This window comes from Pelophylax lessonae (genome assembly GCF_965119305.1).
Source record: "Pelophylax lessonae genome assembly, chromosome: 10".
Classification (NCBI taxonomy): Eukaryota; Metazoa; Chordata; class Amphibia; order Anura; family Ranidae; genus Pelophylax; species Pelophylax lessonae.
In genome coordinates, this window is record NC_138777.1 from 164,385,836 (window position 1) to 164,457,924 (window position 72,089).

The 72,089-nt window shown below is 42.1% G+C and overlaps 1 protein-coding gene across 6 annotated transcripts; it reads right to left on the reverse strand.

Annotated features, from left to right (window-relative positions):
- Positions 1-9,212: 9,212 nt before the first annotated feature.
- Positions 9,213-60,301, reverse strand: CHKA (choline kinase alpha). 6 transcript variants are annotated; one of them, XM_082269644.1, is made up of 13 exons: positions 59,879-60,301; positions 39,488-39,596; positions 31,164-31,217; positions 27,043-27,069; positions 26,658-26,771; positions 22,894-23,027; positions 22,060-22,164; positions 18,372-18,430; positions 17,067-17,154; positions 15,961-16,069; positions 14,899-15,005; positions 13,664-13,745; positions 9,213-9,718 (listed from the first exon to the last, which is right to left on the reverse strand). In XM_082269644.1, exons 1-13 carry the CDS (start codon positions 60,136-60,138, stop codon positions 9,659-9,661), a joined length of 1,308 nt encoding a protein of 435 aa, XP_082125770.1. In that variant the 5' UTR covers positions 60,139-60,301; the 3' UTR covers positions 9,213-9,658. The 6 variants fall into 6 exon arrangements, with proteins under 6 accessions (XP_082125770.1, XP_082125773.1, XP_082125771.1 ...); XM_082269647.1 differs by lacking the exon at positions 59,879-60,301 and adding an exon at positions 33,861-33,920 and having other exon boundaries at positions 39,488-39,533; XM_082269645.1 differs by lacking the exon at positions 27,043-27,069.
- Between the last annotated feature and the right edge of the window lie 11,788 nt (positions 60,302-72,089).

The window sequence follows — 72,089 nt, forward strand, 5'->3', positions numbered from 1 at the left end:
GCGTGGTCTTTCGTATCTGATTTTTCGCAAACGTGATGCATACACACAAACGAAAATTGGTCGTCTGGGGACAGACGATAAAAATTTTGGTGTTTGTTGAAAATGACGGCATCGGCTGCTGAAAGTTGTGTACACGCTAGCCGAAAATCATACGATTTTACCTCGGATGGGAATTTTCAGCAGATTTTCTACTAGTGTGTACCCCACTTTACTTTAGTAGACAGAACAGAACAGCAGGTAAGTGGAGGGGAAAAAAGTACAATCCTGCTGGCAGAGCTGCCTTTAAAATGAGCCTTTAAAGATTTTTGCTAAGTCTGTATTAAAAATTATCACCCTTTACTAAATTATAATAGCTATAGTCATTTTATCATAGGTTTTTTTTTTTTTTACGAAAATAAAACTTTGCACGCAAAACTAATGATGCACCTATAGAAACCGCCACTGTTAAATGTCATTGCAGTCTGTTTTAACGATCCAACATGTTAAAAATGTCTATCACCAATCTTTTAATTCACTGTATTTTGCAAGATTACATTAAAGAGGTTGTAAACCCCTTTTGTTTACATTTACCTATAGGTAAGCCTACATTAAGGCTTACCTATAGGTGCTATAAATATCTCCTAAACTTGCACTGTTTAGGAGATATTTACATTGCATACAGCCGATGACGTCATCGGCGCATGCGCTCTGAATGAACGGCCACCTGTGGCGTTCCTTCAGATCCCAGTGCCGTGAGCGGCAGCTCCCGCGCACATGCATGTGCGCGGGAGTGATGTAATCGCGTCCCCGGCCAATCAGATGGCCGGAGGACGAGATTCAGGAAGCAGGACGGCCGGACATGTCGGCCGTCCTGTCGGCACAGTCACAGATCAAGGGCAAAGAAAACCGCTCCGGTGATAAAGTAATCCCAAAAGCATCCAAAAACAGGTGCAGGCAAGGATCCGCAATCCAGACAATAGATATGTGTAGGGAGAGAAAGCCGCACTTCAAGTTGAAGATGAATAAAAATCTGTTTATTTGTATCAAAAAAATGATAAAAACATCTCAAAGTACATCCATAATAGCCAGAGACACAGGGGGGGGGTGCACAGCTGTCGACTAAGCGGACGTTTTCCGTGAAACGCATCAACCGCTGTGCACCCCCCCTGTGTCTCTGGCTATTATGGATGTACTTTGAGAAGTTTTTATCATTTTTTTGATACAAATAAACAGATTTTTATTCATCTTCATCTTCAACTTGAAGTGGGCTTTCTCTCCCTACACATATCTATCGGCCGTCCTGTCGACTCTGAGGGGGCTTCGTTTTTAGGTAAGTACTTCATAATGAGCTAGTATGCGATGCATACTAGCTCATTATGGCTTTGTCTTTACAGGTTTTTTTTTTCACATTTTTTAAACGGGTTTACTTCCTCTTTAAGTCAATGGATCAAAACACATTCAGCGTGCTGTTGCCCTTTCATTGTCCAGTAAGTTGGTGGGAGTCGGTTTATTACCAAATGATATTGCTTAATTGCAATATAGAAATAGTTTGTCAGGTGAGTCAATCATAAGGGTGGCTGAACAGATTTATATATATTTTGACAATGAGACAATTCAGGTTTTTTTTTCCCCAACTGTGATAGGCATTTGCATAAATTCTATTCAACATCTGTGTTCAGAATATTTTGATTGCTATCAATGTTACTCTTCTAAAACAGGATCTGAACATTTAAATAGATGCTCAAATCAGATATATATTGAAAACACGAAAAAAAACACAAGACAGGTATTTACCATCCATATTTTAATATAAAAATACAGCTTTGCATTTACATAAAAAAAAAGTGCAAGGTAATTTTGATATGCATAACAGATGCAGGGAATACATAAGAAATACAAAAAAAAAACATTTGTATATAATGTAAAGTTTTCTAAAACCTGCCTAAAAATCAAAAAAACACTGGTGTTAAAAGAATAGTTAGCAAATAGTGTCATGGCATTTCACAGTATAATTTCTAATGTCACATTATACTTTCTATAGATAAAATAACCCCAGTTAGAAGGAAGGCAGCAGGCTTTGAGTAAGCTATCAACAGCATGAATACAGGAAAGTCAAATTGCTGCAAATGGTCTTTATCTGTGACACTATTTTAGGTCTGTGGATACCCATTGCTGAGCAAGCATGATACCCAACATGGTAGTGCCCTATCAGCAAAAAATTGCATATATAGCTTCCTACAGCAATATCACACCCTGATTTTGTGCAGATTCACTTTAATAGCAACCTCTTCTGTGAGGGAAGGTTAAAGTGTTACTAAACCCAGGACACTGCATTCACTATATCTGGTCTCCCACAGTACATGGAAATGCAATTATTTTAGTAAATATAACCTGCTAAATACCTTTTCTAATCACAGTGTATAGCAGGCTTGTCTGACTGTCCTATGAGGCTGCATAGCCTCATTCTACTCTGACTGTCCTATGAGGCTTAAAGAGACAAGAACTCACTGCTCAAGGTGGTGTAATTGCCTGATGACTCACACCAGTGCATGCCCCGGCTCGCCTCCGTGGAAACTTGATAAAGGAAAAGGAATTGGCAGCACTCTAGGTTGAGTCAAAATCCAGATTTATTGACTGGACATCCAAATATGACAATCGTGACAAGGTAGACGCGTTTCACACACACTGACTGTGTGCTTAATCATTACCCTGTCCCATACCATGTCCTATGAGGCTGCAGGACCCCTGACCCCTTGTCTGGACAGTGCTGATCGGCTCTGTGCTAATCACATGCACTCTCCCAAGAAAAAAAAATACACACCCAACTAAGCCCCCAAGGCTCTGTCTTTTCAGGGGATGGATTGGGGACAGCGGAAAAAGGGGAGGATCAGAGATAATAGGATCTAACAGCCTTTTTACACAATGCAGAGGGATAACCCCTTAGGTTCCACAGTGAGTATAACAAGCATACTTTAATGCATATTCAGACTGATTTTACTGTTGTGGGTTTAGTAACACTTTAAGGAATACTACCACTTCTAACTCAGAGCTTTTAGCACTAGTCCACTGCTGCACCTCCATACAAAACAAGGATTATCTTTCTATAGTTACAAGCAAAACCATATTAACAAAGTCCCCCAATATGAGCTTTATAAAAGGAATGTTAAAGTGTAACCCCACACCATTGTAAAATATAGGCATGATTAATTGGTTGATCTAGGGAAATTGTCTTAAAAAGCCGCAAAAAAAGCAGATCTGTCAATCATACTACTCAAAATGCAGCAATTCAACCATTGCATAAAGGAAACCTTTCCTGAAAGAAACATAAGAGCTGCCATTTCAGATTTCTGTGTTAAAACAACTTTACTGGTTGTGAAGCTGACTCTTGCTTTAGTACATCTATTCACTAATCCAGAACAGGTACCTATGAGTTCACATAATTTATCCTTATCCACATACTAGTTCCAGGTCAGCAACACAGAAGGCGCTAAAAGCCAGTCCACTTTATTAGATGACTTTGTCAAGATAAAAAAAAAGCTTGGCAGCCTTCAGGTTTCTACCAGGAAAGGTTTAAGTTTTCATAGCTAACCCTGCAGTCTTAGGAACTGCCGAATAGCCTAATGGTGGCCATACACCTGCTGAAAAATTGTTAGAAAATCTGTCATTTGGTCCGATCGTCTGTTTTTCGTCCAGTTAATGGGCACATAAAGAAAATCGTTTTCAACTTTTCAGAGCCGAAAAAAAATCGAAGGAACAGTTTTGAAAATCTCCTGGCCGAATGATAAACGAACGATAAATTGAAAGGTTAATGTGTTTTTCGCCCGACCTGTTTGCACTAGGTATATGTGACAAACTGAATTCATTTATGTCCATTGAAGGATTTATCGTTCAAAATTCGGTCCTTACATGATGGCACGATCGTCTGCTCTCACAGCCGATTTTTCGATTTTCGAAAATGAGTTTGCCCGATATTTCGGCTAGTGTACGGCCAGCATTAGGATATACTTCTAAGTAGGCGACGGATGTAGCAGTGGCCAAGCCTACTACATGACTGTGCAGACAGAAATTGAAATTTAAGCAAAGCCTATACACTCTGACTAGTGAATGCACAAATCATTCTATGCAGAGAGGCAATGTCTGCAATATATTCTTTTACAATCACTGTTAATGGTAAATTGGAGTCACACTGTAACACTATTCCTGAATTGTGTTTAATATCCCTATTGAGGATATTACACACATTTTCCATCTAGTTCACTTAGTTAATATTAATACACAGTATTAGTGTAATTAGATCATGAAAACCCACTACAAGATTCATTATCAAATGATTATCAAGCAAAGAATCATGAGCTTACAAATATTGTTTCCATTATTTTATATACACATACAAGAAAAGAAGGCAAATCGATACTTTGCCTGGCCATGTAATACTGATATACTGCACATCAACCTAACTTGTGTCAGGTCCAGCATAGCACAAGCCATGGCAGAGATCTTTTTGCATATCACAGTTTTTCCTTAAGTAATCTTCATCTCCCATTTGGCAGTGAAGTAAACCATTTAACACTGGTTTTTCCTTCTAGTGCTTATGAAATAACAGGAGAAATATTTAGGTATGCCTCGAAAGCATTTATGACGGCATATATTACAAATAGTTGCTACAGATGCACAGTGAATTTATGAAAAGAAAATGTTGCTTACAAGAAAAATGAAAACTCATGTAAAATGAATTACAATGACAGGGCTAAATAAATAAAGATTGCCTGCCTGAAAAGGAACTACACTTGATCTGAGCACCACAAACCAAAAATGCTATTTGATTCATTTTCAATACTCAAAGCAAACTCACCCTTCCATCTATATCTCAATGCTTTCTTATGCTGAGAAATCACTTTGAAAAACACCCCCTAGCATTTCTGGCTGTGGCCATCTTTATTAAGGACAGATGATTCATGTAGCATTTACTTCCTGGAATCCGTCTGCCTTTAGCTCAGGCATACAAGCAGGAGAGGGTGTGCTTGGCTGAGAAAGCCCCTCTTCCCCTACTGAAGACTCCTGGGATGTATGACATCATTTGCCCAGGAATGGAAACAAGGAAGTAACTGCCGAAATGTAAAAATAAAAAGCAAATATGATATATTTTCCTATCCATTTACCAATGCCAGTAGCATAAGGATTAAAAAAGTCAATGTAAATTAAGTGAGTGAAATTACGCTTTAACAACAACTACAAGTGACATTTTTATTTACAACACAAGATTAGCCTCTTGTTGGCAATGGCATCATTTGCAAGTCATGCAAACATGGCCAGTAGAGAATATGTCAGTCACACCAAGGGCTGGTTTACACCGGCAGTTGTTGGGACAGTAACAGGCAATCAAGCTTTTTCTCTCAAATAATATTTTGTAGGAGGGTTCTAATAGTCTTTTCTGCTCAGGTATTGACACATAAAAGCAATAATCTGTCAGAAAAATCACCTAGAATACAGCAAGAAGCCTTCAATAGTCACAGAGTGTTTAGCAATGAAATGGCTGGCAGATCCTGGATCTCTAAAGGCCCGTACACACGTACCGATCGTCGGCAGACAAGCGTCGGCCGACGACCGATCTGCCGATTGTACGCTTGTTAGTATGATGCCTCCGACAGCCGTCAGCGCACATTCTGCCGACAAGAATCTGTCATGCAAGCATTAAAATTTTTGTATGCCGACACCAGAGCGGCCGATTGTTCGCCAGTCAGTACAGAATTCGGCCGACAGACCGCAGATTTGCAAGACTGGGCATGCTCAGAAAAGAAAAAACACAGGGAAAGTTAACCATTACATGACATCACTTCTGCAGTCGGCTGTAGTCGGCGGACAAAATTCTTGTGCTGTCTTTGCACTTTTCAACAGACACCTACAGCCCGGGGACAAAAGACGGCCGATCGTTCGCCGACGATTGGTACGCTTTAGAGTCGGTTCACACTGAGGCGACACGACTCCTTACTACTTCGGGGGCGACTTGTGCATTACCATGCACCACGACTTCAGAGCGACTTGCAGGGACTTCACATAATGGAAGTCTATGCAAGTCGCTCCGAGGTCGCCCCGAAGTAGTACAGGACCCTTTTTCTAAGTCGGAGCGACTTGTGTCACTCCTATTAGAACAGGTCCTGTAGCGGTCAATGGACCGCGAGGGAGCGTGACCTGTCAGGCTGACAAGTTGCGCTAGTGTGGACCGGCTCTTAATGTACTTGATCTGCCAGCGTTTGTCAGACAAATTTGATACAGCAATATACTGTATGTTGCTTTCAATACTTTAAATACACACCTGATAGCTGTCCCATTTTCCTTGTACACATACAGCTTGCACTCTGGGTTGAATACATACCAAATATACATATATTCTGCAAGCATCTGGAAACCTTAGTGTTTTTAGAAAGCAAAATGGATGGATAATGGCTAATGGTGTCATAATGCATAACTTTTATGCTGCTAAAGAAATGAAACCAAATAAAACATTATTGGGCATGAGCTACGGACTACCATCCTAAAAAAAGCTTTAAGCCAACACTAGGATGAACACAAACTAGCCTAGTGTATCTAAATTAAATATTTTATGTAGCCTTAGGATGTAACGCCATACACGCCCTGACACAAGACCAGGACCCCATTAACTCAGCAGTGTCAGGGTAGAATTCCCTTTCACATGCTTACATTTTTGCTTAACTGGCTGTTAAATTAAGCAATAGGCTAACCAAGTCCTGATGTTCAACTTTCAAGGCTGGGAATACAAGAACTGAAATAAGTAAGTAACAATTAGCTGAATCGAATCGGAAAAGGATAGCAAAGCTATAAACAAAATGTGAATCCAGGTCAGTGCAATATTTACAAGAATTGTTTCTACACTACAGAATGTCAATTGCGTATTATACATTAAAAAAATGACTGCGACGGTGTTGCATTTGCATTTATATTGCACTTTTTTTCTTGCAATGAAATGTATAACAACGTTGCTGGTTGCTTTAGGCAATGGCACCATTCCTTTGTGCCTCAAAGTAGTGTTCAGCCTATGTACCTTTGGTTGAATATGAAAACTCATCCACAGAGTTCTCCCCAAACACTGCAAACACGTATGTCAATTTGGGCATTACATTATTGAAATTGCATTTGAAGTGAAATGCATTTGAAGCCTTGCTCAACTTGATCTATTGTAATAAACAAGAAACTGTATGTGTTAACTAGTTATTCTGCTTACAGGAATGTGAGTAAAAATGCTCTAAGCCCGAATTCACACTGCAGCGGCACGACTCTGTACTACTTCGGGGGCGACTTGTGAAGTCCCGTGCACCGCGACTTTGGCGCGACTTGCACGGACTTCATATAATGAATGTCTATGCAAGTCGCTCCGAGGTCGCCCCGAAGTACTACAGGACCCTTTTTCTAAGTCGGATCGACTTGTGTCGCTTCTATTAGGACGGGTCCTGTAGCGGTCAATGGACCGCGACTTGTCAGGCTGACAAGTCGCCTGACAAGTCGCGGCAGTGTGAATGGAGCCTAAGTGTAAAAGCCCAAATTAGTAAACCATTTTTAAACTTTGAAATTCATATTACACCTTTAAAAAACATTATACAATATTTACAATTACAATAATAAACCACTTCACATACCAACTTGGTTTTAGATCAGGGTTGCAAATTATTTTGAACTGGTTTACAATTATGAGAACACTTAACCCCTCTATTTGATAATGTCATATCAAAAATGAGTTAACACTGGGAATTTTCATGTGATCACATTAGGCAGAATCTCACACTTAGCACACTCTATTGAAAAAATTCAGTGATTGCATTAGTTTGGCCCTAACTCCATAAAGATTGCACAATGCATGCTAAAGTATTTGCTATGTAAATAGTTCACCTGAAATACTTTTTTCCAACAAAATTGGAGTTTCTATGATAGAAATACTCCAGTGTATAAACAAATACACTGAAAAATACTATACCTACACAGTGTGGAGAAGTGATTACCTCCAATCAGATAAACACACGTTCCTTATTTATCATGCCTAACGTTGTGTGCATTAAGAGAAGCATGTGCAAAATGCAGCATAAAAGCCACAAAACTTAAATTACTAGAGAGGTATCAGGACAATTAAATATGAATGGCTAGAGAATTTTTCCCTTATCCTAAGTAATATTAATTGGACAACATAAATAGCTCTGATTGGATAAGGGCACAACTGCCCTTCCCACAAATTCAAATACATTTTTCTTTTTAACCGCTCCTGGACCGGAAGGTTTTCCCCCTTAATGACCAGGCCATTTTTTGCGATATGGCACTGCGTTAGTTCAACTGACAATTGCGTGATCGTGCGACGCTGTACCCAAATAAAATTGATGTCCTTTTTTTTCCCAAAATTAGAGCTTTCTTTTGGTGGTATTTGATCACCTCTGCAATTTTTATTTTTTGTGCTATAAACAAAAAAAGAGCGACAATCCTGGAAAAAAGAAAAACAATATTTTTTACTTTCTGCTATATAACGTTCCTAATAAAAAAAAAATGTAAAAATCTAATTTTTTCAACATTTTAGGCCAATTTCTATTCCACTACATATTTTTGGTAAAAAAAAAAAAAAATCCAAATAAGCGTATATTGATTGGTTTGCGCAAAAGTTATCGTGTCTATATACTAGGGGAAAGATTTATGTCATTTTTATTTATTTTATTTTTTTTCCTCGTAATGGTGGCGATCAGTGATTTTTAGCGGGACTACGACATTGCAGCGGACAGATCGGACACCTGACATTTTTGACACTTTTGGGGGGACCAGTGACATTACTACAGTAATCAGTGCTAAAAATATGCACTGTTACTGTACTAATGACACTGGCAGGGAAGGGGCTAACACCATGGGCGATCAAATGGTCGTGGAGAGAATGGGCTTGCTGCATGAACAGAGGAACACAGGATCCCTGAGTTCATAACTGACAGAACAGCGGTCTGCCATGTGTACAATGGCAGACCGCCAGTCTGTCTTCACGGGGAGTGATTGCAGGTGCCTGGCGGCAATCGCAGCAGCCAGACTTGCTGATTAGCTCCCCCTGTAGCCAAACGGCGTGTGCGTGTGCCTCCGGCGGCACGCGTGCATGCCCTTTACTAGCGGTCCCGCAAAACTACGTACAATTACGTCGTTTCACTGGACAGAACCGACTTGCCACAGTATATGTACTGCTGGCGGTCGGCAAGTGGTTAATGTGGAGTCTGCATACTGTAGTTATAGTATTCACCAAATATGACAGTTTTCAATATAGATAGGTTGCATTCTCATATGTGCTCCAGAATCAAAATGGTGATCTCCCCAGAGTGGAGGTATCTATACAATTTTGACACAAAAGAAAATGACATTACTCCATCATTGCAGAAACTAAACTCTGTAAACTTTCACAGTTATATTACATTCAATCTTAAAAGAAATGTCCTAAAGAACATTAAAAAAAAGTGTTTGAAAGAGCTTTGCTGAGCAGAGCAACCAGAACCGTTTTCATTTTCTGACCTGCATAGGAGGAATGAAAGAGAGTCTAACTGGTTGCTATATATAATGCACAGTTTGGACACCCATAACGTCCCCTCATATCTAAGATATTAACAGCAGTAACAAGAGAGAACATCCAGACAGTTGTCCATGCAGAATGGAATTACAGTCCGAGCTTCTTCTTCTGCAGGAAGTAGGCATCAAATCTTGCTGTAGCATAGTCCTTAAAAAAAAAAATCATGTAAAATGGTTACTCAAACAATACATGTGTAAGATGACCACTTCAGCGTTCTCTATATCGCATCTTGGTATGTGTTACATTTAAAGATATTACCTCCATTCCTGGTACTACTCTGTACTATTATATGTAAATCAAAATAAAATAGAACACTCATCTTCCTCACCATGCCCACTCTGCAAAGTAATAAATTACAAGTGCTGTAGCACAACACAAGAGGTAGTTACCGTATATACTCGAGTATAAGCCGACCCGAGTATAAGCCGAGACCCCTACTTTTACCACAAAAAGATGGGAAAAATCATTGACTCGAGTATAAGCCTAGGGTGAGAATGCAGGGCGGCGGGCATGGTACAGGAAAATTCAGGGTGACTGGCATGGTGCAGGAGAATGCAGGGTACTGGCATGGTATAGGAGAATGCAGGGTGACTGGCATGGTGCAGGAGAATGCAGGGTACTGGCATGGTGCAGGAGAATGCAGGGTGACTGGCATGGTGCAGGAGAATGCAGGGTACTGGCATGGTGCAGGAGAATGCAGGGTGACTGGCATGGTGCAGGAGAATGCAGGGTACTGGCATGGTGCAGGAGAATGCAGGGTGACTGGCATGGTGCAGGAGAATGCAGGGTACTGGCATGGTGCAGGAGAATGCAGGGTACTGGCATGGTGCAGGAGATTGCAGGGTACTGGCATGGTGCAGGAGATTGCAGGGTACTGGCATGGTCCAGGAGATTGCAGGGTACTGGCATGGTGCAGGAGATTGCAGGGTACTGGCATGGTCCAGGAGATTGCAGGGTACTGGCATGGTGCAGGAGAATGCAGGGCACTGGCATGGTACAAGAGGATCTGGGGTTGTGGGCATACTACAGGAGATGCAGTGCTGTGGGCATGGTACATGTGGACCATGCCCGCAGCACTGCATCCCTCGTAGTGTGCCCGCAGCCCATGGCAGGTAGTGAAGCTGTTTCACTTACCTGTTTCAGAGGCGCCTTCATTTTAAAAATGGCGCCGCCCGGCGCCGACACGTCATTGCGCACGCGCCGCCACCGCTCGTATACTTTCGGCTATTCCCGGCCTCTCCCGAGCGGCGCCGGGAATAGCCGAAATTACACGAGCGGCGGCGGCGCGTGCGCGGTGACATGTATGCGACGGGCGGCGCCATTTTTAAACCTTAAACCCGTCGGAGCGGACAGAAATTTTTTTTTTTTTCCTTGACTCGAGTATAAGCCGAGGGGGACGTTTTCAGCACAAAAAAATGTGCTGAAAAACTCGGCTTATACTCGAGTATATACGGTATACACCTGTTAGCAAAGACACCAAACTTAGCTGAAAAATTCTGCTTACCAGCAGAAATGCTAAGGGAACATGCTGTGTGTTAGGGGCTGTCAAAGCTGACCTCTGAAATACTCATTGCCTGGATGTTGTGGTGTTCCAATAGTTTTGATACTTTGAGTCGCCAAGAATATATGGCGATTTCCTTCTGAGTCGCCAAGAATATATGGCCATTTCCTTCTAAAAAGTATTGAAGTTGTTCGACAGGATTCACCATTATGTCTGAAAGCTTTGCTGTACTCACTATTTTTCTTTCTCACTGTGGTAAAACTGGAGACTAATGCATACACAATAAACCAATCATTCCATTTTGGATCTCTTTTTGGTCAAAAACAAATGCTTACAGTAGCCCATGACAGATACATCTAACTACACTCCTGAAAATGGCTGATTGGTATAACACAGAAGCGAGGGTGCCTATACTAGTGATCGACTGATATCATTTTTTTAACGACGATACGGATATTTTGGTCATCGTATATCGGTATCGGCCGATATTGCCCGATATTTTCAGACATTAAAATTTTTTTTTTTTAATGTCCACAGGTACTGTGGTGGAGGGATCTGGGGGTCTAAACGACCCCAAACCCCTTCTCTGCACTTAAAAGCATTAAAAACGCCAAGTTTGGCTGTTTTAAATGCTGTAAGTTTTTTGAATTTGGCGCCGCCAGTACCCGGAAGTGATGTCATGTCATGAAATCACTTCCGGGTACACGGCACCGAATTTAAAAAAATGGAGACCCGATCAGACAGTGGCGGTGCAGGTAGGATGCCCGGGTCTCCTGGTGGGACAGGAGACCCGAGGCGAGCCGCGGAAGGTGGCAGGAGACGTCCCCTCCCGCTCCTTGTAATGACAGCCGAACGGCTTCTCAGCAGCATCGGTTGTCATTACAAGTCAGCCAACCATCGGCTATGGACACCGGTACCGGGGTGATACCTCTAGCTGCAGGCATCACCCCGGTACATGCACATTCCCTAAATATCGGTAAATCCAAAGGCCGATTCCGATATATCGGGGAAAGTGCATATTGCCCACCGATATAATATATAGGTGTTGCCGATAATCGGTCGATCTCTAGTCTATACCATTAACCACTTTACTACCAGTCACGTAACCTCTACGTGATCAGACTTTGCGGGGTTATACCGGGATGATGCCTCTAGCTAGAGGCATCATCCCGGTACCGTTGTTTGAAGCCGACGGTCGGCTTTCCGTCGGTAACGATCGATGCGGCTCGGGAGCCGCTCGATCGTTACCCGGGGGGGCGGGAGGGGACGTCCCCCCCCTCCCGCCGCCTTCCGCGGCTTTGCTCGGGGCTACCGTCCCACCGGGAGCCCCGAGCACCCAGCCGGCACGTCCGCCGGCTGGATGGAGTCCCGATGAATGCCGGAAACGGCATCGATCGGGTCTCCGATGACGTAACCCGGAGGCGGCGTCCATGACGTCACGTCCGGGTTACTGTGCTGCAAAAGGCGGCAGATTTGAAAAACGGCTGTATGCAAAAATGCCGTTTTCGGCGTTTTGCATACAGGGAAGTGTAGTGGAGGGGTCTAGGGTCTTTTAGACCCTCGATCCCTCCATAAAGAGTACCTGTCACGACATATTGCTGTCACCAGGGATGTTTACATTGCTTGTGACAGCAATAAAAGTGATCAGATTTTTTTTTTTTTAAAAACCTGTAATAAAGTTTAAAAAAAAAGAAAAAATAAATAGGAAAAAAAAAAAAATTTAGCCGTCCCCGTCACCGTTAGCTCGCGCACAAAAAAAAACGTATACGCAAGTCGAGCCGCAAATGAAATCGCTGTTCAAACCACACATGTGAGGTATCGCCGCGATCGCCAGAGCGTGGGCAATAATTAAAAAAAAAGAGCTACACTCTAACTCTAAACTGGTAACCGTTAAATAAATTTAAAGCGTCGCAGATTGAGATCTCTATTGACCGTAGTTTGTCGCCATCCCACGGGGGGGCGCAATTTTAAACCGTAACATGTTTGGTATCTATTTACTCGGCGTGACATCATCTTTCACAATATACAAAAAAAATGGGCTAACTTTACTGTTTAGTATTTTTTAAATGCAGTGAAATGTGATTTTTCAAATTTTTTCCAAAAAAATGGCGTTTTAAAGACCGCTGCGCAAATACCGCGTGACAAAAAATTTTGCAATGACCGACATTTTATTCTCCAGAGTCTTTGCTAAAAAAATATATATAATGTTTGGGGGTTCTAAGTAGTTTTCTAGGAAAAAATACTGGTTTTAACTTGTGAACAAAAAGTGTCCGAAATAGGGCTGGGGCTAAAGTGGTTAAGAGACCCTGTCACCAACTTACAAAACTAATTTCCATAAACTACGTATATATTCACTTGCAAGTTGCCTTTGAACTTGGAGTGTCTGTCTGGGCTGGCCAAGCATCTTCACCCCTCTTCTCCTGCCATAACATTTTTCTAATTGTACCTTCTAGAAAGGAGGAAAAAAAGAATACTATACAGTGTCATTGAGTGACAGCTCCAAGTCTACTGGGCCTGCTGACATCCCATCCAGGATAGTGCATGCTTCGGCAGTGTGCAAACAAAATAAATTGTCTAAAAGTATTACTCACCATATAACCAAATTCAATTGAAGAGATTTTTGCCTGTACAATAGACCAGAGGCCCCAGAAGAAATGTGATGCCAGGGCAAACCTAAGTTAGAAGCAGAAGCAAAACATTGAATATAAGTTAGCAGATTAAAGAAAATCACTTTCTACTATCACTTGCTGTGGTGTTAAAGATGCCCATGAAAAATTTCACTATAGAACATGAGGAAAATTAAATGATGATTCTATTCTTTATCTGCAAAAGTCTTTATGCTTAATCAATGTGTCTTACATTTCTCATTGCTCTTCAGCCAGAATTCTTGAAATATCATGCACTAGCTCATGTAGTGAGGACACTGCAATACAACAGCAGCAATTCAGCTACTTCTGCTGAAGTGTGCAATAGAGGCCAAACTGTTTTTAGAGGTTTGCCTGGAGTTTAGCTTTAAAGACTTATGTTACTATACTATTACAAAGTTATTTAAGGGTTTAAAATATGTCCATCAAGTTAACTTCTCAAACTCCAGAAGTTTAAGCCCAGAGGAAGACAAAAAAAAAACCCCCAGCTAACTATGACCATTTTGTTTCATGGGAAAAATACTTTGACCCAGAAGGTCTTGTGTACTTATAGGTTTGACTATATGCACAATAAATATTCACAAGAATATACACTTTATTGCACTTATCTCACATATACAATAAACAACGGTCTATAAAAAAGGGAAATAATTATCTTGAAATGGAATGATTTAAAGTTCAGATTTATGTTGGACGCAGAAGAGCATCTAGCTCCTATTTCCTATAGGTCTGTTTGGCCCATGCCATGGTAGAGTGAAAAAAAACTCCTAAGTAAAGAGGTATGGGGTATCTCAGTACACGCGTGAACTATTGCACTTTTGAAAAAAAAAAAGTTATCTTTTAAATTGACCATAAATGTATCGGAACTTGGCAAGTTCAGCAGGAATTTTGACCTGACAATGGCATTCGAGAGGAGCCGACCTAGTGATCAGCTCCTGTTGGAAAATGTGTGCTGCGGTGCTGATCAGTGTATTCTGGTAGTGATTTTGAGTCCCACTGTCAGAACACAATGACAAAGCGTGGGAGATTGCTTCAACCACCTTGAATGAGAATGGGAGAATCCATTTGCTTTCTTTTGATCAGCTGGCTGGCTAATGAAATAAAAACTAAAGAATAATCTATAGCCAGCTTTAAAGCAGAGAGGGAAAAAAACATGAACTATAAAGTCTAACTTCACTAACCTGTTAACTTCAATTAACATTTCATTCTCAATTTTGCTTCTTTCTTCGTTGCTCAGGTTCTCAACCCCTGGTTGAAACTCTGCCATGTAGCTGGAAATGAAGTGAAGCTGAAAGACAGAAGAACACCAAATGGCTGTCAGACACTCGACTCTGGTAATATTCAGACACACAAGAGCCCTCAGCTGCTAATATGAAGTATTTCAAGAAAACTATTGGACTTGCAGCTGCCATCATGCCATGTTACACAGGCTGCAGACTGACTGGGATTTTTATGCAACAGCTGTAGACCCACCTGGCCCAAGACCAATATCAACAGAATATTTCACTTGATATGACCAAAATTTGAATATCTGTCCTTCTTCTAAGTAATTAAATATCACACCGTTGAGGTGGCAAGATGGCTGTTAAGAACAAAATGGCTTTGCTAATAAGAAGAATGAATCTCTTGTTTTCTATCTCTTTATGTTTTATGCAAACTTGCAAAAAGAAATAAATACATCTGATGACTGCTGAAACATTTGATCTACAATTGAGGAACCTGCTGAAAAAAAGCCCAGATGACAGTCTGGCAGGACAAACCGCAAGACATTTATATCTTTGATGGGAAATCCCCTCCAAAAAGTTGCAAACACAGGACTATTAACTTTTAACTCTGAGCTTGCTGAATTTCTACTAACCTTTGATTGGTCAAACAATATCTTTGATACAACCTATTTTATATACGTCATATTGCATATTTAATCTCAAATGCAGAATAATAAAATTCAGATCACTCTGATTCAAACTTACTGATTCTTGTTGCTCTCTATGTAGCTACATATCTGATTTGGTATCACTGACTAATAGGTGCCAGGTATCTGTACCTGAGAGGAAAAGATTCCACAACACAGTGGTCTAAGCTCATAAAAGAGACAACTGTATAGCTTATAGTTTACTTTCCCAAATGATAAGGAGATTATTGTTTGAAAAAACTGCTGAAAGAGATACTAAAACTTAATGATATAAAAACTAATCTCAGCTAAGTCTTATTTAGAGAACTCAAGTATTAAATTAAGCCAATACCTGTTGTTTCTTTGTGGGATAATTTGAGAAACTGGCTTTGAAGAATGGAAAATTCTCATAGGTGTAATCATACATCCATTCACAGAAGTGATTACCGATATCAAAACCCCTGGAGGAAGAGAATCATGTTAAGCAACAACTCTTAGTATAAATACAGTTTTAGGATTGAGTTCATGTCCTCCGATATCAACTGAGATGACAGATCAACAGCTGCAGGTTTATGTGTTTGCTGATCCAGCATGTTAACAGTTTATAATCCTTTCAAGATGACAAACGTGCCTATCTGTAATCTGATCTGCATATACCAGGCTACATGCTACACAACAGATGATCATAAAACTAAGTGGCTTACAGCAGAGCCTACCTTTAACCTCATCATCATTAGAAACTGATGTGAATGGTTCTTTGTGTGCGAAGAGTTCCCTTTGTGTGTTAAGAGTTTCCTTCACTGGAACTAAGGGGCCAAGCCCAACACCTAAAAATCAACTCCACACCATAATCCCCCTGCACCAAATGATTTTGACCAGTGCACAGAGCAAGGTCCATAAAGACATGAATAAGCGAGTTTAGGGTGGAGGAACTTGACTGGCCTGCACAGAGTCCTGACCTCAACTCGATAGAACACCTTTGGGATGAATTAGAGCGGAGACTGCGAGCCAGGCCTTCTAGTCCACATCAGTGCCTAACCTCACAAAAGTTCTTCTGGAACAATGGTCAAACATTCCCATAGACACATTTCTTAACCTTGTGGACAGCCTTCCCAGAAGAGTTGGAGCTGTTGTAACTGCAAATGGCGGGCCAACTCAATACTGAATCTTGCAGACCAAGACTGGGATGCCATTAAAGTTCATGTGCGTGTAAAGGCAGGCATCCTAATACTTTTGGTGATATAGTGTATGAGTCCGCTAAGATTAGTCTCTCCTGCTATGAAATGCTGTCATTGTCTTCTTATTATACAATAAGCAATGAATTTAAAATAATGTTGGCCAAAAAAGTCCTTAAAAATTTTAGGGTTAATAAGAGTAGGACTGTCGGCTATAACTAAACTGTGTAAAAATCCAACCGATCTAGAAGCTACCCAATGCCGACAGTATATGATATCTTACCTGTAATTGTAGCTGCTGTATTCAAAGTCTATAAGCATAAGCTTCTGTTTTTCAGAATTCTCTCTTCCTTCGAGTAACAGGACGTTACCTGCAGGGACAAACAAGGCAAAGCAATTCCTCAGTAGGTCCCAATGAACAATACACTGGATTGTGAAATTTTAGTTAGAAAAATGTAATTCTCAGTCAATTTCAAAGTCACGTTTATGAGCACTGGTTGTTGCAATGTGGTTTACACTGTGTAGCAATCAGAAAAGCTTGTTGGATTATCTGTGGACCTCAAGGACCACTCTCTTTTCTCTATAGAAGAGCAAATAAAATTTTCTATTTTGAATGAGTATGAATGTACACCACTCATTGCATTTGTGGGATATTTGCTAGTAAAGTAGAGGCTGTAAGTAGACAATGCTGCAAAAGCCAAGACTACCACTGTACAATGCTGCATTCAGAATATATTCCACATTATTACATTTCAACGTCAGCAGCACAGCTTAAGGGCAGCCATACATGGATCGAAAATTCAGACAGTTTAGCAGGGACTGGACGAATTCTGTTCCATATATGGGCAGCCTGGTTGAATAGAAGTCAGTCTACAGATCGACTTCTGTACAATCAGCCTGTCAGGTTTTTCCTGTAAGATCAGTGTCGCTGGCTATAACCTGCAGCGCTGATCATTGTATTCTGAGAGCTGGGAAGTCTCCCAACCGTGAGAACAGTGCTGTATTTTGGCCTAGGCCAACTAGGCCCAGGCCTAGGGCGGCACTTTGCAGGGGGGCAGCAAAAAAGCCGCCCCCCTCCACCTGAGACTCTATTGGCCTATTGAGCCGCCTCTCTCACCCCCCTGTCACTCACCCCCCTCTCTCTCACACCTCCTCCTCTCTTCCACCCCCTCTCTCTCACCCCCTCTCTCTTTCTCTCTCACCTCCCTCTCTCTCATCCCCCCTCTCTCTCTCACTCTTTAATCCCCTCTCTCTCTCACCCACCTCCTCTCCCCCCTCCCCCCTAACCTCTCGTGAGATATCAGGGGTTCATGCTGGGACTTGTAGTCCTTCAATTTTGGAGGGAGTCACATCCATTAAAAAGGGAGTGGGGCAAATTTACATAGGGGGGGGCCCAATTTTAGTCTTGCCTAGGGCAGCACAAAACCAAAAATACACCACTGCATGAGAACGCAATAGCACACCAAGAGGGATTCCCCCATCGACTTCAAATTTGTGGATGGGGGTAATTAGTCTTATTTTTTATTCAAACTGCTGGTTGAATGAAGAAAAAAAAAAAGGGTTTATGTACAGCCAGCTGTAGTCTTACCTTCCTGACAGTCATTGTGACAGAACACAACGGGGGATGGGGTTGATTCCAGCAGAGACCTAGAAAAAAAAAAAAAAAAAAAAACATTAGAGACCAGGATTTTACACTGATTTAGGGGAGCAGAATTACGCTGTGCATACTCATTAGAGATATTTATCCATTACAACAAAAAAATATTCACCTATTCCACGAATTAACACCATACATGCACAAAATATTTTCCATTCAGCATAACTAATTATACAATCAACATCATTTCAAACAGACAGACGTAAATGATACATGCACTTTTGGTGCATTTCCTCTTGTAAGGTTGTACTCCCCTGCCCCAGTGATTTTGAAATATATACTTGCCATTAAAACAGCCCCCTGTCAAATCATTGTGCGCCCCCCCCTGTTTCCTCACAGTAACTCTTCAAAACTTCTGTACAGCCTGCCCTCTATTCATTTCAATGGGAAGTCTGTATTGCAACTCAGCTGTTGACAGACATGTCCAGTGAAGGGAATGGAATGTGGGCCGTGAGTGCATCGCGGATAAGTTGCAGAAGTTGGAAGATATGAAACATGTGCTGTGCAGCACAATAAAGATTGCCAAGGAACTATTTTACTTAAGTATATATAAAAAAAAGACTGTGAAGAGGGAACATTAACCACTTAAGCCCCGGACGATTTTACCCCCTTCCTGACCAGGGGTTTTTTTGCGATTTTTTACTGCGTGACTTTAACGGACAATTGCGCGGTCGTGCGACGCTGTACCTAAACAAATTTGACGTCCTTTTTTCCCACAAACAGAGCTTTCTTTTGGTGGTATTTGATCACCTATGCGATTTCTACTTTTTGCGCTATAAACAAAAAAAGAGCGTAAATTTTGCAAAAATAACAGTATTTTTCATATTTTTTTATATGAAATTCCCCCCAAAAAAATGTAAAAATCTAATTTTTTTAACATTTTTGGCCAATTTGTTTTCTGTTACATATGTTTGGTAAATGTCATTTTTGGTGGGTTTTTTTTTAACGCGTAATGGCGGCGATCTGCGATCTTTTTTGCGGTACTGCGACATTGCGGCAGACAGATCGGACCCTTGACTGACATTTTTGACACTTTTGGGGTTACCAGTCATTACTACAGTAATCAGTGCTATACATATGCACTGTTACTGCAAAATGACACTGGTAGTGAAGGGGTTAACTTTATTTGAGAGGGAGGGGTGGTGTGTGTCCCTAGGGGCATGATTCTTACTGTGATTGGCTGAGGCTTGAAGTGTAGGAACAATGATAAACGGTCCTACATAGTAGAACCGTATGATCAGTGTTTCTACACAGGGGAGAATGACAGGTGGCTTGTTTACATCAGCCGCCTGACTTTCTCCCTCTGCACCGATGATCGGCGAGTGACCGGCGGACATCAGGTCCGCCGGTCACACGCACGGACTTGCTGGGGAACGAGCCGGGGTGGGAGCACGCCTCCGCGGGCGCGCGCTCGCCCGCTATTTGCTACCAAGCAAGTGACAGGCTAGTGACGTATATATATGTCCCTTTGCCCGGCCGGGACATATCGTATATCGTCGTGTGGCGGTCGGCAACCGGTTAAGAAGGATAAAAACACCTATCTCTGAAAATTTTCATTCTCTCAGTTTTCATTTTGCCTGCTCACACTTCATTATAAAATATTTGTAAAGGCACTTCACACTGGTTTGCCTCGAAACTGCCAGTAAAACATCAATGCGTTAATGGAATACATTTGTGGCCCTTTTGGTGTGGTTTTTAAAGGTCATGTGACTCAAGAACTGCACCAGAAATGCTTAGTGGGGGCGTTTTTGAGGCGGTTCCCATTTATTTCAATGGAGAGGAGTGTTTTTGGTCCAGTTTTTTTTTAGCTCCCCAAAACATGCTCCGAAGATGCTGCAAGCAGGATTCTTTCATTGCAACGAAAGTGCACCGCCTCAGTGTCAAATCATTTATTGATTTTATAGGTAAACATTTTTTCTTGAGCTTTTCAGGCCCTTTTTTAAACGCAAAAGTGCTTGAAAAACTCCTCAGTGTGAAAAGGCCCTAGATCAGGGGTCTTCAAACTATGGCTCTCCAGTTGTTAACCACTTAAGCCCCAGCCCTATTTCGGACACTTTTTGTTTACAAGTTAAAATCAGTATTTTTTCCTAGAAAACTACTTAGAACCCCCAAACATTATATATATTATTTTAGCAAAGACTCTGGAGAATCATATGGCGGTCATTGAAATATTTTTGTCATGCGGTATTTGCACAGCGGTCTTTAGAACGCCATTTTTTTGGAAAAATTTTGAAAAATCAAATTTAACTGCATTTAAAAAATATTAACAGTAAAGTTAGCCCATTTTTTTTGTATATTGTGAAAGATGATGTCACGCCGAGTAAATAGATACCCAACATGTTACGGTTTAAAATTGCGCGCACCCGTGGAATGGCGACAAACTACAGTCAATAGAAATCTCAATAGACGATGCTTTAAATTTTTTAAACAGTTACCAGTTTAGAGTTAGAGTGTAGCTCTTTTTTTTTAAATTATTGCTCACGCTCTGGCGATCGTGGTTATACCTCACATGTGTGGTTTGAACAGCGATTTCATTCACGGCTAGGCTTCCGTATATGTTTTTTTTTGTGCGCAAGCTAATGGTGACGGTGGCGGCTAAAATTTATTTATTTTTTTCCTATTTATTTTATTTTTTTAACTTTATTACAGGTTTTAAAAAAAAAAATCTGATCACTTTTATTGCTGTCACAAGCAATGTAAACATCCCTTGTGACACCAATATGCAGTGACAGGTACACTTTATGGAGGGATCGAGGGTCTAAAAGACCCTAGACCCCTCCACCACACTTCCGTGTATGTAAAACACCGAAAACGGCATTTTTGCATACAGCCGTTTTTTAAATTTGCCGCCTTTTGCAGCACAGTAACCCGGAAGTGATGTCATGGACGCCGCCTCCGGGTTACGTCATCGGAGACCCGATCAAAGCCGTTTCCTCCTTTGATCGGGACTCCATCCAGTTGGCACGTGCTCGGGTTTCCCGGTGGGATGGGAGGCCCGTTAAAAGTCACGGAAGGCGGCGGGAGGGGGGGGAAGGAACCTCCCCTCCCGCTCACCCGGGTAACGATCGAGCGGCTCTGGAGCCGCTTCGGTCGTTACCGACGGAAAGCCGACCGTTGGCACTAAACCACGGTACCGGGATGATGCCTCTAGCTAGAGGCATCATCCCGGTATAACCCCGCAAAGTTACCCGACGTACCCCTACGTCACTTTGCGGTAAGTGGTTAAGGAACTACAATTCCCATCATGCATGAGAATGTCAGAGTTTTACAATGCCTCATGGGATGTGTAATTCTGCAACAGCTGGAGGGCCGTGGTTTGAGGATCCTTGCCCTAGATCAATAAACTCCTGCTTTTAACTAACATTTTACTTCCAAAAGGCATCCAAAAAGCAGAGTTTGGGACCCAGCAGTACATTTTCAAGCCTACACAGCACTGTCCATGACAATACCCTGTTGGAAAACGGTTTATTATATATTAATGCAAACATAGGAATTGCTCTAGCTGTGTCCTTGTTACATCTATGCCTGGAATTTAACAGATCTACAGGACTGCATGACTTTTTAATACTCAGATGCTATTTATAAAAATATGTTACAGACGAGTCAGAACAGGCTTTACCTCAGGGTGTCCATTTCTTTGGGGAGATTGTAGCTTAAAAACTTATTGAGTTTCCTGATATGAGATTCTCTGGTGAATTTGATTTTCAAGACTTGCTTTAAGTACCTAAAGAAAAAGAGTAAAGTAAATAGGCATACTTTGCTAAATTCACTACAGGTTATATAAATATAAACTCTCTAAATTCAAAACTGGTGAAACTGTTCCCCATTTTTCCACAGTTAAATGTTATGGGTTTCCCCACCACCCATACAACCCTATTTTGCCAAGGTAACAGGCAACAGCAGGGAGCTTGTATCCCTACTGCTAATGAAAGTTGTTGAATCAAGGAGACCAGCTAATTGTGGTTCTAATCTCATACAAAACTGTTTTATGTAGAAGAAATTGGGTTAGGCCAGCTTGCATATATATGCACAGACACTTTGAGGCTTCAGCTCTCCTAAACCCACCAGAAACCTGAAGGCACATACTATTAATATTATATAATATACACATACACATAATATTTTTTCCAGAACGTAGGCTCCACCCTACCTCCCACAATGCAACACCATTGCCATTTGGAAAAGGGGGCATTATGCTCCAATTTTCTTAAATAATTAAAAAAAAAGTAGTTTGAGGACTTCTTAGAGCATTGTGGTGGACTGGAATGAAAGACAGACGACAATAAGGTCTGCATTAAGGTTATTTCTAAATAGCTTGAGCTGATCAATCAAAAAATGCTATGTATTGCTATGTATAAAAAAATTACTTTTTCTAGGGTCATCACAGAAATCAAATACATGTAAGAGATAAAACAATCTATTAAAATAATAGAAGAGAGAAATATCAACCTACTTCTCCATTGTCCCAAAGAGCCACTTGGGTTCTTTGTTGAACGGCATGCTCATACCATGAAATCGAGCCATTTTCTCAGCTATTTCAGCAGATATCTCTGGCAAACTTAACTCACAAGTCTCAAGCTTTCGACTCTATAAAAGGAGGAAACAGTTATTACTAAAATGATAGCAAACTTTTTTTTTGTATTATTTTTAGTTTTGGTGTTCGTATTTTATGTAGGAGCCAACATTAAAGTAGAACTATAGGCAAAACTCTTTTTTTTTATTTTAGATAGACTAAGGGAGGCCATCTGTGTCCCGTTGCAGAGATTTCCCTTCACTTCCTATCCCATAGCCAAACAGGAAGTGAGAGGAAATCCCTGAAAATTAATAGTCACCAGTCTCTCCATTGGAAGATTTCCCCTCTATTACTTTATATTTTACTTTTATATGTATAGATGCCGATAAAATTTACTACACTGACCAATAGTTGCATGCCACCAGTTCAGTGACCTTTGGGTAAAAACACAGTACTGACAAAAATGGAGTGCCAAGGAAGAATGAATCAATGAGTCAGGCCTCTTATCTGCCTTGGACCCGCCAATAACCCCTTATCCCCCGCTACAGTGATTGTAAAGTCTATAAAAATAACAAACGTGTTATACTAACCTGCTCTAAGCAGTGGTTTTGCATGACAGCCCTGATCCTCCTCTTCTTGGGTCCCTCTTCAGTGCTCCTGGCGCCTCTCCTCCTGTTGCGTACCCCCACAGCAAGCAGCTTGCTATGGGGGCACCTGAGCTGAGCCACAAGTCTAGGTATCCATTCAGATACTGAGCTGCGGTTCAGCCCCGCCCCCTTTCTATTCTCGTTTGGCTGAGTTTGATTGACAGGAGCGGGAGCCAATGACGTCACTGCTGTGTCTGAGCCAATCAGAAGGGAGAGTCCCTGACAGTCGAGGCACTTGTGACACTTGCTGTGTCTGAGCCAATCAGAAGGGCTTGTGCCTGACAGCTGAGGTCAAGGGGGGGGGGGGGGTCAGGTAAGTATTAAGAGAGCTGAGGGGGGCTGCTGCACACAGAAGGCTTTTTATCTTAATGTACAGAATGCAATAAGATAAAAAAAACTTTTGCCTTTACAACCATTTTAAATCCCTCCAGATACACCCCCACCACCGCCCCCTAATTTCCTAACTATGAGCACAAACACCTGGACCCATAACTGGTGACTATTATGACATTATATTTATCGTTATAGCAGCCTATGAGCTCTCTCTCAGATGGTTTATTTTCTTTTGTACTAGACAGACTAGCTTTTTTGAGTCTATGAGCCAAGTTTTCTGTTTGTCCTATAATCCAGAGATTTTGGCAAAGTGCCTAAAGTATATCTAAACCCTAAAAACAAACATTTATTTTACTGAAACTTGCCAGTTCCTATATGTTGTGGCTGCATTAGTCTTTTAGCCTTTTGTTCCTTTTTTATCTGGTAATCCTGCAAATAATGCACTTTTCCTGGGTGGCTAATAAAACTCCCCCAGTGTCAATGGAGGTAGCCAAGGCTGTCAGCCAGGCTGGACTTTTCATCTTCATTACATGGGGAGTGATGGCATTATTAGTTTACACAAATAAGATGACCACTTCTGGACCAGAAGGTTTAACCCCCTAAATAACCAGGCCATTTTTTGCGATACGGCACTGCATTATTTTAACTTACAGTTGCGTGGTCGTGTGACGCTGTACCCAAATAAAATTGATGTCCTTTTTTTCCCACAAATACAGCTTTCTTTTTGCGCTATAAGCAAAAAAAGAGCAAACATTTTGGAAAAAAAAACAACATTTTTTACTTTCTGCTAAAAAACACAGCCAATTAAAGCAATCTTTTTTTTTTTTTTTATAATTTAAGGCCAATATAAATTCTGCTATATATTTTTGGTAAAAAAAAAAAAATACCCATAAGTGTTAATTGATTGGTTTGCGCAAAAGTTATCGCGTTTACAAACTAGGGGTTAGATTTATGGCATTTTTATTTATTTACTGATAATGGCAGCGATCACCGATTTTTAGCGGGACTGGGACATTGCGGCAGAACACCTGACACTTTTGAGGGGACCAGTGACATTACTACAGTTATCAGTGCTAAAAATATGCACTGTTACTGTATTAATGACACTGGCAGGGAAGGGGTTAACACCAGGGGAGATCAGGGGGTTAAGTGTGTACCTGGGGGAACGGACTCACTAGATGAAAACAGAGATCTGTGTTCCTAAATAGCAGGAACACAAGACCACTGTGTTCATCTCTAACAGAATGGCGGCCTGCGTTGTTTACATGGGCAGACCGCCGTTCTGTCTCTCTGGGGAGCGACTGCGGGTGGCCAGTGGACATCACATCCGGTGAACCCTCTGATTGGCAACCCCTCTGGTCAATCAGCCAGCTTGTGTGCCTCGGGCTGGCTATTGCACGAAACGGCATACAGGTACGTAGTTTCGCACAATAGAGCCAACTTGCCGCAGTAAATGTACTACTGGCGGTCGGCAAGTGGTTAATAAAATACGTTTTCACCTTCTTATCACATAAGGATAAGGACACTGCATTTCAAGCATGATAAACTAGTTTTTTCTGTCCTTGCCGAAAAATTTTCTTAGCCTAAAAAAGAAATCAAATGCAGCCCCTACATCTAAGGACTGGTAAACTGCAATATATTACATTTTGTGTTCTTGGGCATTTTTAGGCTTTAATGTTTATTCTTTAAAAAAAGGCTAACAAAATAGCATCTTTATTACATATCTGCTGCCAATAAATAGGAACCAGAAAGCTAATTTGTTGAATTATAGGTACAGGACGCTTATTTCTTCTAGTTTTAGCATCTATTTTTTTGCATCACTACACCATAATTACAGCTGACACATTCTAGCCAATCCGATATCAGCAATTCTAAGTGAAATCAGATCAGTGTTTCTAGCCAACCATCTGTATGCTTTAACTTAGAGAAAAAGTTGAGGTGTTGCCAAAAGCAGAGAACATCCACCATTTGATAACAAGCAACTGGGAAGATGAGATGTAGCATCTGGCAGGCTCTATGGTCAACACGTCATATATTTCCTTAAAATCTGATACATCCGGTCAAATGAACAAAGTGCTAGTGTAGCATTTTTTTTCTTTATACATTTATCTGTTTATCTACCTAGAAATTTTGTAAAAGTCTACTGATCCTACAAAGGAAAAATTGCTTTATATATTTAGCAGGACTTAAAATATGTCCACTACTAAGTCACCGTTCACATTAGGACTTCGGGGGTGACCTGTGAAGTCGCGTGCAGCGTGACTTTGGCGCGACTTGCACGGACTTCACATAATGGAAGTCAATGCAAGTCGTCTCCAGGTCGTCCCGAAGTAGTACAGGACTCTTTTTCTAAGTCGGAGCGACTTGTGCCGCTCCTATTAGAACGGGTCCTGTACTACACAGTGGGAGCGGGAGGACCGCGACTTGTCAGGCTGACAAGTCGCCTGACAAGTCGCAGCAGTGTGAATGGACTCTTAGTGGGTTTATTTGAGACACAATGAAGCAAAGTGGTGTCAGACAATTGGCATTTCATTGCCCATTGCCCAGATTTCAGATTCCATTCTTGAAACCAAACTGCTCCTATTCAGCCAGTTTTTGGCACTTGTTCACTAGAAACCAATAGGATGAGTCAGAAGCCAATGGCAGTTACATAATCAGGCATTGCACTACTTCATAATGCTGATTCATACAATGCAAGACCCAAAAAATGTTGTCTGTGCTTACTGGAATGAATTCTTCAAGACGTCCTTGTGGCAGGATCCCATACAGCTTGGGACCAAGGGATCTCTCTGCCAAGATTGCGAACATGACACTCTCCATCACCATGGCTGCAGCACCCTGTGAAGAGGAGATTTGACAATGAGATAATACTGATGAACAACATTACTAAGAACGTAGAAAAAAAATTGACAGCCTTATGACTAAAAGGCCACATGCTTTAGCTGTAAACCAGGTTAAAGTGTATCAGATGTATCAGGTTAACTGCATGCAGACAGTAGACTTAGTCAATGAAGCATCTAGTCTGCTTATCTTAATCCAGACAGCAACAAAGCAGCCCATTAAAGAAAAACGGCAGACAAGTCAGATTAATGATGCAGGAGGTATTTACCCTTCTTATAGCTTGCAGGGAGGTTACCTGGAGACAAAGGATGTTCTCTAATCAACGCTGTATACTCAGCATATACACACACAGTCTTGAAATAACCCTTAAATAGTCTGTACATAAGGACTCAGGGAGGTGAAGGACAAATGAGCAGTGCCTCTGATTGAATTGTATTGTTACTGCACTGTTTGCCCTAACGTTGTAAAGCGCTGCGCAAACTGCTGATGCTATAAATATATATATATATATATATATATATATATAAATCCTGTATAAATATAATAATAATGCAAATAAAATTATACGTCTGTGTGCACACACGTTAAAACTATTCCTACAGAACCAACCTGTAGAGCGATAAAGACTAAGAGAAACCAACCATCAAAAGCAGTCTGACTGGTTTGACCATTTGGTGACATGCTTTCGAATGATCAGCAAAGAATTCTCATTGTAAACCCTCAACACCAGAGATGTATAGTAACTAAGTAGAACTACTTCGCTACTGTACTTAAGTACCAAAAGGCGGTATCTGTACTTTCCTAGAGTATAATTTTTTTCTCCTACTTCCACTTTTACTTCACTACATTTTTTCGATGATTTCAATACTTCTACTCCAATATTTTTTTTTGTGCTGCATAGTTACTCGTTACTATTATAAAAATTACCACTGCCAGAACAGTAGATGGCAGGTTTCATGAAGCTCAAAACATGTGTATTATCAGCGCATAGGAAAATAAATGCTACTGTATGTATAAATAAGAGCTGCATTTGAAATAATAAAAAACAATATGATGTTCAAACTTTTGACTTCTTTCTTTAATAACTATATAACACAGTACTTGTACTTTTACTTTCAGTACTTGAGTAGCAATTGTTTTTCAAAACTACTGGTACTTTTACTTTCAGTACTTGAGTAGCAAACATTTTTAAAAAACTACTTGCAATACTTAAGTACAAAAAATGTTGAATACTTTAGTACTTCTACTCAAGTCACTTTTTGATTGAGCACTTCCACTTCTACTCAAGTCACTTTTTGATCGAGCACTTGTACTTTTACTCAAGTATGGGTTTCGAGTACTTTATAGAACTCTGCTCAACACTATCCTCCTTGAGCTGTGTTCTATAGTGTATCTGGAGGCAAAGTCTTCATCTTTATTCAACCCTCTAATTGTACTGGTGACCACTGTCAGAGGGAAAGGAAGTTAGAGGAAATCCAACATTTTAATGTTGTCCCCTCCCCATAACAAGGAGGTAGGGGGGAAACATCTAATGGAGACATTGGTTCTAGGGACAACTGTCTAAAGGAAAATTCCCCTTATTTGTGGAGTTTTCTTTTACATTTTTTTCCGCTTCTGGGGCAAGAAGTGAAGAGAAATTTCTCCAATGGTACAGAGACAGCAAAAAATAACCCAGCAGGAAGTTTAATCCTTTGAAACGTTTGATCACTTTTAGTGAGATAACTGCAGAAGCTTACTGTATTTTCTGGCGTATAAGACTACTTTTGAACCTCAAAAAAATCCCCCAAAAATAGGGGGTCGTCTTATACGCCGAGTATAATATCTCCAAGGTAACCTAAGTATAAGTATTACCGGTAGATGAAAATTAGGGGGGTCGTCTTATATGCCCAGTCGTCTTATACGCCGGAAAATACGGTATATTTCTTCTGTAAACTACTGATCTCACCATCCCTCATTTAAAGGCGATGAACAAAAAGAAATATGGTTGTAGTCCAGCCTGGATGGCAACCACTGTTCCCTCCAAAGATACAGAGGTGGATTAAGTGCAGCCACCCAGGAAGTGTATTACTACCATGTTCACCAGGTGACAAAAAAAGAAAATGCCTGAAATAAGAAAACCTAATGCATCCACTAAATCCAAGGAGTGGTAACCTGAAATATAAATGTAGTTTTTTTTTTAGTTTAAAAGTCAAGGTGGAAACTTCACAACCCCAACACTGGACAGAATTGAGTTATAGCTTGACTTTACTAAGAACACAGGAAGGATGTCCCCATTCATGACAATTGCTTCCACCTGTAACTCATTGCCAAAGTAAAAAAAGATTAATATGGGTAACAGTTTTGTGATTGGTCCTCACAACAAGCCAGGCAGCCAGCCAGCAAAAATTGCATGTAAAATCTGGAAGGCTGGTTGACCCAAGTCGATTGATCAATCAACTTGGGTATACTCAGCCTGCCCATACATGGTTCGAATCTCGGCCGGTTACTGCTGAACTGGCTGAGATTCAAACTGCCTATGCCCGGCTTAAGTCAGGTTGAAAAAAAAAAAAAAAAAAGACACTAGTCTATCTAGTTTAACCAAATAAAAAACAACTGTGAAATATTATTCATTCATTTACCTTTGACTTCTTTTTACAAAAAGTAAGAATTGAATTGACTTATCTGGTCAAAGCTTGATAGGTCTAATGACCGATATTACCACATAATACTTTTTGTTTAAAAGTAGTAACAAGACACGTTTCTTCATGACCATATGGGATCCCCTCTCCAAGTCGACCTCTCACAATGTGTTTTGGGCCTTTTTCCAGATGATATAGCGGATACGTTTCTTACCACCTTTCTACATGAAACACTTTTCCACGCGCCTAAGCTTATAGCAAAAATGTGGATGAGTACACAACCTCCTACTCTCCGCCTCTGGATGGCCGAGGTTAACTCCACCCTCCCATAAAAACGTTTGATTTACCTACATAGGGGTTGCCCCAAAAAATTTGATAAGGTGTGGGGCCGCTGGGTGGAGGACTCCCGCACGTGCACTGGTCAGTTGTGAGACCACCCCCCCTGCTTGCCTTCCCATATGGTCGTGATAGTGGGTCCCCCCCCTTTGGGGCTGGGTATGGGATTTTGGCTCAAGTTTTGTTCTTTGTTTTTCTGGGTTGACTCCCTTGGGGTTGAAGTTCCATATCGTTACTGTTGTTTGCTCCTACATTTTCATGTACCGGTATGATGTTTCTCCCTGTATCTCATATGCTCTACTGCTCAGTGGGTTACTATTTTGTTTTATGCTGCTGGACTGTTTGTACTTAAGTTTGTTTTTTCAATAAACTGCATTTTGAAAGTCAAAAAGTAGTAACAAGACTGATAACCTACAGTAAATCTGAATGTCAAACAAGTACACAAATGTGTGTTGGGAAACCCTGCTAGGTTAGAGTTCATCTGAAACTACCAAAGGTGGCCAATGCCCTATAGTCCAGTTTTATACTGTACATCAAAGACCATCCACCACAGTGCTACATGGTTGATCCCCTGTTGCTACCTGAGGGTGGCCATCTCTCAGTACAGACTGCCGGTCTGAGAGGTTTCCCCCAACACCTGGAAGCTCTTTTTTGGTTTGGTTTTATGATTATGACTACACCTTGCAATACAATACTCTTTTGCTTCTGGGGTGTTGCTTTGAAGGACGTGGGGTGCACAATTGTTTAGTACAAACTTTTTGGTATATCCTGCTGGTGCAGTCTATCTGTCGTTTCATTAATTACATTACTGCATGGCTGTGCTCACCCCGCTGATATATGACCGTATACACTGTTTCTTTTTCATGTTCTGTTGGTTGGGGTTTTTTTTTTTTGTACTGTTGTTTTGTATGAAAACTTTTTCTAATAAAAATGATCTGATTCAAAAAAAGACCATCTACCACTAAATCTTTATTGCTGGATAGGTAGTCAAGTCATTTCTAACCGTAATATGCATCACAAGGTGTCAATGGTCAGCTAAGACCAGAAAATGTGGAAACACGCTGAGCTAAGATAAATGGCAGATCTTAGCACACCTCTAATCTCCCTTCCAACATAAGCGCCTTAAACTGTCCCATTCTTACATTGATTAGGAAATGGTGAAAAACGTACTATTGCACAGATTATGTTGTTATAGTGCTTTTAGAATCCTTCTTGAACAAATTATTTCCAGCATTCCCTATCGCATTTAGGTGATAGCCTTAGGGCATCTCTAACAAAGTTGGAACAGCATTTAAAAGCTTTTTTTTAACTGAATCTTGAACCAAGGCCAAGGTTATTTCTACATGAATACACTATACTACACTATATGCGATTTATGACCTTGTATCTCATTCTCTGTAGAGGATTTGAGTAAGATACAAAAAAAAGTACTTACTTGAAAAAAATTCTCCCTCTGTGTCTCTTGATTTTCACCCTTGTTACATGACATCTGTTGAGATCATAAAAAAGTTGTTATTTTAACCCTCACAAAAAATCCCCACCACAAACCAGGTTGGTGCAGAAAGAAATAAAGGCACAGAAATTTCACATAAATATGCTTGCGCATATCTTAACAGAAAATACCAGATTCAGCTGCTTAGGTTGACAGAAAAATACTGCTAAAGCATTCTGCAAGGGAAATAAACTTGCCTTTGAGATGAAAGCTTCCACAAAGGCACACAAAACATTTTTCTTGAAGGACATGTCAAAAGAGGATCAACTAATAACAAGATTTTTACACATTTTTAATATGCTTGTTGCCAAGTACTTGGCAAGGCTGACTTCTACAAAGGTTTTAAATATTCACTGTAAGGCTACGTTCACATTGGGGCGTAGCGGATCACGGGCAGAATCACCGCCATTCTGCCCGCAATCCGGAATCATTGCCAATCGTGGGACGCCTGTACGATGCCCGTGATTTGCAATAGCACCCCAAACGCTGTGCGATGTGTCCGCAATTTCCGCCTGCCGAATCGCGGTAACATCGAGCAAACAGAATCACGGGATGCATGACGCACAAAAGAAGCTCCTGTACCTTTTTGGGCGTCATGCGTCCCGCAGTTCTGTTTGCGCAATGTTACCGCGATTCGGCAGGCGGAAATTGCTGCAACATCGCACAGCGTTTGGGGTGCCATTGCAAATCATGGGCATTGCACAGGCGTCCCGCAATTTGCAATGATTCCGGATCGTGGGCAGAATCGCGGTGATTCTGCCCATCATCCGCTACGCCCACATGTGAACGTAGCCTAAACACTAATTTACAAATGTTTAAAAGATTTTAGCTCTCAGTGTCAGTGGCCTGTTTGAGATGCACTGCATTTATTTGAAACACTTGACACAAACCGCTAAATTTACAAAGTATACCTGGCTAAGAAAGAATCCTTTTTTAAAAAGAAAAAAAAAAAGTGACAGTTCTTTTCAGCTTAGTTTAAAGAGATTTGAAAATCACAGTCACATGGGTAAAATATAGATTTTTTAGTATTTGTGTAAAAGCTTTGTGAATTAAGTCTAGTGCGTATTATGCGTTTTCCTTTAGATTATAAAAAAGCAGAAGGTGTGTAAAAAACGAAGCAAAGGTTTAGAATATCATGCAACGTGATACTGTCTGAAGATCCTAAATGATTAAAGCAGTGCTGTAGTAAGGGTAAGCTGCCATTTAAGCAGTTTTCATATACCTAATTTCTAACAGTAATTAAGGACTTGATCATTAGAAATTAAGTTTTGTTGACCATACTGTATAAAAGCTGGTCTCCATTAATCTAAGTCCTGCTGACTAAAGCTAATCTTGTAGTTTATTTTTCAGTTATGACACAATTCCTCCTTGCAATATTAACTTGCCTTAATTACTATAAAGCTTAGCTAGCCATACCTTATTCTAAATAGTTATCATAATTCCTAGAACATAAGATAAAGAGTAAAGCAGAAAACAGCAGGTCATGTTTATAACCCAGAAAGCCATTTATTGAACCAACCACAAGAAATATCAGAAATCAGGTATCTGAAGAAAAAATATATTTATTTTTTACATGCAACAGAAGTTCCAAAAAAAAAGCTGCAACATGTATAAAAAGATTTTCCATTCAGATAATAAATTCAGATGATAAATTGGAGTCAAGCATCAATTCTGTTCAATAAATTGGCAAGTTATTTAGCACTAGGGCACTTCTTATAATTAAAGAAAATAGGCCCTCTGTGTACACATAAAACATTACATATTAACCTTTGCATTAAAAATATTTGTGAAGGTAATCCGAATGCTTAAGCAAAACAGAAAATGATTAATTGCTTGTGATAGACTTTGGCTAAGATAAGACTCCATGTTCTTGATTAATTAAATGCTACAAATTGCGCATTATAAAAACCTGGTTTCTGATGAGAGTTGGTATCAATCACCTCATGGGGGGATGCAGTACACCAAAATAAACTAGGCAATTTCAGAGGTCTATCAATAGGGCTGAAAGGTAACTGATCTCAAGTTCAGTGTATTTATTTGTGAGAGATTTTAATAAATGTCTAATTTACGTAATCTAATATATAATTCTATAATCCATTAATAATACATTCAAATCTAAAGGGTTTTGTACTTTTTTCCAATCTTAAGAAGTTCTTATGTGACATGTTTGTATAATTTGCAAGTAAAAGATGCATTGAAATTGAAATTTATTAAATATGTTTTTTCTTCTCTAACGTTTAAAACCAAAATAAGGAATATTTAGGTTTATGGAATAAAAATGAGCAAACTGTAATGGTAAAGTTCTGTAATTCGAAAACCAAACCAAACCACATCTGACATCTTTTTTTTTTTTCTATTATCTTTATTTTTTATTGAAGTCTACAGAGCTTGCACATGGTTGATAAAAAAAAAATGCATAAAAGGCTCGATCTTAGCTGTGCTGGGTAACAAGTGTAAGGGTTCGAATGGCACATAAAATATTTTTGACTTGCAGTCACCTCACTAGCTCATTTTGATCCTGCAGCTCCCCATTAAAGGTATTTCAAAAACAGACTAAGACATGCATCATAAACCAATGCATATGAACATTAAAAGTAAATCTTAACAGAATTCTCCAATTTCAGAGGTCGCATACTATACCGTGTATCGTGTCTGTCACCTGGTAACCAGAGTGTGCAAGGCACGATCGCATGGGTACGCCTGCAGCAAAGAACACATGCACATACAACTAAAGAGGTATAACACCCTACCCCATCCATAATTACCATCCTCCCATATTAACCCACCCAGTATGACTTAAAAAAGAAGCGGTAAAACCAATAATTTTTTTCTAGATATATGTATAAAATATTATAATGCACCTTATAGTTTGCACTTTAACATGTTGGAACATTAGTAGGTAATTAGTAAAAGGCAAAGATATCAAGATTTCCAACACCTTAAGGTCAATAAAATAGTTGGTAAATGTTTTATCCTAAACTTCAATAAGTAACAAAGATGACAGTGTTACATAGATATTAAGTATTAAAATCAGGCTTTATATTGACTAACCAATCAGATGACTGGACCACTATCAAACTTCAAGTTACCAACCAGAATAGTGTGCACTGCCGGTGTCTTGTGCTTAAGTCCATATTCTTATCCTTACCTATATTCCTAGTATGAAAAAGAGATACACATTTGCCTGCTCTCTTAAATAAAAAGGACAGAAACATGGTCTTTGGCCATGTAAGCAGTAAAAAAACAGGCTAATATCAAAATCAATTTTTAAAAAAAGTTGTTGGAAGTTGAAGAAATGTTGACACAAGGCCAAAGCATTGAATGTGCATGGTTTAATGTAACATTTTATCTGTACAAAATATTACATAGCAAAGGGTAAACTATACTGAAAATACAATTCTATTTTGTAAATTCAAATTTCTGAATGTTTCGTTTTTGCATTTGGTATATAACTTTCTCACCTACAATACATATAAATTAAAGTGGTTTTTAAAGGCTGAAGGTTTGCAATTTCTGCAATAAGGTAAAAAAAAAACAGTCTAGGCCCCCCTATACTTACCTGAGACCAATTTCAATCCAGCGCCGTGCATTGGAGCAGTGGCTCTCTCCCTCCTCAAGGGCAGAGAGAGCCATTGGCTTCCAATGATGTCAATTACAACCAGTGAGGAGGGAGTGGGGGGCGGTGTCAAGCTGTGCTTTCTGTGTCAAGGGACACACAGAGCACAGCCCACACAATTGCACCCATAGCAAGTAGCTAGCTATGGTGGGCGCTAAACAGGGAGGAGGTGCCAGGAGCACTGGTAGGAGAGCTGAGAAGAAGAGGATTGGGATTGCTCTGTACAAAGACATTGCACAAAGCAGGTAGGTATGACATGTTTATTATTTAAAAAAAAAAAAAAAGATGGGTTTTCAGTCACTTTAAAAATATCTACTCTATATCTACAGGGGTTTAAGTCATGTACTCTTTGGAAAACAAAGTAGACATGTGAATTTAAAGTGGAGTTCCACCTATTTTAGTCACTTTAGATGTATGTAATCCCCTTTAAAACGACTTTTACCAATAGAAAGTTTTTTTTTTTTTTTTTGCTAGTAAATACCTTATTTTCTGCTTTATTTATCCTCTTCTCACTTCCGGGTCCGGTCGGCGGTTACGTCATTCGGCGATTCGCAGTGTGTGCTGGGATGTATTTCAGGGCATGAAATCTCGCAGTATTACACAGGAGATGAGCTGTACTGCGTGCTCTGCCCCGCCTCCTCTCAGTGAGCTGTATGTATGTTGTGTATTGAGGCCGTGCTCCGCCCCGCCTCCTCTCAGTGAGCGAGGACTGAAAGCATTATATCCTCACTGAGCTCACTGAGAGGAGGCGGGGCGGAGCACGGCCTCAATACACTACATACAGTACAGCTCACAGAGAGGCGGCGGGGCAGAGCGGGGCAAACAGCTCATCTCCTGTGTAATAATGCAAGATTTCATGCCCTGAAATACATCCCAGCACACACTGCGAATCGCCGAGTGACGTAATCGCCGACCGGACCCGGAAGTGAGAAGAGGATAAATAAAGCAGAAAATAAGGTATTTACTAGCAAAAAAAAAAACCAAAAAACTTTCCATTGGTAAAAGTCGTTTTAAAGGGGATTACATACATCTATGTAATCCAATTTATTAAAAATGGGTGGAACTCCACTTTAACATTGGATATACAAAAAACAGAAGGACAATTTCTCATGCCCCACCCTCCATAAAAAAAGAAACAATTGTTTTGAGGTTAATAGCTAAATTAAAAAAAAACTGCTAAGAAATACATACTTTAAACAATAAGCTTGTCATAGACAGGGAGGCATCTTCCCCAGAGTGTGGAACCTCTGGCTGTCCTTGGTTGTGCTGGGACCCATGTGTGACTGCTATTCAGTTCATCCAGTGAGAAGAGGTGGTGCCTGCATGGTCACTACCTTCATTCAATCTTGAAAAAGTATTGGCCACCTAGAAAATGTCTGTTGGTGACAGAGTGGAGAGCTTGCAGCATTACATTTCCCTCAATTGCCTGGTCTTCACCCATGCAGTCATCATATCAGGCAGTTGGATCAGGGGTGAAATTAAGCCAATTGTAAAATTTTAAGATGCACCTGGCATTGGCATTGGCATTGGCCCAAAAGCCATTGTATACTATACATTTTTTTTAACGGAGTTAACATGCTTTTTCTGATTATACACGTTTCCTTCTATAATTAAACAAATAAATATGTTGTAGATCGGCTATATATTGGCGATAATGTGTATAAGGGAAGATGTTATCTGGCATTTCAAACAGAAGCTTGACCCTATTAGTACTAAGCAGGCAAACCAGTTCTGCCAGTCTTTAGTATTGTGTACTTGACAGACAGAGCTAAGTATGTCTACCAGGAAGAGAGGAATAAAACTGGAAGCCTGCCCTGACTGTACCTGGCTGTGGCAAAGCAAAGGAAAAATACCAGAAATCCTAGGAGAGTTATGCATCTATGTGAACCTTTTTTTTACAAAGTCAAAGTCCACGCCACACTGCTCAGTTATTCTAGACTCTGACCTGTGACTAAAATGGAAAAATACAGAGCCATAAATACCGGAACTGGCAAAGTCAGTTACAGCTATGAATACTCCAGTGTAGAATGAAAAAGCCAAACTCAGGCAAAAACATTGACTACTTGTCATTCATAAAAGCATGACATATGAGCATTCTGGAATGTTCTGACTAATGGAAACGTGATTCTCCAATCATCCTAGGTTTAAGGCAGGCCATACACAGTGGGAATTTATTTCCTGCATCCACAAGTTGCAGGAAAGAAATTTGCACGATTCCCCCATCAACACAGATAGTGTTGACAAGGGAATCTCTCCTGCCAAGAAATTCTCTTCTCCTGGCAGGCTGGTTGTACCCAAGTTGATCAATCTATCAACTTGGTACATTCAGCCTGCCCATTAATGGTTCAAATCTCGGCCGGTTCCTGCTGAACCAACTGAGATTTGAACCATGTATGTCCGGCCTAATTCTCTGTATAATTTACAGTCTAGCTCTACCAAACTACGGCCCTCCAGTTGTTCAGGAACTACAATTCCCATCATGCCTAGTCATGTCTAGTATGTAAATGTCAAGAGTTTTTCAATGCCTCATGGGATGTGTAGTTCTGCAACAGCTGCAGGGCCGTAGTTTGGGAATCCCTGGTCTAGCTAGCTACTAAGCTGCAAGTACTGCACAGTATATTCTCTTGGCACAAAGATTTATGGCCGTCATTTAATGGCACAAATTTCGAAGGTTGTATTTTGAAACTATTCAGAAACCAAATGCGTTGCATTAAGACAGTTAAGCCTTTAGGGAAAGCCACAATTTACAATTAAACTTACCTAGGGTGAAAAGCCTAACTTAATATGTTAAAAGCACCTTTACCTCTAAACCTGGCATGACCAATCTACGTATTCCAGCCATTTCTTCCGAACTACAACTCCAGAAATCCACAGCCAGAATGACTGAATCTGGAAAGCACAGTATCATCACCTTTGCAAATCATTGTCAGGCAGGCAGTTGACATGTTGGTAAGCAGGAACATTTTACACACACTGCGCATTTGTAGGCTCAGCACAAGCTGATGATGTATCAGTCACAGCTTGTGTTTACGTTGGTCATGTGCCTATGCGCAATACACACTTCTGATATTAAAATAGTGTACTACATGCAGCACAAGTTGTTTCACCAGATAATTTGCAAGTACAGTAATGCAATTTATGGTTCCATGATAGCTATATAGTGACAATTACATGTGCCTAAAAAGACAGAGCTATAGTAATGCCACTTTTTTGCCGAAACAACTTCTGCATGTTGAGTTTCTCTTACATTTCTCATCACAGTGCATTAAATGTCTATACTTGATCAGCCAACTAACTGAACTTTCTGGATATGAGCATATTCAGATGAAGGGTTTCATGCCTTTATAAATATACTTAAAAAGATATGTTTTTATTTAGCATGTATTTAGGGCTGTTTGATAGTAGAGATATGGTCGATTTGATACAGTAATAATCTACAGTCAAACATTAAAGTGTTACTAAACCCACAACAGTAAAATCAGTTTGTATGTGCAGCAGTGTTGGGGTAGTTACTCAAAAAATGTAACTAGTTACTTCTGTAAATTGTAACGAGATCACTTTACTAGTTACTGCATTTGAAAAGTAACTTCACTACTTATTACTTTACTTTCCTCTTTCTTAATTGACCGTGTAGAAGAAGATACATGACACTCTTTCTGCATAGAGTTTATTGTATAAACGCAGGCTTTGGGAAACATGAGAACAAAACCTGAAAAAAACTGAATAAAACATAAAGTGCAACAAAAAGTCATAAACTTCATCCCTCTCTATTCTTCGAAATAACAATTGTATCGCACGGCTTGGGTAACGCAGGAAAGCGCATTCCTATAGCCTAGTAAAGTAGTGTAGTTACTTCCTATAGCCTAGTAAAGTAGTGTAGTTACCAATATTAGTATTGTAACTAGTTACGTTACTTCATTACCAAAAAAAGTAATGTAGTTACTGTAATCCGTTACTTTGTAAGTTGTTACCCCCAACATTGATGTGCAGTAAAGCATGCTTGTTTTACTCACTGTGTAACCTAAGAGGTAATGCTCTGCAATGTGTTTAAAGGCTGTTTGATCATAGCTTCTCTGATCCTCCCCTTTTTTAACTGACTCCAACTCATCTCGTGATAGAACAGACCATTAGGAGTCAGGCTGCACATGCTCAGTTTGGTGTCTATTGCTATACAGTTTTTCTTTTTTCTTGGGAGAGTGCATGTGATCAGCAGAGGGCCAATCAGCACTGTCAAGACTAGAGGGTCAGGGGAGAATTATAACTCCTCCTACAAGCTTTACTAGGAACTGATAAAAGTCACAAGACTGCCACATACTGCTAATGAAAAAAGGTATTTAGCGGTTTATATTTACTAAAATTGATGCATTTCCATGTTCTGTGTACTGTGGGAGACCAGATATAGTGAATGCAGGTTCTGGATTTAGTAACACTTTAAAGTTTGTGATACAGTACATTACAATCTAAGGTGGAAGCACGCAATTTGTGCTACAAGTATCCAAACAGCGAAGACACTGCATGGCCTATATTTGTTTTAGAAATCTAACACCTATTAACAAAGTGCAAAAATGAAAGGCTAAGCATTAGATGAACCCTTCAAAACCCCTCCTTACCTAAAAGAATACAGTTAGGTTTTTGGTCAGATTCCACCCACCTGTAGAATAGCGCCGTACAGCCGCAGCAGTACGCTCCTCGGCTCATTGCCTAAGCACTTTTCGTCATCCGGTAAAGAGCAATGAAAGAGCATGTTGCTTAGGCCACCTCTGTAGGGAAAAGACAATTTGAATAAACACAATGAGACCTCTAAAAATCAATTTGCAGTTATATAATACATTTTTGAACAAAGTCAGTTGTGGACTGTATAAAACAAAGATACGGCATGTATTTATGTGGACATCATCTCAATATAGTGAAAAAACCTGTGCATTTATTAAATAGAATGGAAGCATTACAAAGCAAGTGGCATGACAAGAAAATTGAACTTCATTGTCACAACCTAAAAATAACTACAGTTACTTACAGAAAGGCTTAGTTTCCGTTCAGACCTTTGTGATAAGGGAACGCATTAACGTGCATTACCAGAGTGTGTAGCAATGCATGCCACTTTTGTTTGCGCAATGTGGTGCCATTCTAATGTGCACTAATGTGTGCTGCACTGCCAGAAAAGGTGCATGCCAACTGGTGAGTGATTTGTGTAGGGGCGGTGAGGGATAATGTAATCCATTGTTACAATGAATGACACTGTACTTTTTAAATCGTATTTTTAAATTGGATCAGAAGTGAACCTTTTATCCTGTTTAGTGGGTCAGCTTTACAAAAGAACATGGTGACCTTGTGGCAGTAACTTTGTTGTCAGGCCAAAAGACCTAATCCCATGTATAACTAGATAATTATATTCCCTGACCTGTTTAATAAGTTACTACAATGGTAGTTTACAATGTCACAGAAGTTTATATAGAAAAAAAACTGCTTATCTTAGGCTGGGGATTGATAATTTGTTTAAAAAAATGCACAAGTGATAGCAGTGGTCTTATACTTCAAGGGAATTTTAAGTGTTTTGCAGTACAGGAGGATTTCAAAGTGACTTAGGATGCAATTCTGTGTGTGCAATTCCTAGTTACCTCTTGTAATACCTACTTTACTCCCCTAGTGTTACTGTCTTTCATCTTCCTGTAATACCTCCTTCCCTCCTCTAGTGTTACTGTCTTCCTTCCTTCTGTAATACCTTCTTTGCTTCTCCTATGTTACCACTGTACCTTCCCCCCTGTAATACCTCTTTCCCTTCTCCTTAAATACTTCCTTCCTTGCTCCCTGACTGCAGCATGTATTCTAAAATGATGTGTATGTATAGTACCTGCTTCCTCCTCGAATACTTCCTTCCCTCCTCTAGTGTTACTGTCTTTCTTCCTTCTGTAATACCTTCTTCCCTTCTCCTGTGTTACAATGTTCCTTCCCCCTGTAATACCTCCTTCCCTCCTCCTGTGTTACCACGTTCCTTCCCCCTGTAATACCCCTTCCCTCCTCCTGTGTTACCAGGTTCCTTCCCCCTGTAATACCCCTTTCCCTTCTCCTGTGTTACTACAGTCTCTCCCCCTCTAATACCTCCTTTCCTCCTCCTGTGTTACCAGGTTCCTTCCCCCTGTAATACCTCTTTCCCTTCTCCTGTGTTACCACAGTCTCTCGCCCTCGAATACCTCCTTCCCTCCTCCTGTGTTACCAGGTTCCTTCCCCCTGTAATACCTCTTACCCTTCTCCTGTGTTACCACAGTCTCTCCCCCTCAAATACCTCCTTCCCTTCTCCTGTGTTACCACTGTCCCTCCCCTTGTAATACCTCCTACCCTCCTCCTGTGTTACAATGTTCCTTCCCCCTGTAATACCTCCTTGCCCCCTCCTGTGTTACCACGTTCCTTCCCCCTGTAATACCTCCTTCCCTCCTCCTGTGTTACCACAGTCTCTCCCCCTCGAATACCTCCTTCCCTCCTCCTGGGTTGCCACATTCCTTCCCCCCTGTAATACCTCCTTCCCTCCTCCTGAGTTCCAACATTCATCCCCCCTGTAATACCTTATTCCCTCCTCCTGTGTTCCAACATTCCTTCCCCCTGTAATACCTCCCTCCCTTCTCCTGCTTTACCATGCTCCCTCCCCCCGTAACACCTTCTTCCCTACTCCTGTGTTACCAAGTTCCTTCCCTCCTCCTGTGTTACCACAGTCCCTCCCCTGTGATACCTCCATCTCTCCTCCTGTGTTCCCACATTCCTTCCCCCTGTAACACCTCCATCTCTCCTCTGTTGCCAAGTTCCTTCCCTCCTCCTGTGTTCCCACATTCCTTCCCCCTGTAACACCTCCATCTCTCCTCCTGTGTTCCCACATTCCTTCCCCCTGTAACACCTCCATCTCTCCTCCTGTGTTCCCACATTCCTTCCCCCTGTAACACCTCCATTTCTCCTCCTGTGTTCCCACATTCCTTCCCCCTGTAACACCTCCATATCTTCTCCTCTGTTGCCAAGTTCCTTCCCTCCTCCTGTGTTACCACATTCCTTTCTCCTGTGAAACCTCTTTCCCTCCTCCTGTAATACTCCCTTCTTTGCTCTCTGACTGTGGAATGTATTATACAATTTTGGTTAATACCTGCTTTCTCCTGTAATACCTCCTTTCCTTCTCAAGTGTTCCTGCCTTTCCTCCTCCTACAAAATGTCCTTACCTCCTCCTGTGAAACTTCATTCCCTCCTCCTGTAATACTCCTTCTTTATTCCTGTAATACCAATTTCCTTCAAGCAGCAGGAGGAACAGGTATTCAACTAATCCAAACAGTTGAATACTTGCAGTACCTAGGAGCAGCAAAGCATTGATGTTTCAAGACATATGCCTGCTGAACAGACACACGTTTTCTACATCTCACTGAGTAACAATTGCCATTGCTATACTGCAGCTGACAATGGCCTTCCTTGCAACAGACTGTTAAAGCTGATCTCTATCAAACTAAACACACAGTTGAAATACAAACATGTGAACAGTGTTTCCTGTTAAAAGATTTGTAATTCTGCCAATCTTGTGATCGTGCACTCCGGTCACACAGTAGGTGACCTCTTTTTTCCACTGCAGTTAGGAAACGCAGCTTGATCACCATGCCCAAACTTATGATTAGAAGTATCTGCTCTGTCTGTGAGCAAGATTCCACTCCTCGTTCACATAGTGAAGTGTAGCAGAGCCTGGCTGCTTCATAATCTGGCCCCCAGGTCTCAGCCCTACAGATTGCCAGAAGCAATCTTCTAGAAGCATTTTAAATACCGATAATGATTAATATACAACCACCATCATTTGTGTCTTCTATATTTGCCTGGAAATCAGCTTTAATGTAACACGTTGCACAGAGTGGGAAACCATGTTAGCCACAGATATGGCTTTGTGCAGTCAAGTTGCTATTCTGGGTTCCTGAAAGCTATGGGGAGAGCCCAAAAGATGAATTCACTCCACGTATGCATAGATCAACACACGCTCAATGCAAGAGCACATAGAAAACCATTGCTTTTTATATGGACTGTATGCTTTACGGTTCGCTACATAAAAATGCAGCAAGTCTGCATTGTTACACAACACATTGCACCGCACTGCAAGCCACTGCAGAATATCACAATACGTGTTTTGAGATTTATTGGTCAACAAACGCTTTTCCAATTTTGCAGCATTTTAAAAAAGCATTCAGTTAGTACTACACATAATATAAAACACACACCCAAACAACAGGAAGACGTACGTAAAAGCTCCCGAACCACCTGTAAGTTCCCATGACCATATCAGTTTGGCAAAAATACTTACAAAAAAGTTTTATTGTTTAAATGAAAGTAATTAACATTATAAAGGTCTTTAATTTGCACATGCTTATATATTAGCCCTTCAAACTAAAATTTAGAGTGGACCCATGATTAAGACCCAAGTCTGAAATGAAAAAACGATAATTACCTCCCACATACCTTTTATCTCATTTCTAAGGTCATCTTAAGAATCTTAACTACTTAAGGACCAGGCCTATTTCCGACACGTGTTGTTTACAAGTTAAAATCAGTATTTTTTGCTAGAAAATGACATAGCATGCTCATGGAACGGCAACAAACTTTGGTACCTAAAAATTTCCATAGGCGACACTTTAAAATGTTCTAAAGGTTACTAGTTTAGAGGTACAGAGAAGGTCTAGGGCTAGAATTATTGCTCTCACTCTAACGATTGCGGCGATACCTCACATGTGTGGTTAGAATACCGTTTACATATGTGGGCGCGACTTGGGTATGCGTTCGCTTCTGCGCCCGAGCTCGGAGGGATGGGGCACTTTACTTTTTTTTTCTTATTTATTTTACCTTTTATTTTTACACTGTTCCTTTAAAAAATAAAATGTATTATCCCTTTTATTCCTATTACAAGAAATGTAAACATCCCTTGTAATAGAATTAAGCAGGACAGGTCCTCTTTAATGTGAGATCTGGTGTCAAAAAGACCTCAGATCCCACTTTTATACTAAAAGCAAAAAAAAAAGGTCACTTTTTTTCCTCATGAAAAAATGGGCCCTTTGAGACCGTTGGGAGGAAGCGACGTATGACGTCGCTCCAGTCCTCCAAGGCCATAGAGTTGAGTTGGGGGCCATCTTGCCCTCACTCGACTTCCTGCAAAGAAAGGGAGAGGACCGGATCGTTTTCCCCTTTGCCTACAGCTCCAGTAAGCAGAGAAAACAACTGGGAGTGGGGGGGGGGGGGCACCTCTCCCGCCGCCCAAAAAAGTGATCCCGCGGTGAATCCGCCACTGGGACTACTTTAATGAGAAAGAGGACCGCCCGCCCAGTAAAAAAAATACCGGGGTTATGGCAGCTATCTCCTACCATAACCCCGGTATTTAATGTCAAAGTAGCGACGTATAACTGCGGTGGGCGGTCCGGAAGTGGTTAAACCTGAAAACGAAATTATACACTGCAGCTTGCCAGTCCTTAAAGCAGAGCTCCACCCCAAAAGGGGAAGTCCTGTTTGTGTCTGCGTCCCCCCCCCCTCACATTTGGCACTTTTTTTGGGGGAGGGTACCTGGTTTTGACAGGGCACCCACTCCCACTTCCGGCTTTTCTATTTTTTTTTATTCAAGAATACACAGCGCTTCTTTACTCGCCTGTGTGTACAGGCACATTGTACAAAATGGGCTGCATTTAGATCAGTTTGAAAAAAACGCTGTACTAAGCTTTTTCAAGCTGCAGTGTGCAAGAGGCCTTATGGTCATTCCACGTGATCATCTGCTCAAAAACTCAACTCTGAGCCTGGAAAAGGAATATACTTCTGGTGCAAGATTTCTTTCATGTTGGCTCAAGGATGCAGTCCCAACTGATGGTGTGTCCTATGGATGGACAAGGAGTCCCGGTGTGAGAGACCTTCAAAATGAGTGTTAGCCTAGAGAGGATCCATTGTTTTCCTCTCACTGTCCCCTTTCCCCTATTTGTAACTGTAATCGACATATTGTAGATACAAATGTAGATGTATAATTATATATATAATTTCCACTATCAAGTAGATATAGGAGGAGTCCCTTGTAGTGCATTAGCACATCTCTCCCAGCAAGGAGTGTTGTCTCCAAGGGTTAGAAAGGCTGGATTCATCCTTTTTTATGGATAGTGTAGGACCCACTGATAATGGGGTACTTTGATGTAGTGGTGGGCTTGAGCACGATATGGCCATATGGTGGGACCAAATCCCCATTTTTATTTATGGATTGTCTTCATATTTCATAGTCATTTCTTTTGCATGTGTGCGCTATTCTTTTTTAATATTCCTGTCGCTTGGTTCATAGCTGCACCAGCTTTAGAAATACATGTTCAAGGTTTGCTCCCCCAACTTTTTGCTTGTTTAGATGTATAATTAACCCAACCCTAACTTTAGGATCTGGTAGTCCTTCATTAGAAGCAAGGCACTCCAAACAGAACACAATCTTCAACATGTAATAACTGGTAAACTGCATTAGATTACATTTTTGTTCTCAGATTTAGTTATCCTTTCACTATTGTTTTGGCAAACTCACAATCTCAATAAAAGATCATAGGCTCTGGGGGTATAGGCGAGTCTCAGCCAGGGAGCCTAACTTTCTTAGGACATTCATCAATTATACATTACATGGAAAGTTTTAGTCAAGATCAAATCATGTAATACTTGGTTGGCTGCCTAGGATTAAGACTGGGAATAAAGTTAACTAGAAACTTTGAGGTCAAGCTAATTCTCCGACACTGAAAATCTGCTGAACCTCCTTCTTGAAAGGAATGGGTCATAGCAATGGGAGATACAATGCAATTAGAAAAATATATCTTTCAACATAGAGGATGCCCAAATAAATTTCAGGCAGTATGGTCACCTTGGCTTGATCACCGGTTGACTTAATCCTGAATAGAATTAGGTAAATGTAGTAGTCCCATGCTTTGGTTGCTTGCACTTGGACTCAATGTGGTGTGTTTGTATTCTTCCGGTAAAGATAGTACTGATTTGCTTAATACGTACTTTTGTGACATTGTCGGTCTTGACATTAATACCTTGATGTGTTTGTGATAATCTTCTCTGGAATGGTTAAATGTCTTGTTCTTGTTAATTTTTTTCAATAAAGAATTGAGGTAAAAAGAAACTTTGATGTCTGGCCAAACCTTTAAACTGCTTTTGCCTTGCATGTCAACTTGACTGCCCAAGGGCCTGGATCTCAGTGGTGCGCTGGAACACATATCAATAATAATTCCTGGAGTTCAGCTTTGAATATACTGTAACTATAAAAATGCTTTTAGGTGATCACAGTTGGATGACAAAGCCTTTCTCTTTATGCAAATGATGATAGAATTTTGAATATGTGCTTTGAGGGCTCTCTGATTCCATATTCTCACAGCTGCACTCAAATCTTCTATATTTTTAAAGCAGTGTTAAACCCCAAAACAAACACACATTTAATATACCGCAGTTTACCACTCCTAAATCCTAAAATGTGGTGGCTGCATCAGTGTTCTTAATTTAGACTTTTTTTTTCTGTTTATTCTCATCTGGTTAGTAATGCTTACTGTATTAGGGTGTCTCTACTCTGGATGGAGGAGCAATGGAGACACCTTTGGATCATAGCAGTACTGTCAGTCTGGGGAGAGAGCAGTGTTAGATGCACTAGCAGATTGAGGGTGAAATTCTTCCCCCTCCCTAATCACACTGACTATTAAAGGCCAGGTACTCCTTATTTAAACAAAATAATAAATGCACATTTTTTTGAACGTAAAAAAAAAAAAAAAAAAATGTGCATTTCTTTCTTTTTTTGGAGCCTGCAGAGCATTGCACCTTCGATCAGCAGATCACGGGTACACAGACCCACAGGCAGGATAAGAACAGGATGGGCACACAGAGATGGTTACCTTAAAAGGAAGTCTATGACCAATACTCAAAATACCCTCTGGGCCCTTGATCCTTCCCATCTTAATCAAGAGGCTTGCTGCCTACTTGGGAGTATCTACTAAACAATTACCTGCCTGTCTACTTTGCAGACTTAATGATAAGGGAGCAATATACATATACCGTATATACTCGAGTATAAGCCGACCCGAGTATAAGCCGAGGCCCCTACTTTTACCACAAAAAGATGGGAAAAATGATTGACTCGAGTATAAGCCTAGGGTGAGAATGCAGGGCGGCGGGCATGGTGCAGGAGAATGCAGGGCGGCGGGCATGGTACAGGAGAATGCAGGGTACTGGCATGGTACAGGAGAATGCAGGGCGGCGGGCATGGTACAGGAGAATGCAGGGTGACTGGCATGGTGCAGGAGAATGCAGGGTGGCTGGCATGGTGCAGGAGAATGCAGGGTGCCTGGCATGGTGCAGGAGAATGCAGGGTGGCTGGCATGGTGCAGGAGAATGCAGGGTACTGGCATGGTGCAGGAGAATGCAGGGTACTGGCATGGTGCAGGAGAATGCAGGGTACTGGCATGGTGCAGGAGAATGCAGGGTACTGGCATGGTACAGGTGAATGCAGGGTACTGGCATGGTGCAGGAGAATGCAGGGTACTGGCATGGTACAGGAGAATGCAGGGTATTGGCATGGTACAAGAGGATCCGGGGTTGTGGGCATACTACAGGAGATGCAGTGCTGTGGGCATGGTACAGGTGGACCATGCCCGCAGCACTGCATCCCTTGTAGTATGCCCACAGCCCTGCATAATGGCAGGTAGTGCAGCAGTTTCCCTTACCTGTTCCAGAGGCGCCTTCATTTTAAAAATGGTGCCGCCCGGCGCCGACACGTCATTGCGCACGCGCCGCCGCCGCTCGTATACTTTCGGTTATTCCCGTCCTCTCCCGAGCGGCGGCGGCGCGTGCGCAATGACATGTATGCGCCGGGCGGTGCCATTTTTAAAGCTCAACCACGTCGGAGCGGCCAGGAACTTTTTTTTTTTTTTCTTGACTCGAGTAGAAGTCGAGGGGGACGTTTTCAGCACAAAAAAATGTGCTGAAAAACTCGGCTTATACTCGAGTATATACGGTACCTTTTCAACAAGCAGTAGATGGTTTAATCATAACTAATACTAATGAAATATTGGAGCACTATACACGCACATTAATATAATGTTTGCGTTGTATGTAGCTGTATAGGCACCTCAGTGCTTCCATTTTGAAGGACATATATACTATATAAGAATACAAATAGATCATTATACCATCACTGTAAACCACGCACTACTGGTATTCATCCATGTTATCAGTCTATCGACGAAAACTTTGTCTGCTTTATGATCCTGCACTCAATGGAACACTAGTTGGCTCTCTGGTCTCTTAGCCCTGAAGAAGCAAAACCAAGCGAAACGCGTTGGCTGCACAGGGACCATTTCCATCATTCTATATTGAGACCCACCACTTGGTTATCCAATTTGTGTTTTTTTATTTTGTTATGTCATATGTTCAATGTATGTATGTTTATACATGAATTTTTTTATATATGGAAACTCATTAAACATGTGTTTTTTCATCTCATTAGGGCCCTTAAACCCCATCTTTTTTTCTCCTAATTTGTTTGTGTATCACGGGTACAATCTCAGGCTCCAGCAGACTGTCAGTGTACTGAATGACAGGAAGAATTAATGAACTACCTAGAGCACTCATCAGTGCCCTGGTAGTTCATTGAGAACTACAAGCCATCAGCCGCAATGGCCGAAGGTAGCTGTAGTTCTCTCCTATTCACAGGACTCTGTGAACCCTCATCACTGTGTTTTTTTAAATTGTGACAGCAAGTGCGGATAGAAAATCCCTGGCCTGCTGTCTCAACAGGGACTCGGGGAAGCGGGGGCTGCTCATTTAGTAACATTTTACACCCTGGATACGGATGCAACAAGTTCTGAAACATGAAATTATCCTTTCAGCTGATCAATGTAAGCACCCCTGTAAGTGTTGTGCTGGGCATAAAATCTCGGCTGGTTCAGCAGGAACCGGCCGAGATTTAAACCGTGTATGGGAAGGCTGTATGTATCACGTTGATCAACTTGGGTATAACCAGCCTGCTGGATTTTACTTGTGATTATTGCTGACGGTCTTCTCCTGGCAGGGATGGCCAAATTTAGATCCATCTATCGGCGATGGCCATATTTAGATCCATCTATCGGCAGGCTGGCTGTACAGAAGTTGATCTCTCGATAGTCTTCTGAACAACCTGCCTGTTGGGTTTTTGTTGCTCGATCAGTGCCACTGGCTATTGCTGGCAAAACTGACCATTGTATTCTGACAGCGAGGAACTCTTTCTGCTGTCAGAATACAATAGTTCAGCGGGAAGTATTTCCCCATCAAAACCCAGTGTGCTGATGGGGGAATAAAATCAGCAGGTTCAAGGAAAAAGTTCATCATCTTTGGCCTTGCGTAAGAAGGGAAATAACATCACTTCGAAGAGATTTCTTCTTAATTCTTACTGTGTCCCTAAATAGCAACAAAGAGAAATGTGACAGGACACAGACAGCAAAATAGCATTCCAAACTCTATCCAAAAGTAACAAAAAAAATAAAACTTTTGGATATAAATATAAATCTCCCACATCTCTCTGCTCCAGGCGGATGTCAAGCTACTGGCTAAAGTTTTGGCGCGTAGAGTTAACAAAGTCATAACACACATCATTCATGAAGACCAGGCGGGATTTTTGCCCAATAGATCTACGGCCCTTAACTTGCGTCGCCTGTTTGTAGTGATCCAGACGCCGGCGGATAATGCGGGGGAGAGGGCACTGCTGTCATTGGATGCCAATAAGGCATTTGACAGTGTGGAGTGGGGATACCTCTGGGCGACCATGGAATCATTTGGTTTTGGCCCTATATTCCTATCATGGATGAAGTTATTGTATTATCAACCAATGGATATAAATATACTTTTAATCAATTCAATACTGGGCACTTTCACCCCCTTCCTACTCAGGACAATTTTCAGTTTTCAGCCCTGTTGCACTTTGAATGAAAATTGTGCGGTCATGCAACACCGTACCAAAACTACATTTAATGATTTTGTTCACACAAATAGAACTTTCTTTTGGCGGGATTTAATCCCCACTGGGTTTTTTTTTTTTTTTTTGTTAAATAAACAAAAAAAGACTGAAAATTTTGAAAAGAAATGCATTTTTCGATTGTTTCTGTTATAACATTTTGCAAATCAATAATTGTTCTTCATAAAATTAGCCCAAAATGTATTCTGATGCATTTCTTTGGTGAAAATGGCCCCAATCAGTGTATATTATTTAGTCTGCGTGAAAGGTATAGAGTCCACAAACTTTGAAATATATATAAAAAATTGATCGTTTCTGATGAGGATCTAATTTTTGAGGCCCTAAAATGCCAGGACAGTACAAAAAAAACCCAAATTACCCCTTTTTGGAAAGTAGGTAAATTAAAAAAAAAAAAAATAATAATTTCAGTTTTCCTTTTAGATACTGTCACCAGTGCAGTACAGCATCATCATAAAACTGGCATGGCGGTGATCAGGGAAACTGACTGGTGACAGCATGAAGAAAAATAAAAAATTATATACATTTTTTTTAAGATTTTTTTTTTATACACTGTGGCCAGAGCAATATAATGTTACCACAGCATTGTATTGCTCTGGGGAAATGATCAGGATTTATTTTTACACATTATGTTATACTTATAACAGTGCAATACATTTCTTTAACTTCTTCCCATCCATGCTATAGCCAAAAGATGGAACTTTATTTATTTATTTATTCATATTTAAATTATTTATGCACCATTGTATGGTATTTTCATTTGCCTTCTATCAAGCATATGTATTTGCACTTGATTTCACAGCACTGTATGATTCAGATTAGGATGAGTTATTTAATTTATTAATTTACAATTCATTTATTTATTTGCAATATTGCACAGTTTTCACCCACCTACACAAGAATTTTGTCACCAGTCACTTTATATATTCCGATTTGCGCTGTGTCCTTTTTTGTCATTTTTTAGCCAAAAGATGGCTACAGCGTGGACCTTAATTGCCGGGAGGGCATCCATGTATGTTCTTCCGTGCATGATCTTTGTGATCAGCGAGTCTAAGAGACTCGGCTGAACACAGATCAGAGTAAGGGGCCGGTCCCAGCCCCGGTGTTCCGTGAGAATTACCTACCCCGTGAGAATTACCTACCCCTCGTAACTTCCGGCCAGGAACAGCTGAGCAGCGCAGCAGTGCGCATGCTCACAGGGCCGGATACCTAAAGGGACAACAGAGGAGCAGACTAGTGCGCATGCGCACTAGTATGGAAATAGCACAGTGTACCGTTGAAAAAACCTACCCACGCGGCGGTTAAATAAAACAGCGGGGCTGCAATACGAATCATCTCCGCTCGTGTGCCTGTCACTTCCCTGATCTCGGCAAGTAAATATAAAAGCGGCTGGCGTCTCCGTGATTTATGTTTACATACAGCCGCCGCCGCTTTTATATTTAGTTGCCGAGATCAGGGAAGTGACAGGCACACGAGCGGAGATGATTCGTATTGCAGCCCCGCTGTTTTAATGTAAGCGCTGCATTCCATACAGTGCCGTGAACCGGAAGTGACGAGGGGTAGGTAATTCTCACGGGTAGGTAATTCTCACGGAACACCGGCCCCTTACAACGTGATCAGATGTCAGCCAATGACAGCTGATCACGTGATGTAAACAACAGCCAGCGATCAGCTTTTTTTCTCCTCATGCTGTCAGAGTGACATCGTTCCCGAAGAGGAGAAGGGCATCTGTGCCCACCAGCGCCACCTACCAGTGCCCACCAGCGCCAACTATCAGTGCCCACCAGTGCCCCCTATCAGTGCCAATTAGTGCCCCATCATCAGTGCTGCCCATCAGTGTCACCTACCAGTGCCTATTATTGCCCATCAGTGCTACCCATCAGTGCCCATGAGTGCCACCTACCAGTGCCCTTTAGTGCCGCCCATCGGTTCCACCCATCAGTGCCCACCAGTGCCGCCTTATCAGTGCCACCTTATCAGTGCCCATCAGTGTCACCTTATCAGTGCCAATCAGTGCAGCCTATCAGTGCCGCCTCATCAGCGCACATCAATGAAGGAGAAAAATTACCTGTTTGCAAAATTTTATAACAAACTATAAAAAAATTTCAGGCTTCCTTTTTTGTTCAGCAAAAAATAAAAACCCCAGTAGTGATTAAATACCATCAAAAGAAAGCTCTATTTGTTTGGGGAAAAAAAGATAAAAATTTCATTTGGGTACAGTGTTGCATGACCGTGCAATTGTCATTCAAAGAGCTGAAAGCTGAGAATTGGCCTTGGCAGGAAGTGGGTTTAGGTGCCCAGTTGGCAAGTGGTTAAGCAAGCATATTACTGAATGAAACATATTCAATCTGTTTTGTGATTAGCTGTGATTGGTGAAAGCTAATCACATGATACAGATGGGCTGTTATTGGCCCTGTCTGTACCATGTGATCAAATTGACCAATTACAGCTAGCAACACAATTGTACACATTGAATGGCATGAAAGTCATCTATTGTGTACAACTTTCATGTGACCTAATGTGATTTGTCACGGCAGTCACATGGTACTGGCAGCGAGCCGGTACTCTGATCAGTCATCGGCTATGTCCCATGGACACGGCCAGTGACAGATCATGATTCCTGAGAGAATGTCATATGACGTCCACTCAGGATAACAAAACCACCACCTGGTCATCATTTGTCTCTAGGCCGGACATTAAGTGATTGAAATGTTATTAAACCCACAACAGTAAAATCAGTCTGTATTTGCAGTAAAGCATGCTTGTTATACTCACTGTGGAACCTAAGGGGTTAATCCCCCGCATTTATGTAAAAAGGCTGTTTGATCCTGTCTTCTCTGATCCTCCCCTTCTATTACTTCTCCAATCCATCTACTGATAGAACAGAGCCCTAGGAGGCACTTTGCACATGCTCAGTTTGGTGTGTAGTGCTAGAGAAAGTGTTTTTTGGGAGGGTGCATGTGATCAGCACAGGGCCAATCAGCACTGTCCAGACAGAAAGCCAGGGGTCAAGCAGCCCCATAGGACAGTCAGAGGTGAATCAAAACTCCTACAAGCTTTAAAGTGGTTGTAAAGCCTAAACTTTTTTACCTTACTGCATTGCTTGCATTAGGGTAAAAAATATTTAGTTATGTGTCCTGTCCCAAAACTTTTGAACACTTCCAGAAGGTGGGGATCTCGGGACCCCCCCCCCCCCTTTTTACCCGAGCCCTCATTAGATCCAGCGTTGTGCACATCTGCAGCTCTCTTATCCCCTCACTTCCTGTTCTCGCTGGCTGGCACTGGGAGCAAGGCCGAGTCCTGCTGTCTGTATCAATGGAACGAGCATGCACGAGTGCCCCCACTGGAAGCCGCTTCCCACGGGGGCACTGGACAGAGGGGAGGGGCCTGGAGTGTGGGGACCCGAAAAGAGGAGATTCCATCGCACAGATCAGGTAAATATAGACATGTCTGTTATTTTTTTGTTTATTTTTCATTTTACCTTTACAACCACTTTAACCATAGCTTGGCCAGACACTAATATAAGTCATCACACTGCTATATAATGCTGATAGGAAAAGGTATTCAGCAGTTTATATTTACTAAAATAATTGCATTTCCATGTTCTGTGTACTGTGGGAGACCAGATATAGTGAATGCAGGGTCCTGGGTTTAGTAACACTTTAAACAGATATGTGGGCATGTGCTAGGAGTTTGGGTCCTGGGTTTAGTAACACTTTAAACAGATATGTGGGCATGTGCTATGAGTATGGGTCCTGGGTTTAGCAATACTTTAAACAGATATGTGGGCATGTGCTGGGAGTATGGGTCCTCCTGGGTTTAGTAACACTTTAAACAGATATGTGGGCATGTGCTAGGAGTATGGGTCCTTGGTTTAGTAACACTTTAAACAAATATGTGGGCATGTGCTAGGAGTTTGGGTCCTGGGTTTAGTAACACTTTAAACAGATATGTGGGCATGTGCTAGGAGTATGGGTCCTGGGTTTAGTAACACTTTAAACAGATATGTGGGCATATGCTAGGAGTATGGGTCCTCCTGGGTTTAGTAACACTTTAAACAGATATGTGGGCATATGCTAGGAGTATGGGTCCTCCTGGGTTTAGTAACCCTTTAAACAGATATGTGGGCATATGCTAGGAGTATGGGTCCTCGGTTTAGTAACACTTTAAACAGATATGTGGGCATATGCTAGGAGTATGGGTCCTCGGTTTAGTAACACTTTAAACAGATATGTGGGCATGTGCTAGGAGTATGGGTCCAGGGTTTAGTAACACTTTAAACAGATATGTGGGCATGTGCTAGGAGTATGGGTCCTCGGTTTAGTAACACTTTAAACAGATATGTGGGCATGTGCTAGGAGTATGGGTCCTTGGTTTAGTAACACTTTAAACAGATATGTGGGCATATGCTAGGAGTATGGGTCCTCCTGGGTTTAGTAACACTTTAAACAGATATGTGGGCATATGCTAGGAGTATGGGTCCTCCTGGGTTTAGTAACACTTTAAACAGATATGTGGGCATATGCTAGGAGTATGGGTCCTCCTGAGTTTAGTAACACTTTAAACAGATATGTGGGCATGTGCTAGGAGTATGGGTCCTCCTGGGTTTAGTAACACTTTAAACAGATATGTGGGCATGTGCTAGGAGTATGGGTCCTCCTGGGTTTAGTAACACTTTAAGGCCAAGGTGTGACAACAGCAAGAAAAACAGCCATCAGGCAGCTTCTAACTTTTCATTTTTTAGGACAAATTAGAAATTTAAAAAATCGAATGTCTGATGGGAGGCTGTAAAAGCAAAACTACCCCCCCCCTCCTCTACAGCCAAGGAAGCTGCCATATTAGGCTCTGATCTGCAGGTGCCAAGGTATGGCACATGTAATCAGTTATGACACCAGCCATTTAATAGATTATCAGTTCAGCTGCGAGAACAAGAAGCTGTGACAGTTGTGTTTGGCATGACTTGAATGTAACTGTTTTGTGAAACCGTTAAATCGAAGAGTTTACTTCCGTTAAATAAAACTCATCATCAGCAGACAATGACCAATGCAATCTGCATGATTATTTTTTCACTTATCACCTGCTATAGGAATGAGTCATCGGCGGAAATAAAAGCAGCTGACATGCCACTAGGCATTATAAAATGGTTACAAGTGTACAAAAAGTGTCCCTGATTTCAAGGAGGAAGTTCTGCAAAGAATTCAGTATAAGCAACAATAGAATATACAGATTACAAATAAAGGGAAGTCCAGATGTTAAAATCAAATACCCACACAGGAAATGCACAGTTGGACGGAAGAGTCGTAATGCAAATACAATTGCAGTGTATGAAAATGGTTTACTGCCAACAAAGACAGTGTATTCATTGTCACACCCTGATCAGATCTCTAGCCCTGATTCACACCTGAGCGTGTTCTACCTTGATGCACAAAGCTCCAAAATGCTCAACAACTAATACCCCATGCTTTTCAACTGTGCAAATTTACACATAAGCGCTCACACGCTTGTAACTCAATGCCCAGGGCTCACAAAGGTACAGGGGCTACATTTCAAGCAGAATTGGACATTTTTAAGACTTCAATGGACTTGCCTAAAAAACCAAACACTGAAAATTTGAGTTTTTCAAGCCTAAAACCACTATCTCCTCCTAGTGACTCAAGCCTGAATACTCCTAAAAAATCCCACATAGGTGTGTGCAGCCTATTAAATTAGGGTGTGCACCCCAAAGCTCAAACACACGTGTTTGTGTGTGTCTACATATATATGACCCCAGCACCAGTGGTGTATTTTGGTTTTGTGGTGCCCTAGGCAAGACTAAAATTGGGCACCCCCTCCTATGTAAATTTGCCCCACTCCTTTTTTATCGGATGTGACTCATCCAAAACTGAAGGACTACAAGTCCCAGCATGAACCCTTGAGATCTCACAAGAGGGGGGGTGAGAGGGGGTGGGAGAGAGAGAGAGGGAGTGGGTGAGGGAGGGAGGGAGGGGGAAAGAGGAGGGATGAGAGGGGGTGAGGGGGATGAAAGAGAGGGGGGAGAGAGAGAGGGGTGATGAGAGAGAGAGAGAGAGGGGGATAAGAGAGAGAGTGAGAGGGGGGGTGAGAGAGAGGGGGATGATAGAGAGAGGGGGGTGAGAGAGAGAGGGGGTGAGAGAGAGGGGGTGAGAGAGAGAGGGGGGGATCAAAGAGTGAGAGAGGGTATGAGAGAGAGGGGGATAAGAGAGAGAGTGAGAGGGGGGTGAGAGAGAGAGAGAGAGAGAGAGAGAGAGAGGGGGATGAGAGAGAGAGAGGGGGATGATAGAGAGAGGGGGGTGAGAGAGAGAGTGGGGTGAGAGAGGGGATGAGACAGAGAGAGAGGGGGGGTTGAGAGAGAGAGAGGGGGGGGGTAGAGAGAAAGAGAGAGAGGGGGCAATGGGAGAGAAAAAGAGAGGGGGTGAGAGAGAGAGGGAGAGAGAGAGAGAGGAGGGGTGAGAGAGAAAGAGAGAGGGGGGAGTGAGAGAGGAGGGGAGTGAGAGAGAGAGTGGGGTGGTGAGAGAGAGAGTGGGGTGGTGAGAGTGGGGTGGTGAGAGAGGCGGCTCTAGCAACCAGTGGCCAATAAAGTCTGCCCCCTTGCAAAGTGCCGCCCTAGGCCTGGGCCTTGTTGGCCTAGGCCAAAATACAGCACTGCCCAGCACATATATCTCCCTGCTGGCACATTGAAAGGCAAGTGCCTAAAGACTTCTCTTATGGCAGAGCCAGTAAGAGAGAGATTTTTGCCATCTTCCTGCCAGCACAAAAAGTGATAATGTTAATGTACATGGGGTGATTAGGGTGTGCCCAGGCACACCTGGCACACCCTGTGCGCACGCCTATGAAACCCCACAAAACAAAAAACTCATGAACAGTGCTCCACAGTCACCTGTAGACACTCCCGCTCAGGTGTAAATGCAGCCTTAGTGCTGGTTCACACTGGTGCGATGCAGGAACCCTGCGAATCCACATTGCACCGGACTTGCAGGCAGTTCACACTGCCATATGCAAACTGCTGGTAGTGTCAATGCAAAGTTAATGACACCCACAGATTAGTTTGCATATTGCAGTGCAAACTGTCAATTCGGACAGGAATTGGATCGCACAGGTGTGAACACTCATGCGATCCGACCAAAAAAAAGGGTCCTGCACAACTTCGGTCCAAATACGATGCAAATTCAGCCATACAATCAGATATAATCTGTATGGCTGAATTCGCATCGCACAGACATCGCATGTGATTTGCAGAGCAGTGCAAATCACATGCGATGTCTGACATCGCTATAGTGTGAACCGCACCTAAAGTGAGAATCAAGTTGCCCAAAAAACATTACCCACAAACCCTTGCTAGCCTGAATACTAAAAATGTAAAGCTTAACCCCAGGCACAAAAACTTTAAACAAAATATATTACTTAATAGCTACAAAGCATATAAATCCTCATTGGGGTTGAATTACTAAAACCGGAGACAAAAATCTGGTGCAGCTGTGCATGGTAGCCAATAAGCTTTTTTGCACTCAACGTTTTTTTTTAAGCGCTCCCAATAAAAGGCTACAGGGCACAAAACATGCGATTATGACCCAAAAAAAGCTTGTGTACTTTTGTAGCATGACATTACAGGAGTCAAACAACACAATGCTCAGCTGTGATCGGGACCATTGAGAATAATGGGAATTCTTCATCTAGAGCAGGGATTTCCAAACGACGGCCCTCTAGTTGTTGCGTTACTACATGTCCCATGAGACATTGTAAAACTCTAACATTCACAGACATGACCAGGCATGATGGGAATTGTAGTTCCTGAACAACTGGCCATAGTTTGGAGATCCCTGATCTAGAGCGTTGTTGTGCTCTAGGAATCGCATGACAACTGTGAAAAGAGCCTAAAGTCTATGGGGCCAAAAATGCATGATTCTGCCCCAAAGAAGCCCACTGACTTTTTCACCCTGGATGCTCTGCCCATCTGCTGAGCACTTTTCCTATACCAACACAGCTCCTCCTTCTCACAGTTGACATCCCATTCTTTTAGCCTAGATTCACACATGAAGAGATCCCTGCGTGTTTTCTGCACTGCAATCACACTAATTTTGCGATACACTGTGGGTGTCAATACACAGTTACCGACACCCCAAACACATCACAAGCGCAGGGCAGTTTTCTTGCACTGGATCGCATGGTACAAAAATGACCATACAATTTTGTTGTGGCGCAGCTGCAAAAAGGGTACCAGCACTTCTTTGGTGTGATGGGAAAATGAATGGACTCACACTGCACCACACTGAGGTGCATGTGAATTGAATGGGAATGCGGTGCGGGTCCTGCACGATTCACATGAGAATTATGGTGTGACCGGGGCTTACACACAGCCACGATCTGCACGGTGTGTAGCTGGCTACTGCAGCTACACTGCCAGTCCAATAAGGTAATATCACAGGTCAGAACTGCAACATAGCAGCCAGCTACACAGCATGGATATGTATAAAGGAATGTGATTTTAGGTGCGTAGTGTGGGGAGGCGGAGCTGTGTGCTGTGCTGGGATGGCAAAGGAGCTCTGCTAAGTGCCCTGCCAGCAGTGATCCCTGTCCTCTTCCTTGCCAGCGGTGTCAACCTGTACTCTGCCCACCAATTCCTGTACAATCTACTGCTGACCTTCCATCCTTTGCCCTGATGACCCCCTGTACATTGCTCCAAAAGTCCCATAGCCTCTGTTCACTGCCCTACAAACTGCCAACCCCATCCTCTGCCCCCTGACATTGTTTATTGCACCCCCACATCCGACAGGCTAGATCTGATCCTGCTGTACAGTGTGATCAGATGGAAGTAGCAGTGTATACACTGTACAGTGATTGGCGGTAGTAGTAGCAGTGTATATACTGTACAGTGTGATCAGATTGTAGTAGCAGTATATATATATACATACATAGATACTGTACAGTGATCAGATGGTAGTAGCAGTATATAGATGGCAGTGTATATATATATATATATACTGTACAGTGATCAGATGGTGATGGCAGTATACAGATAGTAGTGTATAGATATACAGTACAGTGATCAGATGGTGATGGCAGTATATAGATAGCAATATATATATTGTACAGTGATCAGATGATGATGATGATGGCAGTATATAGATAGCGGTGTATATATATATATATATATATATATATATATATCTCGTACAGTGATAACATGGTGGTGGCAGTGTATATAGGTGGCAGTGTATATATATATATATATATATATATATATTGTACAGTGATCAGGTGATGGCTGGCAGTGTATATGTATATATATATATACACTGTACAGGGATGAGATGATGATGGCAGTGTATAGTTGGCAGTGTGTATATATATATATATATACTGTACAGTGATCAGATGATGATGGCAGTATATATAAATATATATATTGCAGTGATCAGATGATGATGGCAGTACATGGATGTCAGTGTATATATATATATATATATATATATATATATATATATATATATATATATATATATATATATATATATTGTACAGTGACGAGATGGTGATGGAAGTATATAGATGGCAGTGTATATATATATAATGTACAGTGATGAGATGATGATGGCAGTATTTAGATGGCAGTGTGTATATATACTGTACAGTGATGAGATGGTGATGGCAGTATATAGATGGCAGTGTGTGTATATATATATATATATATATATATATATATACTGTACAGTGATGAGATGGTGATGACAGTATATAGATGGCAGTGTATATATATATATATATATATATATATACTGTACAGTGATGAGATGGTGATGACAGTGTATATAGACGAAGCCCAGTGATCAGCTGGTATTAGTGTCTGGTAGGGTGTAGCACTGACCGTATGATGGCAGTGTATATATATATATATACTGTGTACAGTGATGAGATGGTGATGTCAGTGTATATATATATATACTGTACAGTGATGAGATGTCAGTGTATAGACGATGCCCAGTGATGAGCTGGTATTAGTGTCTGGTAGGGTGTAGCACTGACCGTATGACAGTGATGTGGAATCGCTCCTCCTCCAGGAACCTCCAGGCCCCGGGCAGGAACTCCTTACACCATCGGTACGCCTTGCGCCTTGTCCGGGGGTCGGGTTCGTCCTCGGGCGCTCTGCAGTTCTCTTCTTTCTCATGATTCTCCACCACCCCCGGCTCCCCGATCCTCTGCCCGCTCACCACTCCTCCGGCTGTACTGATCAATAAGCCCAGAGAATCGGGCAGCTCATCCCCGCAGGAGAATTTGGTCTTCATAATAGGAAGAATGAACAGAAGGCACGAGGATTGCTGTGTGCGGAGGGAAGGAAGGAAGTGTTCTTATTTATTATTATTATTACAAGTATAGAATAATCCGTTACTAATGGATACAATGTCTCCTCTCCTCACACGGTCAGATCTCGTCTGCTCTCCCAGTCATGGATTCGGCTTTATATGTATTCACACAACGTCACAAAGGCTGAGGGGTGTGAGGCCCCGCCCAGTACTGAGCTGTGATAGGAGGAGGCGGTGTGGATGGTCTGGATGCTGAGCTGAGATGGTTTCCCTGGAGACATGTATGGCCACCTCTGCTATTCACCACTGACAAGGCTGCTGCAGTTGCTATAGTAACAGGCCTGTGATTGGCAAGAATCGGGGTGTATTCTCTAACTATCAGGGAGTGAGGAAAGAAGGTATAGCAAAATCCTTTCTTGTATGTAAAGAGGCCTGGGCTAGAGGGAGAGACATCATTCTGCCAATGTACAAATCATTAGGAATGCACAGTTCACAAAAAGGATATCAGGAACTGGAGAAAGTGCAGGGAAGGGCAACTAGACTAAGAGACACAGAGGAGCTCAGCTATGGGGAAAGATTAGAGGGGATTAAGGGGGTATATGACCACCAGGGCTAGGACAAGGGGTGGGCAGGAGGGACAGCTACCCAGGGCACAGATGAGCAAGGGGGCAAACTATAGACACCATTCTATGGTATGTATTAACAATGAGGGAGGAGGGTACAATTCTGCATCCTAGCCCTGGGCGCTGGACCACCCTGTCCCGGTACTGTTATTAACTTTAACAACTTAACTCCTGGAAGGTTTACCCCCCTTCATGACCAGGCCATTTTATGTGATACGGCACTGCGTTCATTTAACTGAAAATTGCGCTGATGTGCGACGCTGTACCCAAATTAAATTGATGTCTTCCCCCCCCCCCCCCCCACAAATAGAGCTTTTTTTGGTGGTATTTGATCACCCCTGCATTTTTTATTTTTTGCACTAGAAACAAAAAAAGACCGACCATTTAAAAAAAAAACAATATTTTTTACTTCATGCTATAAAACACATGTGTAGCACCCTACAAGGTAGGTGCTAGGCAAAGTATAGTGAGCCTTGGCTGCCTAACAGCAGGGCCATGATTTCAGCTGGGCTGTCATGTCTCCCAGGTGTTGCTATTGAGACTGGGGAGTCTCCCCACTGGCTCCATTAAAAGGGTTCTCATTGGGCAGTGGAGGAAACCCAATCAGTGGCACATTCAGGCCTGTATCTACCCCAGAAAAGCAGATTCTGCCACACAGGATTCTGGGAGTGCGTATAAGTTTGAGGGGAGCGCATGACGCAGCGTCTTTGGTGGGAAGCAGAGTCCCAGGAGGGAGAGTACGGCTGTCTCTCCTCCTGTCAGCAGGATCAGGTGTCCTGGGCGGCTTGCCTGAGGTGACAGAGGGCTGAGCTGAGCTTAGCTGAAGAGGGGATCCGGTGTGCCAGGGACCAGCGGAGTTGAAGGGGTCCAGTTCCAGGAAAGTATTCCCAGTTCGTGAGTAATGTAACTGCCCCTGGGGGTCTGCCTAGCTGAGAGGAGACCACTCCGGTGAAGGTCCAAGGGATCCAGGAGCAAGATAGCTGTAAAGGGGGTGCCAGTGTTGACCCTGAAGTGTAGAGGGGGTGCCTAGTGAGAGGACCCTGAAGTGTAGAGGGGGTGCCCAGTGAGAGGACCCTGAAGTGTAGAGGGGGTGCCTAGTGAGAGGACCCTTAAGTTTTTTTTTTTTTTGCACTATAAACAAAAAAAGACCAACAATTTTGAAAAAATAACAATATTTTTTAATTTCTGCTATAAAACACATCTAAATTTCTTCATCAGTTTAGGTCAATATGTATTCTGCTACATGTTTTTGATAAAAAAAATCCAATTAAGCATATATTGATTGGTTTGCGCAAAAGTTATTGCGTCTACAAACTGTAACACCCTGCTAGGTAGGTGCTAGTGAGAGAGTATAGTTTTTGGCTCTGTCTGCCTATCAGAGAAGCAACAAGGAAATCTATATTGTTCTCTGCCTAATAGAGAGCAGGATCTGTAGTGAGGTCTGCTCAATGTGCTCAGTATTCGATTTATTATGTCTAGAGAGTGTTTCACACTGGTCCAATAGGGTGGCATGTTGGACAGTGGGAGAAAACCTGACAAATAGATGCATAGGCTTTGTTGATTGGCAGGGTCAAGTCGCCTCGGTGCATTCTGGGATACAGTATAAAAGCCAGGAGCACATGTGCTGCGAGATCTTTGGCTGGTGAGCAGAGTCCCAGAGGGAGGGTGGCGGCTGCATCCTCCTCTGTAGCAGTGGTATGTGGCCTGAGGAGGTCATCCTGAGGGCCAGAGGAATGGGGCTGAACCTAGAGGTCCAGAAGAACTGACTGAGGGGGAGACACTGGAGACCCTAGAAAAACAGTATCGTGAGTACAGGGGCTCTTGTCGATGGGCCTGACCTGAGGGGGGCCACCCCAAGAGTAGGATAGTCAGTGGACAGGTGTCAGCAGTCAAGAAAGAGGATACTGAGGAGAGTATCCTGAAGATAACCTTAGTTCATCAAGTCATCTTAGGAAAGAGACTTAAAGCTAAATTCACCTCAGTGGCAAGGTGGATCGACAGCCTGGCTGTACCGAGAGATAGGAGTCCTCCAATATTGTGCATAGTTAATTCGAACTATCCCACTATTCCCTTCTCCCAACCCTAATTTATAATAAAACCCAAAAACAACTACATATGCCTGGACTGATTATTGGACAAGCCAAAGAGGAAAAGTGAGAGACTGTGCATGTAAAGGTTGCTAATGGTAACTCAGGGAGACCCGTAAAGCCCCGTACACACGCACAGATTGTTGGCCGACCGATCGGCCGTCTTTTGTCCAGTGTTGTTTGTTGGTTGAAATGTGCTCTAGACTTGCACTGGACTTTTGTTGGCCAACAAAAACCAACTTCAGAAGTGATGGTTGACTTTCCCTGTGTTTTTTCTTCTCTGAGCATGCCCAGTCTTGCTCATCTGATTTTTGTCTGCGGAAATCTGTACTGACTGAGGAACAATCGGCCGTTCTGTTGTTGGCCAACAAAAATTTTATAGCATGCACACCAGATTTTTTTCGGCCGAAAAGTCGCAGTTGGTTGTCGGAAGCATCATACTAATAAGCCTACAATTGGCCGATCGGACGTTGGCCGACAATTAACGGCCAACAATCTGTCCGTGTGTACAGTGCTTAAGTGTGAAATCTGGCAGTCCTCAAGGGGGCAGTGCTACAAAACTATGGGATATTTTTATGGATTTTTATTTATTTATTTTTAATAGTAATGGCAGCAATATTTGACTTATAGCAGGGCTGCGACATTGCGGTGGACAAATCAGACACTTTGTGACACCTTTTGGGGACCAGTGACACCAATACAGTGATTAGTGCTAAAAAATATGCACTGTCACTGTACTAATGACACTGGCAGGCAAGGGGTTAACATCGGGGGCGATCAAAGGTTTAAATGTGTCCCTAGGGAGTGCTTTCTAACAGTGTAGGGGGTGCTTGTACTGTGAGAAGACAGAGATCCGTGTTCCTGCTTAGAAGAACGGCGATCTGCCTTGTTTACATAGACAGACTGCCATTCTGCCTCTGTCAGGAAGGATCAGCGGGTCTCGGCAGACAACGGGTCCGCCGGACCCGCTGATTGGCTCCCTCTTTGTCCAAACACAGCGGGAGCTGGGCGCCAGTGGTGCGCATGTGTGCTGCAAAACACGAACGTACAGGTACATGATTTCGCCTGTAGGAGCTGCCTCCCCGCAGTACATATACGCGGGCGGTCAGCAAGCGGTTAACTGCAGGAGAGCAGCACAGCCCCACCAGACAACGTACTTGTATGTTCTCTGGCATTTCCAGGCTGACCTGTGCTGTCATTGGCTACAGCACAAGTATATTTACAGGTCTCGACCAATGATTTACAGCTGGGATCTGCTATAGCCAATCACAGCTACAGCAGATCCCAGCTGTAAACTGTTTTGTTTGTAAACATAGACACAGGATGTTCTGGGCCCCTCTCCTCCTGAGCCATTTTCAGTTCAGGAAAAGAAGAGAGCAAAACCACAGTGAGTTGAAGCAGCACATATACACCCACATATACGTGTTAGGAACATTTCAAGAGATAAGAGATATACTTTATTGTCATTGTATACATACAACACAATTTATCAGGATACTTTTTACAATAACAATAAAACACTTCTCAACAAAACCACACATACATACTCCTAGCACATGCCCACATATCTGTTTAAAGTGTTACTAAACCCAGGACCCTGCATTCACTATATCTGGTCTCCCGCAGTACACAGAACATGGAAATGCAATTATTTTAGTAAATATAAACTGCTGAATACCTTTTCCTATCAGCATTATATAGCAGTGTTGTGACTTCTATGAGTGCCTTGTTAAAGCTCATAGGAGGAGTTTTCATATTGCACTGGCTGTCCTATCAGGATGCAGGACCCCTCACCCTCTGTCTGGACATTGCTGATTGGCCCTGTGCTGATCACATGCACTCTCCCAAGAAAAAAAACAAAAAACTCTAGCAATACACACCAAACTGAGCATGTGCAGGCTGACTCCACTAACTCTGTCTTATCCGGAAATGTTTTGGGGACAATGCAAGGAGGGGAGGATCTGTGCATACAGATTCAAACAGCCTTTTTACACAATGCAGAGGATTAACCCCTAAGGTTCCACAGTGAGTTTAACAAGCATGCTTTACTGCATATACAGACTGATTTTACTGTTGTGGGTTTAGTAACACTTTAAATATAACAAAATTGAAAATGTTATTTAAAAAAAATAAAATTCCACATAAAAATTCCTAAAATGCTGTACCTGGTGCCGGTTATGGACAATACAGCCCAAGGGAAAAAACAACACTTTAACCCTTTGACTACCCTTCGTCACTCAGCCAGTACCATTAGCATACCTCCCAACCTCAGAATGAGGGACACTTGAGAAAGGAAGTGACTTGCAGCACCTACCTACCTGCCTAAAGAAGAACCGTTAAGCTTTGGTGAGAAGTATATAATGTATAGTACTGTGTATATATAGAGCAGAACTGTTTAAGGCAGAGCACTGGGGATGGAGAGTGCTGCAGTCAGTGTCAGGTTTAGGATACATAATGCATTCTGCAGGGGTCTAGGGTGTGTTCAAGGATCAGGAGTATGTAATGCAGAGAGGGCTGTAGTCAGTGCTAGGCTTAGGATTGCATAACACACATAAAGCACAGTTCAGGAGTTCATAATGCACAAAATACAGGGGACAAGAGTGTGTGATGCACAGAATGCAGGGGACAGGAGTATGTAATGCACAGAATGCAGAGGACAGGAGTGTGTGATGCACAGAATGCAGGGGAAAGGAGTGTGTAATGCACAGAATTCAGGGGACAGGTGTGTGTGATGCACAGAATGCATGGAACAGGAGTGTGTAATGCACAGAATGCAGGGGACAGGAGTGTGTAATGCACAGAATGCAGAGGACAGGAGTGTGTAATGCCCAGAATGCAGAGGACAGGAGTGTGTGATGTACAGAATACAGGGGAAAGGAGTGTGTGATGCACAGAATGCAGGGGAAAGGAGTGTGTGATGCACAGAATTCAGGGGACAGGTGTGTGTGATGCACAGAATGCAGGGGACAGGAGTGTGTGATGCACAGAATGCAGGGGACAGGAGTGTGTGATGCACAGAATGCAGGGAACAGGAGTGTGTGATGCACAGAATGCAGGGGACAGGAGTGTGTAATGCACAGAATGCAGGGGACAGGAGTGTGTGATGCACAGAATATAGAGGACAGGAGTGTGTAATGCACAGAATTCAGGGGACAGGTGTGTGTGTGATGCACATTGCACAGAATGCAGAAAACAGGAGTGTGTAATGCACAGAATGCAGGGGACAGAAGTGTGTGATGCACAGAATGCAGGGGACAGGAGTGTGTGATGCACAGAATGCAGGGGACAGGAGTGTGTGATGCACAGAATGCAGGGGACAGGAGTGTGCAATAGTAACAGTCAAGAGTACAAAACAAAAAGCGTGTAGGAGTCAAGGGCGTGTAACGCACATTGTAGGGGTAAGGAGAGGTAAAATTTCTCCCCCCCCCCCACCCCATCCCGCAAGTAATATTTTCTCCATGTTACCTTTTCAACAAAAAATCACACTCCCTCTCCTCCAAAAAAAAAAAAAATCCAAGACTAATTTGCATGCTCACCGTCCCCAGTACAAATCCTTTCTCCTCCTCCAAGAAAAAATCCTCCCATGTAAATCCCCTCTCCTAACAACAATGTCCCCCCCTTACAGCATAAATCCTTCTCCCCCAGTACACCTCTCAGAATAAATCTGCTTCCACCCTCCAAATCCTTTGTCCCAGCACAACCTCCCAATTCTAGTACGACAGATCTTCTCCACCCCAATTCCAAAATGTCTAACACATTTTGAGAGACCCTAAAATCAACGGCTGGAAATGTTATGGTTCTAGAAAAATGTTACAAAAACGTTAAAAAAAAAAAAGTAAAAATAAATAAAAAAAAGAAAGAAAAGAAAAAAGTTGTTTTATCGAGTTAATGCTATTTTGTTACTGTGTGTTCAGGAGGAGGATGCTATGTGTAAGAAAAAAAACTCTAGAGGAGGGGCCTTCAAACTATGGCCCTCCAGTTGTTCAGGAGCTACAATCCCCATCATGCCTAGTCATGTCTGTGACTATCAGAGTTTTACAATGCCTCATTGGATGTGTAGTTCTGCAACAGCTGGAGGGCCACAGTTTTAGGATCCCTGCTCTAGAGTCTAGTAAGTGGCCCCCAGAGGAGCTCAAACTGTTGCTCAGTTTTTCTTTGCATCCAAGGAGCAAGGACTACCCTAACCAGACTCAGCCTGTTCTAGACGCCATCCCTGCCCTTAGATTTTTGTACCACCTTGCCCACCTATGCTAATCCCAACTTGTTTCCTGACCTCATTGGTGATCTACATTACCCCGCAAAGCTACTTGATGATAGTGCTCTCAAGTTCCAGCAACGCTAACATCACATGATAGAACTAATGCCATTCCTCCATCCATACATTTCCTGTCCTCCTACCCAGGAGTAATTAGAGCACTAAGAGGCTACCTTTCTTTATCCTATTTTTTTCATTGAAAATCCACTTATTTGTTCCCTGGGTGTTTTCCTAGGTATGTATGGCAGCCAAGACGGCAGAAGCTGGCTTCTGTCAAAGGGGCATGACCGAAAAAGGTCTGGCGATCAGTATCTGTTCAGCACCTTTGCTGAGAGCGCTGACCGGTGCGTTCCGGGGGGGGGGGAGGGGGGGGGGGGCTTCTCCCTGTCAGAACACAATAGCTCAGCAGGGGAGATCGCTGTACTAACTTTGGATTGTTAGTACAGCAGCTCCTTCTGAGCTCTTCAGTTTTTTTTGCTCAGCCCGCTGCGTAAAACGAAAATAAATTATAATAGTGTGTACTAGGCTTTACCTGCTCAATGACACTCTATGGCTTTATCTGGTATATCCAGGACTTTTTGTTGTGAGCTCCCACCTTGCACCCTGCTTCTCAACCAGTTCTTAACAGCGTAGAGCATTATTGGTCCTGGTGAGCCCCTGTTTCTATGGGTTTCAATGTACCGGCAGGTTTGCTATAGAAGATGCGAATCTTGGGAGGTTTATCTTCGCCATCAGTGGGGTCCTGTTATCTTGCTGGGATCGGTATGTCAGTAATTAGTTCTAAGTACCATTTAAAATCAGGTCTTGGCTTTTGAACTCCTTTTCCAATGCCCTTTATAATCATGAATCTGGTGAAAATGTTTATCCATGGAGTATACCCCTGTTGCTTTCCCTCTTACCCCTGAAAATTAGGGCACTTTAAAGAGGAAGTAAACTCAAAGGCATAGTTTGTACCTATAGATAAGCCTACAAAAAGGCTTATCTATAGGTACTGTAAATATCTCCTAAACGTGTACCGTTACGGAGATATTTACATTACATGCAGCCGATGACGTCATCGGCACATGCGCTCCGAAGGAACGGTCACCTATGCCGTTCCTTCAGATACCTGTGCCGTGAATGATGGCTCCCCTGCGCATGCGCGGGAGTGACGTCATCCCGGCTCCAGTCTGTCACACGCCTGGAGACATGGAAGGAAGACCGGGTGAAGAAGGACGCTGCCTCCAGCGAATACATTGTGTTGCTGGAGGGCTTCGTTTTCAGGTAAGTTTCACATAATGTGCTAGTATGCGATGCACAGAATGCAGGGAACAGGAGTGTGTAATGCACAGAATGCAGGGGACAGGAGTGTGTAATGCACAGAATGCAGGGAACAGGAGTGTGTAATGCACAGAATGCAGGGGACAGGAGTGTGTAATGCACAGAATGCAGGGAACAGGAGTGTGTAATGCACAGAATGCAGGGGACAGGAGTGTGTAATGCACAGAATGCAGGGAACAGGAGTGTGTAATGCACAGAATGCAGGGGACAGGAGTGTGTAATGCACAGAATGCAGGGAACAGGAGTGTGTAATGCACAGAATACAGGGGACAGGAGTGTGTAATAGTAACCGTCAAGAGTACAAAACAAAAAGCGTGTAGGATTCAAGGGCGTGTAACGCACAGTGTAGGGGTAAGGAGAGGTCCGAAAAAAAAAAAAAACAACCTGTGGTTTGCAACCCCTTTAACATACAAACGCATGCATGATGCATTCCTGTGCTGTGATTAGCTGCAGTGGAGGGCAGGGGGGACTTTGGGGGGCCAGAGTGAGCACAACAATTCTAGGTCCCTTATTTACAATTTACTCTAAATCGATGGGCTGCCCCCCTCCTAACCTGACCCCTCCCTTTACCCACCTCCCCATACATTCTCTCTCCGCACATATCCTTTTCCCTACTTTCCTCCTCTCTCATCCCCCCTAGGGTTGCCATCTCATCCCTTTACCAGGACACACATTAATTACACAGGTTCTGTGGCTGATTAAGGTGGTAATTAAACTCGCCTTATGTGCATTATATTAGCCTCAGAACCTGTGTAATTAATATGTGTCCTGGTTTAAAGGGATGAGGTGCCAACCCTATCCCAACCCCCTCCCCCCCCCCACACCCTCCTAATTTTATCCACCCAGGCCCATCCAATGCTTCCACAGCAGGAAACCTTAGCTAAGGATTAGGTGCCGCCCCATGTTTGTCACTGTTGTGTTATGAATGTTAAACCATTGATAAAAATTAAACACTGGTAATGAATACCTCTATTTAAACCACTACTGTAACACACCTTGTATCCTTTTTACCATAAATCTACAGTATCTCACAAAAGTGAGTACACCCCTCACATTTTTGTAAATATTTTATTATATCTTTTCAGGTGACAACACTGAAGAAATAACACTTTGCTACAATGTAAAGTGGTGAGTGTACAGCTTGTATCACAGTGTAAATTTGTTGTCCCCTCAAAATAACTCAACACACAGCCATTAATATCTAAACCGCTGGCAACAAAAGTGAGTACACCCCTAAGTGAAAATGACCAAGTTGGGCCCAATTAGCCATTTTGTCTCCCCGATGTCATGTGACTCGTTAGTGTGAATGGGGAGCAGGTGTGTTAAATTTGGTGTTATCGCTCTCACTCTCGCATACTGGTCACTAGAAGTTCAACATGGCACCTCATGGCAAAGAACTCTCTGAGGATCTGAAAAAAAGAATTGTTGCTCTACATGAAGATGGCCTAGGCTATAAGAAGATTGCTAAGACCCTGAAACTGATCTGCAGCACGGTGGCCAAGACCATACAGCGGTTTAACAGGACAGGTTCCACTCAGAACTGGCCTCTCCACGGTCGACCAAAGAAGTTGGGTGCATGTGCTCAGCGCCATATCCAGAGGTTGTCTTTGGGAAATAGACGTATGAGTGCTGTCAGCATTGCTGCAGAGGTTGAAGGGGTGGGGGGCCAGCCTGTCAGTGCTCAGACCATACGCCGCACACTACATCAAATTGGTCTGCATGGCTGTCGTCCCAGAAGGAAGCCTCTCCTAAAGATGATGCACAAGAAAGCCCGCTAACAGTTTGCTGAAGACAAGCAAACTGTCATGGATTACTGGAACCATGTGCTGTGGTTTGATGAGACCAAGATAAACTAATTTGCTTCAGGTGGTGTCAAGCGCGTGTGGCGGCAACCAGGGGAGGAGTACAAAGACAAGTGTGTCTTGCGCACAGTCAATCAAGGTGGTGGGAGTGTCATGGTCTGGGGCTGCATGAGTGCCGCCAGCACTGAGGAGCTACAGTTCATTGAGGGAACCATTAATGCCAACATGTACTGTGACATACTGAAGCAGAACATAATCCCCTCACTTCGGAGACTGGTCCACAGGGAAGTATTCCAACATGATAACGACACACCTCCAAGATGACCACTGCCTTGCTAAAGAAGCTGAGGGTAAGGGTGATGGACTGGCCAAGCATGTCTCCAGTTGAAACCCTATTGAGCATCTGTGGGGCATCCTCAAATGGAAGGTGGAGGAGCGCAAGGACTCTAACATCCACCAGCTCCGGGATGTTGTCATGAAGGAGTGGAAGAGGACTCCAGTGGCAACCTGTGAAGCTCTGGTGAACTCCATGCCCAAGAGGGTTAAAGCAGTGTTGGAAAATAATGGTGGCAACACAAACAATTGCTACTTTGGGCACAAATTGGGCATTTTCACTTAGGGATGTACTCACTTTTGTTGCCAGCGGTTCAGACATTAATGGCTGTGTGTTAAGTTATTTTGAGGGGACAACAAATTTACACTGTTATACAAGCTGTACACTCACTACTTTACATTGTAGCATGGTGTCATTTCTTCAGTGTTGTCACATGAAAAGATATAATAAAATATTTACAAAAATGTGAGGGGTGTACCCACTTTTGTGAGATACTGTATGTTGCATCTGTATCTCTCATCCTTGATGGGGCAGCTGCAAATAAACCAGGACTCCCTCACTTTTTCAGTGGTAGTGAGGATGAATAAAGAAGAAAAAAAGGTATTTCCTTGCAAAAAAATAAATAAATAGTTTTCATTGGTAAAAGTATTTTTAAAGGGGATTACATACATCTAAACTTATTAAAATGGGTGGAACTCCACTTTAAGGATGTTTTTTTGTAGTTTTATTGCAGTACTTGAACAGGAAAGAGATGAGATTGCAGAGTACTCTAAGGCTACATTCACACCTGAGCGTAGCGTTTTCGCGCGTTTTTTACCCCGATTTTACTGCAATTTTTACCGCGTTTTTACAGGCGTTTTTTTGCAGGCGTTTTTAGATTGAATAGAAACCAATGGAAAACGCCTGTAATCTGCCCAAAAAGAAGCTCATGTACTTTTTTGAGCGTTGGGCGTTTTGCTTACAGCGTCAAAACACTCAGATGTGAACAGGGGCCATTGAAATGAATAGGATTTGTCTTGTTGGGCATTTTGAGAGCTGATCCTAGAGCAGAAAAACTCCCCAAAAACGCCCCAAAACGCCTACATGTGAACGGAGCCTTAAATACAAGCAAGCATTAGAGGACAGATTTATAGGAAAAAGTCCTTCAGGATTGCTGGAGGCAGAGGGGACAACCAGTCCATTTGAGACTCTGTAATAGCAGTCACAGTCTGTGTAGCTTATCTTGGCGTCTAATCCTCAAACCACAAGCACACTTGAAGCCCAAAGCAAGGGTCCTACACAATGTCCAGTGACAGCTGTCCCTGCAACACTCTTCAATGAAAGGAGGTGTTTCTTGGAGTGGCCTGCAGCTTATACATGCGTTTGCAAATGTGTGTTAAAGCGGAGTTCCGGGCAGAGAAACGATTTTTTTCTGAACATACCCCCGGGACAGTCAGGGCTAGCACATTCCACAATGGCTAGCCTCTGATCTGTCCCAGTTCGCACTTACCTGTAAGAAGAAATACTTACTTA

Coding starts and splice junctions, on each gene's coding strand:
- CHKA (XM_082269644.1), bottom strand. CDS start 60,138: ATGAAGACCAAATTCTCCTGCGGGGATGAGCTGCCCGATTCTCTGGGC. Junction 27,070..31,163: donor AGAGGGAGAATTTTTTTCAA/GTAAGTACTTTT, acceptor CTTTGTCTCCAG/GTAACCTCCCTGCAAGCTAT. Junction 17,155..18,371: donor TCACAATGACTGTCAGGAAG/GTAAGACTACAG, acceptor TTGTCCCTGCAG/GTAACGTCCTGTTACTCGAA.